At 38.2% G+C, this 71501-nt stretch overlaps 4 protein-coding genes and 2 long non-coding RNA genes across 13 annotated transcripts; 3 read left to right on the plus strand and 3 right to left on the minus strand.

Annotated features, from left to right (window-relative positions):
- The first annotated feature begins 24546 nt into the window (after positions 1-24546).
- On the plus strand, positions 24547-29522 carry LOC122041774 (guanosine deaminase-like). Of its 2 annotated transcripts, none has more exons than XM_042601566.1 (5): positions 24547-24797; positions 25651-25710; positions 27303-27493; positions 28988-29095; positions 29197-29522. In XM_042601566.1, exons 1-5 carry the CDS (start codon positions 24782-24784, stop codon positions 29383-29385), a joined length of 564 nt encoding a protein of 187 aa, XP_042457500.1. In that variant the 5' UTR covers positions 24547-24781; the 3' UTR covers positions 29386-29522. The 2 variants fall into 2 exon arrangements, with proteins under 2 accessions (XP_042457500.1, XP_042457501.1); XM_042601567.1 differs by having other exon boundaries at positions 28988-29092.
- A 229-nt stretch (positions 29523-29751) lies between these two features.
- LOC122041773 (probable polygalacturonase) lies at positions 29752-32749 on the minus strand. The gene is made up of 7 exons (XM_042601565.1): positions 32429-32749; positions 32244-32353; positions 31442-31768; positions 31224-31344; positions 30927-31101; positions 30744-30814; positions 29752-30665 (listed from the first exon to the last, which is right to left on the minus strand). The coding sequence occupies exons 2-7, from the start codon at positions 32259-32261 to the stop codon at positions 29998-30000; spliced, it is 1380 nt and encodes a 459-aa protein (XP_042457499.1). The 5' UTR covers positions 32262-32353; positions 32429-32749; the 3' UTR covers positions 29752-29997.
- A 2954-nt stretch (positions 32750-35703) lies between these two features.
- Positions 35704-41414, minus strand: LOC122043857 (protein FAR1-RELATED SEQUENCE 6-like). Its single transcript, XM_042604426.1, has 8 exons — positions 41370-41414; positions 41099-41215; positions 40890-40999; positions 40759-40817; positions 36064-38204; positions 35918-35981; positions 35783-35841; positions 35704-35721 (listed from the first exon to the last, which is right to left on the minus strand). Exons 1-8 carry the CDS (start codon positions 41412-41414, stop codon positions 35704-35706), a joined length of 2613 nt encoding a protein of 870 aa, XP_042460360.1.
- Positions 41220-44509, minus strand: LOC122041775 (protein CHUP1, chloroplastic-like). Of its 7 annotated transcripts, none has more exons than XR_006129075.1 (7): positions 43348-43992; positions 42852-43214; positions 42629-42760; positions 42315-42496; positions 42111-42238; positions 41593-41736; positions 41220-41525 (listed from the first exon to the last, which is right to left on the minus strand). XR_006129075.1 is itself a non-coding variant. In XM_042601569.1 (7 exons), the coding sequence occupies exons 2-7, from the start codon at positions 43840-43842 to the stop codon at positions 41503-41505; spliced, it is 1548 nt and encodes a 515-aa protein (XP_042457503.1). In that variant the 5' UTR covers positions 43843-43881; positions 44306-44509; the 3' UTR covers positions 41220-41502. The 7 variants fall into 7 exon arrangements, 5 of the variants coding, with proteins under 5 accessions (XP_042457503.1, XP_042457504.1, XP_042457502.1 ...); XR_006129076.1 differs by having other exon boundaries at positions 42111-42208; positions 43348-43989; XM_042601569.1 differs by adding an exon at positions 44306-44509 and having other exon boundaries at positions 41220-41736; positions 42097-42238; positions 43348-43881.
- A 2313-nt stretch (positions 44510-46822) lies between these two features.
- Positions 46823-49479, plus strand: LOC122041776. Its single transcript, XR_006129077.1, has 4 exons — positions 46823-47369; positions 47485-47554; positions 48053-48116; positions 49242-49479. It is a non-coding gene; the product is annotated as an uncharacterized LOC122041776 (long non-coding RNA).
- Positions 49480-53814: 4335 nt separating this feature from the next.
- LOC122039841 lies at positions 53815-56459 on the plus strand. The gene is made up of 2 exons (XR_006128403.1): positions 53815-55129; positions 56262-56459. It is a non-coding gene; the product is annotated as an uncharacterized LOC122039841 (long non-coding RNA).
- The last annotated feature ends 15042 nt before the right edge of the window (positions 56460-71501 follow it).

Below are 71501 nucleotides of genomic sequence, written 5' to 3' on the forward strand. Positions count from 1 at the left end.
GAAGGGTGAGGTTGAGAAACTCAAGAAAATGCTTGAGAAATTCTCAACTAGCTCTAAGACCCTAGACATGATTCTAAATGCCCAAAGGGCGGTCTACAACAAGGCTGGATTAAGATACCAACCTAAGGAGTCTAGCTTTATTTCTTTAGTGTCAAGAACCCAATTTCATAGATCGCATGTTTCTAGGGTTCATGAGACTAGGAAGAAGGTAACAAAGGCATGGGTGCCTAAGTCCTTCATTGTAGATGCATTAGGTCCCAAGATTTGGGTACCTAAAACATCTATCTTTCGTGTCTTGTAGGCATTGGTAAAGGGGGAGCGTCTATCAACTTGGTTTGTTGATAGTGGATGCTCCAAGCACATGACCGGGGACAAGTCACTATTTTCTATCATTCAAAAAAAAAATAGAGGTAATGTGTCTTTTGGTAACAATGGTAGTCTTAAGGTTATAGGAGTTGGAGACATTCATATATCCGAATATCTCCAAATCAAGAATGTCCTTCTAGTCAAGGGGATGACTTTTAATCTCCTAAGTGTCATTCAATTGTGTGATACGGGTTACACAATTGAGTTTCATTCGAGTCAATGTCTAGTTAAAAACATTGACACACTTGACACGGTACTAGTAGGCACAAGGGTAGATAACATTTATCAAGTTTCTTTTAAAAGTGCTACTAATGCTCTTGCTAAGTGTTTCATGTCAAAAGAAGAAGAATCGTGGTATTGGCATAGGAGGTTGGCTCATGTAAACATGAAGAATATCCGGAAGCTGGTCAACAAAGGGTTAGTGCGAGGCTTACCAAGCATCAAGTACCAAAAGACCAAATTGTGTGATGCATGTCAGAAGGGTAAGCAAACTAAAGCGCCTTATAAAAGTAAAAGCGATGTAAGTACAACCACTATCTTAGACCTATTACATATGGATTTGTTTGATTGCAGTAGTGTTATTTCATTAAATGGAAGTAGATACTGTTTTGTGATTATTGATGACTTTACTAGGTATACATGGACCTTCTTTTTGAAAACTAAGGATCAAACCATAGATATTTTTATTTTCTTTTGTAGAAGAACTGAAAATGAAAAATCAACAACAATTAAAACCATTAGAAGTGATCATGGTGGGGAATTTCAAAATCATAGGTTTTTAGAATTCTGTCAAGAAAAGGGATATATGCATGAGTTCTCTACTCCAAGGACTCTATAGCAAAATGGGGTTGTGGAGAGAAAGAACCGAGTCTTACAAGAGGCTGCACGAAGTATGCTCAATGAGTACTCACTACCGAGTTACTTATGGGTTGAAGCTGTAAATACAGCTTGCTATGTGCAAAACCGAATCCTGATACATAGGTTTTTAGGAAAGACTCCCCATGAACTTTGGTTTGGAAAACCCCCTACAATTAAACATCTTAGGGTGTTTGGTTGTAAGGTGTTTATTTTGAACACCAAGGACCATCTTGGAAAATTTTCGGCCAAAGCTGATGAAGGGATACTGGTCGGGTACTCGCTCACCAGCAAAGCCTATCGAGTCTACAATAATAGGACTAAATTGATTGAAGAGTCCTCTGATGTAGCTTTTGAAGAAATCCCTAACTTAAATGATCAATCAAGGGATGTAGGAGAAATTCAACTTGAACTTAGAAGGCTAAGTTTGAATGATCGAAACATAGAAAGAGTCGAAGTTGACTCTGATGATGATGAACAAAGGCAACAAAGAACTCAATCTGATCCTTTGCCTGATATTGAGTCCTTGCCTGTGCCTAGTGAGACTATTCATGAGGCACCACCAACACTAAGACAATCTAGGATAGCCACTAGTCATCCCCAAGACCAAATTGTGGGAGACATCCAACAAGGGGTTAGGACTAGGTCATACTTTAGAAATGAGTCTAATGAAGTCGCATTGATCTCAGAGATTGAACCAAAATTAGTTGATGAGGCATTGCGCGATCCTGATTGGATCATAGCTATGCAAGATGAGTTAGGTCAATTTGAAAGGAGCCAAGTGTGGGACTTAGTTCCTAGACCTAAGAAGACCACCATTATTGGAACTAAATGGGTCTTCAAAAATAAGTTAAATCAAAAGGGAGAAGTTGTGAGAAACAAGGCAAGACTTGTAGCCAAGGGCTATAGTCAAGTCGAAGGTCTCGATTATGATGAGACTTATGCTCCCGTGGCCCGATTAGAGTCCATTCGTTTGATGCTAGCTTTTGCTGCACATAGAGGTTTCAAGCTCTATCAAATGGATGTTAAATCTGCTTTCTTAAATGGCTTTATTAAAGAAGAAGTCTATGTTGAACAACCACCGGGGTTTGTGAATACCGAAGCTCCAAACCACGTGTACAAGCTCAAGAAAGCACTTTATGGGCTTAAACAAGCACCACGAGCTTGGTACGAAAGGTTGTCAACATATTTACTAGAAAAGGGCTTTGTAAGAGGCCAAATAGACCCAACACTATTTCTGCGTAGAGATGGTGAAAATATTTTTGTAGCCCAAGTGTATGTCGATGACATAATTTGTGGCTCAAATAACAAGGGCTATTTGAATGAATTTATTTCTCACATGGAAAGTGAGTTTGAGATGAGTCTAGTAGGAGAATTGACATTCTTCCTTGGACTTGAAATCAAACAAACTCGAGATGGAATTTATGTCCATCAGACGAAATACACTCAAGAGATGCTCAAAAAATTAAAAATGAGTGACTCTAAGGAAGTATCCACTCCAATGGCGACAAACACTCGTCTTGACAATGATGAGAGTGGGAAACCAGTTGATCTAACGCAATATAGAAGCATGATCGGTAGTCTTCTATATCTCACAGCTAGTCGACCGGACATACTTTTTGCTGTGGGCATGTGCGCTAGATATCAAGTTTGTGCCAAGGAATCTCATTTAACTGCAGTTAAGAGAATTCTAAGATATCTCAAGGGCACGATTAGAGTAGGACTGTGGTACCCTCGTACGGAGTCTTTTGATTTGATAGGCTATATCGATTCCGATTATGCTGGATGCAAATTGGATCGGAAAAGCACTAGTGGGGGTTGCCAATTTTTAGGATCATCATTGGTTAGTTGGTCAAGTCGGAAGCAACATTGTGTTGCTATCTCCACGACCGAGGCTGAATACATTGCCATGGGAGAGAGTGTATCACAATTGTTATAGATGATTCACACTCTAGAAGATTATGGACTCGTATAAGGGAGTGCAAGTGTGATAACATTAGCACAATAAACCTAACGAAAAATCCAGTCCATCATTCAAGGACCAAACACATTGAAGTGCGTCATCACTTCATTAGAGATCACGTAGCTAGGGGAGACATTGCACTCACATATGTTGAGTCAAAGTCAAACCTAGCCGATATTTTCACCAAACCCCTTCCGGAAAATGAATTTAGTCATTTAAGGAGGGAATTGGGAATGTGTTTGGCTCAATAAGTCATTTTGACCACATCATGATCAATAAGGACCATTAAAAAGACAAGAGAAATTGGGAAATTAATTTGGGCAACTTGGGAACATCTCACACAAACTATAAGGTTTAACAAAATATTTTTGTTTGCTAGAAATGGGGTGAGATGCTAGGATCAACCAAATTATTCAAAATGTATCATGCATCCCTTGAATAATTAGGTTGAAGAGACATAAATTGAGTATGGGGAAGGTCATTACATAATTCATGTGTATTTGGCTCCTAGATCTTACTCATATATTCCAACCAAGGAATCTTGGTTGGACCTGTGTCTAGAAATCATCTAATTTTGTTGATGTGTTGATTGATACCCTTGATTGATATTTTCCTGATGTTGACTGAAAATAGGACAAGTTGGTGAAGAAACCTTGACATATTTTGACAAACTTGTAACTACTCATAGCAAGGATGTATTTTGAACCGATAGCCTGAGTCAGATTTATTACCCTGGTTCACTATAGATCATAGTTCTCTGGTTTTGAAACCTTGAGATTCAACACATTTGTTATGAAGTGTCTGAAACTTTCGAGCCCTAAATAATTCCAAATCATTAGAGCTCATCATTAGGAAATATTCATTGGTATCCCTGAATATAATCTGTGGGGTCTTCAGATCCTAGGTTCTGAACTTGGAAGTTGTTGAACTAAGTTTCATAGCTTTCGATACGAATTTCAGAGATTGAAATCATGATTATCAGACACTGATCGGTTCAGGGACCGATCAGGATGATATCTGATCGGTCTCTGCGACTGATCAGGAGAGTTCCATTCGATATCTGATCGGTGTGACGACCGATCAGGGTTCTGGCACATATACTACTGATCAACCCCTGATCGGTCCCCACGACCGATCAGGAGGTTTTGGTACGTAATCCACCTCTGATCGGTCCAGGGTCCGATCAGAGGCTTCCTGATCGGTCTCCACGACCGATCAGGACACTTCCTGACCGATCAGGACGCTCCCTGATCGGTCAGGACGCTCCCTGATCGGTCAGGACGCTCCCTGATCGGTCAGGATTTCTCCTGATCGGACAGCCGTCCGATCTTATGATCGATCACCCCCCCCCTTTTTTTTTTAACTTCCCCCAATCTTTTTTCCTCTCATTTCACGCCGAAACCCTAGCCGAACCACTCCTCAGTCCCGACTCTTCTCTTCATCTTCTCCGAAAGCTTCAAATGGCGCCTAGGTAACTTCCTTTCTCCCTGACATCGGTTCATTTTTGGCATTTTAGCTTATTTTCACATTGTATCTCTGTGTGTTGTGTGTGTTGTCTCGGTTCTCGACTCTGTGGCTCCCGTGGACTCCCATTTGCCCCGACCATGTCCCATTTTGACTTATTTAGGAAGAAATCAGCCAGTGAGGGTACGTCTAAGTCCTCTGCTGAGAAATCCAAGTCCCAGGCACCCTCCCGACCTCAACCTTTCTCTTCTTCAAGATTCCCGAACCGCCAGTTTGAACAAGCATTTCAAAATAGGACATTCAAGCTACTCCCATGTCGATCTGTGGATCGAAAGTACATGGATGAGTTTTGTCCTTCTGTATCCGAAACACTAGCATATTACAATCTTGACTCGTTAGTCTACTTAGAGAGGGACATCAACTATGACCTAGTATCTGAATTCTACAACAATCTTCATCAAACCAACGATGGTATTTATAGAACCAGAGTCGCTAAGAAAACTGTTGATTTCTCTGTAGTAGAATTCTTTAGGTATCTAGGTTGCCGAGTTTGTTCAGGAGATCCTTTTCCCATTTTTCCTGATTTACAAGAATCATTACCTCCTCCACTTGATGTATCACCTGATTCCATCTATGAGTACTTCTTCGGTCATCCTAAACCAGGTGGACTGGATGAGTTGGATGTTGATTTTCCCACCTTTACCGCCCTACGACTATCTGCCCCTGACTATATTCTTTTTAAGATAGTCACAAACTGTCTCCTTCCAATCACGTCCAAACCTCTAGCAGAGATCCGACCATACCACTGCCTGATGCTTTATGGTTTGCGTCGGTGTCTCGACTTTGACATTATGTCCAGCATCTATTCTTCGATCATCTCCTATTCTCAGCCTAGCAGCTCCACCATTTATATGCCTTATGGGCATATAATTACAGATTGGCTCGAGACCCTTCAGATAGATGTGTCTAAGGGTAGAATAGTGAAGATGGTCAGACAGGATTGCCGACTTGGGAAACGGGCATTTTCCAAGTCCGGTATCTTGGGACAGAATGGGGCTGTTCGGTGGAAGGATGGGAGAGGTCTGGGAGAGTTACCACGGGCACTTCCTCGACAGGTTGCTGCTCCTCCTCCTGCTGCTGATGAGGCCGATCCTGATCTGCGCTGGCAGATCGCTGAGCTAGAGAGCCGCTTCGATCAGCACGATGAGCTACTGGCTGCTGATGATCTATGTAGTCAGCAGTTGGTGACGCAGCAGCTGCTTCTGGGCTGGATGGCCAACTACCCACCTCCGCAGCATTTCTCGGGTCATCCACCTTCGAGCTCCAGCATGCCGCCTCAGGGTTACGTGCCTCCCGCAGATGATGATGAGTTTCCTCATGTTGAGGATATTGATTGATACATTCTGTGTGTCACTTTGCCTGTCTGTATTTTGGATGCTATTTGTTGGATATCTTTGTCTGACCTGGATACTTATGCTACTCGTATATTTTTGCTATTCATTTGTCTATTTCTTGCTTTTCCTTATGCTTCAGTTCATATTCATATGCTGTTCCTATGCCATGACTTGATTGTATTTTATCTCTTACTGTCATATAATACACTTAGAGGGAACTCTAGGTGCATTAAGAAAAAGACAGTATGGGTTAAGGGGGAGCCTTTTGAGTTTTGTCATCTCATTTGCACCTTTTCGGTGTTTGACAAAGGGGGAGAGAACACCTAAGTTTAGAGATGAATGAAGGCTTGATTTTTAAGGGAAAAGATAACGGGAAGGATCTTGATTCCCGTTATTGACTTAGTGGTGTATTCATCTTAGGGGGAGGATCTTGATTCCCTTAGTGGTGTATTCATCTTAGGGGGAGGATCTTGATTCCCTTAAAATTATGAAAATAAGAATACCTCTGATCTAAACTTAAATCGTGTTGTCAAACAACAAAAAGGGGGAGATTGTTGATACAGTCTGGCCTGGCTGTTGTTTTGATGTTGACACAGATTTAAGTTTGTATCAGATGTTAATTAAACTTGGTTTGATTAATGATCAAGGTTGATCAAGTGGAAGGGAAAAGTCCAAGTTGGAAACTTGGCAAGCGAAGTCGGAGAGGGCTCGGTAGCTCGTTCTCCTGACTAGGTCAGAGAGGGCTAGGTAGCTCGTTCTCTGGACCTGACGAAGTCGGAGAGGGCTCGGTAGCTCGTTCTCCGGACTAGGTCAGAGAGGGCTAGGTAGCTCGTTCTCTGGACCTGACGAAGTCGGAGAGGGCTCGGTAGCTCGTTCTCCGGACTAGGTCAGAGAGGGCTAGGTAGCTCGTTCTCTGGACCTGACGAAGTCGGAGAGGGCTCGGTAGCTCGTTCTCCAGATTAGGTCAGAGAGGGACCTAAGTGGACATTCCATGGTACATTGGATCGGTCGGCAGACCGATCCAGTGATACATAAGATAGTGGATCGGTCGGCAGACCGATCCAGTGAAACTAACTTTCTGTGCTGCACTGAGTGTAATCTGATCGGTCTGGTGACCGATCAGGAAACACTCGAGCACAGTGTAATCTGATCGGTCCAGACCGATCAGGAAACACTCGGTGCCTCTGAGTGTAATCTGATCGGTGCAGACCGATCAGAAACACTCAGTAGCACACTGTATCTGATCGGTCTTGAGACCGATCAGGTGACGAAGAAAGCAGGTGGATCGGTCGTGGAGACCGATCCAGCCTGATCGGTCTCCACGATCGATCGATCAAGAGACGAGACCGAGATATGACTGATCGGTCCATGGATCGGTCTCGTGACCGATCCACACACGATCCATATTGTTGTTTCTGCGATTCCTCCACTGCATTTGATCTGCCTGATTCATGTGATATAACATCTGTGCTATTAGCTTTTGAGTTTGCAGGATCACAGGTATCATTCCAAGCTTAATTTCAAATCAAGTCCATAAGAGGAATACGACAAATGGCCTTTCTGCTGTGATTCGCGGCGCATGATGCATTTGAAGCATCAACGGCTACTGGTGTGATCTGGCTGTGATCTGCTTGACTCCTGGTGATTGGTTCGAGCTCAGAAGACACCAGTGAAGACTGTGATTTCATTGGTGTGAGTTCAGGGAACCAGGTAAGGAGGAAGAGGGATTGGCTGGAGCGATGATTCGGAGCAGCTTGACCACGATCCGTGACAGCGGAGAACAGGGGCTTAAGAAGCAGTAAAAAGCGAGAGGAAAGAACAAGAAAGATAGCAAGAAAGTTCTGTTGATCGTTGAGGTGTGCTAAGTTCTTGAGCTCTCGGGTGTGATACTGCGATCGGGGAGTTCCCTGTTTTCACTAATTCTCGCGTGGTTGTAAGCTTTAGTTCATTCTTCTTTGCCACCGAGCTCTGTAAGTCTTGTGCTTTAACATATATATTTCTTGAGACTTTGTGGAGAGGTTACTCCACCGAGAAGGAGGATCTTGAGCCGGAATTTTTCCGGGGTGCGATCTACCGAAGATCGAGGGGTCGTCCACCTTACGGACACGCCGAGGACTAGGGGCAAGTTATCCCCGAACCTCGTAAATCCTTGTGTTAGTATGCTTGTTTCCTCCTTGTTTTAGTTTCCTAATTCCGCTATGCTAACAAGTTTCTTTGTAGAAATCTTTGTTTAAGTTTTTAAGAGGCTATTCACCCCCCCCCTCTAGCCATCTAAGATCCTAACAGATGAGTCAAGTTGGTGGTCGGCCAAAGCTTGGGTCCTTAGCTTAGGTGGTCGGCCACTAGAATATTAAAAAAGGATTTTTGTTAAAATTATTTCTTATGTGGACATCATGGTTTTAAAAGAGAGTTTAAAATTTAAATCTTTCCTTTTATAGTTTTCTACAAAAGATTAAGAAAAGATTTGAAATCTTTCCTTATTTGTAGATTGAAAGGTAGATTTTAATTTTGAGAAAACTTTCTTTTTTAATCATGTTCATGATTTAAAAGAGAGTTTAAAAATTAAATATTCTCTTTTATAAGTTTCTACAAAAGATTAAGAAAAAATTTGATATCTTTCCTTATTTGTAGATTAAAAAAAATTTTAATTTTTTAGAGATAACTTTCTTTTTATCCACATGTTTAAAAGAAAGATTTTAATTTATAAAATTTCCTTTTTACTAACCAATCATGAAGGGATTAAAATTATTGGAGAAATTTTTATAAATTTCTGGAGACAAATTAGGAAGTTTTAATTAATTAAAACTCTCCTTGTTTATAGCTTGTGGTGGCTGGCCATTATTATTAAAAGAAGAAAATTGTTTTTAATTAAAATAATTTTTCCTTTTTCATGGCAAAAGAATTAAGGAAGTTTTTATTAAAATTTCCTTATTTGCCAAGACCAAGGATTATAAAAGAGGGGGTAGAGGTGTCTTCATGGGAGAACGACTCTATTATTCTTCTCCTCTCTTTTCCTCCTTGGTGGCCGGCCCTAGCTTCTCCCTCTTCTCTTCTTCTTGTGGCCGGCGGCAACCCCTCTTGGAGCTCTTGATGATGGCCGGCTCTAGCTAGGAAAAGAAGGAGAGAAAGGAGGTTTTGTTTCTTGCATCCCTTGAAGCTTGGTGGTGGTGGCCGAACCTCTACTTCTCTTGGAGAATTGTGGTGGCCGAAACCTAGAAGGAAGAAGAAGGTGCTTGGTGGTTCTCGTCTCGGAAGATCATTGCCCACACAACGTCCGAGGTTAGAAGAGGAATACGGTAGAAGATCAAGAGGTTATTTTGCTTACAAAGAAAGGTATAACTAGTAATTGTTGTCCGCATCATACTAGTTTTCTTTGTATAGTTATTTATGGAAATACCAAACACAAGAGGCATATGATTCTAGAGTTTTCAAAATAGTTTTTTTTTAGTTTGTGTTTTCTTCTTTTTCGAATTTGTGATTCGATTGTTCTTTTTGGTTAACCTAGAGTTATTTAAGGAAATAAATATTAGCTTTCCTTAAAAGGCTTTGCCTAGGCGGTGGTGGTTGCTCCCATATCCAAGAAGGCCATGTGCCTCGCCATGCAGTCCTGGAAGCCAATTTTGGAAATTAATATTTATGGAATTAATAACTCAGGTAGATTTGAATCAATAGTGTTAAGTTCCACTTGCGATACAAATCTAAACCATTAAGAACAGATAAGTTAAATTTGGAATCAATGATGTTAAGCTCCGTCTGCGATTCATAATTTAACTTCTAAAGAACACAATAGGTTATTTAAGGAAAGGTTCGACACTTGTACAAAAATTTTTGTACAGTGGAATTGGTACAATTTTCTTAGGACTAACCAACAATTGGTATCAGAGCTAGGGTTTGCCTCTGTGTGTTTGGTTTTCAAATTAGGTTATGCACATGTCATACATAATTTAGGCAGGATAATAGTAGGATGTGCTAACTTTGTGGTTGCAGACTTCAACTATTATGACATATTTTTATTATGTGTGATTGAACCCTTAGACATGTCAAGGGCATTTAATTGTGTGTGCATGATTGTAAAATTAAATACAGCAGGAGTTGTATTAGTTATTAGGATTTTACATTTTTTGTTCGATCTAGAATATATGTACATTCCTTTATGGAATATAGGATCGATGTATGTAAAATTCTATATTTGTCGCGGATCGTATCCTTGCGAGGCGTGGTGCTATCGGAGGACCAGAGGCGCAGCGGAATAAGAAGCAAGATAGATGCGACAACTCGACCCGATAGCGGTGGCTAAAGATGGCAGCAGCTAGGGTTGGAGCACACGGAGGACAGTGCTGAAAATGCCATAATAGTTGAAAATTTAATTTTCATGTTTATTGCTTTTATTTACTGTGATGTGTGTGTATGCATGTGTTATATGCTAGCATAACTTAAAATTCCTCACTTTAAATAACTAAGTGGGAGAGGGATTTATTTTAATAAATTCCACGGTCTCCATTACTGGTTTGTAAGTGATGCAAACAAACTTGCGCGTTGGCTCTGAGTGCCTTCCTCCATATCGGATGAGCTTATTTGCGGATCACTAGATCAAACTTCCATTTAAGATGACTATAGGAAATTAATTAAGAGCGTGTGATCTTCCTCATCGGAAGGGACATAATCTTATTAATAGACTTAGTGTCAAGTAATGGTATACACTTATGCACGTCTAATAGTATCCTCCCCATCGGAGTCACTGCTACTATTTGTGTAACCGAAGAAAACCAACTATTAATTTGTCATAAAGATAGGTTGACAAGATAATAAAATTAAAACCCCCTCTTACAAATGTTGAGATTTTGTATACGTTCACACTATCGTGGCATACAAAATTCACGGTGTATGAGGTAATTTTATTTGTCAGGATGACAAGAAAATAAAATTAATGGGAAAAACTCCTCTTACAAATGTTTGATTTTGTATACGTCCACACTATCGTGGCATACAAAATTTACGGTGTTTCAGGTAATTTTATTTGTCATAAAGACTTATTGACAAGATAATTAATGGGTAAAACCCTCCTCTTATAAATGTTTGAATTTGTATACGTTCACACTATCGTGGCATGCAAAATTCACGGTGTTAGAGGTGTTGGTGAATTTAAATGATATTGTTTTGAGGAATCAATATTATTTCAAATTCAAAGTCATTGACCAAAATATTTGATAGACAAACTATTAATTTTATTGGTCACAAAGTTAGGATGACGAGATAATAAAATTAATGAATAAAATCTCCTCTTTGTTTTTGTATACGTCCACACTATCGTGGCATACAAAATTCATGGGGATTTTAAGGTGTTGGTCTTGACCAAATATTTTTGTGATTCTTAGGATTTAAAATGTTTGTCAATCTCCTAGTTGTTATACTATAGAATAGACTTAGTAGTCCCAATTGTAATTATTGGAAATAAGACTTGGATATTTAAGGTAGACTGTCCTCTTAGAGCTAAGAACAAAATAGGTGTATTTCATTCATTAGTTAATACATGATTAGTGATGTTATCTACCGGTACCTGGTGTATAGATATTGGAGCCACTAATCATGTCTGCAATTCATTGCAGAGGTTCCAGGAAACCCGATAACTATATGAAGGGGAAGTCACCGTCTACATGGGCACTACTGCAAAAGTGGTAGCTGTTGTAGTGGGAGATGCTTATCCTCTGAAAGGGATAGAATATGGATTTTAAGAAATTATCTTTACGTACCAAGTTTAGAAAGAATTTGATTTCGGTTTCTAAACTATAGAAGAATAGATATTCTATCTATTTTGATAACAAACTTGTTATCAAAAAAATAGGAAAGATATATGTTCTGGTACGTTGGTTAACAATTTATAAATCCAATAACTCCCATGATGTAATAAATGGAAATTAATAACACATATTCTAACTATTAAGAGAAAGTAACCTTCAGAAAAGAACCAATTATATCTTTGGCATCAAAGGCTAGGTTATTTTAACTTAAGTATGATTCATTGGTAGCTGATGAACTTTTGGGTTCATTGGTAGTGGAAATCTTTCCAACCTGAGAGTCTTACTTGGAAGGAAAAATAACCGAGAAGCTTTTAAGTCTAAGGGATATGGAACCAAAGATATAATGGAATTGGTTCATTCTGATTTGTGTGGTCCTATGACTATCTAGACAAGAGGTATTTCGAATATTTCGACAACTATTCGAGACACAGATAGATTTACTTGATACACCGCAAGTCTAAGTGCTTTGATTAGTTCAAAGAGTACGAGACTGATGCAGAGAAATGTCAAAGTAAAAATATCGAGACACTATGGTGAGATCGTAGTAGCAAATACCTCTTGGGAGAATTTAGGAGTCACTTATCAGAAGTAGGGATTCAATCCAAACTTACTACACTTGGTACATCCCAACAGAATGGTATAGTAGAAAGAAGGTATAAGGCTCTTATGGAATAATTAGATCGATGATGAGTTATTTAGAAAATTACCAAATTCGTTTTAAGGATATACACTGGAAACGGAAGTAAACCTTCTAAGTCAAAACTCTCTACTCCCATAGAATTGCAGAATGGGCTTAAGCCTAGTTTGAGGCATATTCAGATTTGGGTGGTCTAGCACATGAGAGACACTGATAAGATTGGACATGAGTTCACTTGTTTGTGAGTTATCCTAGAAAAACGAAAAGAGATTTGTAGTCCTTAAAATCGAAAGGTCATTGTTGGCACCAATACTCGATTTGAGAAAATGACTATACTATAAACCACAAGCCCATGAGTAAAAATTGTTCTTAAGGAAATTAGACGACACGTCTAACCTAGTACCAACTGTACAAGATGAAATATCACAAGAAACTACAACACGTATCACAAATGATACACAATTGCAGAAAGTGCCTCATCGTAGTGGGAGGGTTGTTAGGCAACCTAAAATATTCATGTTTTGGGAGAGTCTTTAGACTCGATCCCTGGTGGACATGAACCTGATCCACAGACATATGATGAAGTACTCCAAGATAAAGATGCAACATCTTTGCAAAGAATAAAGAATTAGAATATATGTATTCTAATAGAGTCTGGGAGCTTATAAAATCATCAAATGGTGTAAAAGCCATTGGGTGAAAAATAAATCTACAATATGAAAAGAGGGATAGACAGGAAGGTAGAAACTTTCAAAGCAAGACTTGTTGAAAAAGGAAACTTTTCACCGATAGCCATGTTTAAGTCTATCCGGATTCTTTTAGCTATAAGATTTAGCAAGTGGATGTCAAGACAGCTTTCCTTAATGGAAGTCTTGAAGAAAACATCCATATATAAAGCAACCAGAAGGGTTCATTGCAAAGAGCAAAGAGCATCTTGTGTGTAAGCTCAAACAGTCTATGGACTAAAGTAAATCTTCAAGGTCTTGGTACATTCGGTTTAATAAAATAATCCAGACCTATGGATTTATTTAATAACTGAATGAGTCTTGTGTATACAAAGAGTGTGATGGAAACGTGGTGGTATTTCTTATACTATACGTAGATAACATTTTTGATAGTTGGAAACAATATCAAAGTGTTGTCAGAAGTAAGGGTATGTTTGTCCAAACAATTTGATATGAAGGACTTGGGAGAATGCATATATTCTTGGAATCAAAGGGATCGTAAGAAAAGAATATATTTTACTTATCCCAAGCTTCATATATCGAAACAATCTTAGCTCGTTTTAGCATGCAGAACTCCAAGAAAGGTTTCTTACCTTTTAGGCATGAAGTAGCTTTATCTAAAGAGATGTCTCAGAAGACATCAAAGGAAATAAAAGACATGAAGGCAGTTCCTTATGTTTCGGCTGTAGGAAGTCTAATGTATGAAATGCTGTGTACGAGACTGGATATCTGTTTTGCTGTGGGCATGGTTAGTAGATATTAAAGTAACTCTAGACAAGGGCATTTGTCTGTGGTAAAGCATATATTAAAGTACCTTAGAGGCACTAGAGATTATATGCTAGCTTACAAGGCAGATAATTTGGTTCCTATAGGTTGCACGGATTTTGACTTCCAATCGGATAGGGACAATAGTAAGTCAACCTCAGGGTTTTGTGTTTACTTTAGGAGGTAAAGTCATAACTATGGAAGGGTGATAAGCATAAGTGATTTTTCGGACTCCGCCATAGAAGCTGAGTATATGGCAGCCTCTGAGGTAGCCATAAAAGTTGTATGGCTCAGATACTTCAAGATAGACTTAAATATGATTTCTGGTTTGCCCAAAATAATTTGGTGCAGTAGCAAACTCGAAGAAACCATAAGTTCATAAGGCAAGTAAACATAATAGAGCGCAAGTACTACCCAATACGAGAAATTGTATAACGAGGAGAAGTTGTTGCCGCTTAGATTGCATCAGGTGATGACCTATAGATCCTTTCACTAAGGTCCTTAAGGCAAGAGCTTTTGATGGGCATGTTGAAGGGTTGGGAATCAGATGTATGGCAGCAGAAATGGCAGCTTAGTCTTTTAGTATAAGTGGGAGATTGTTAGGATGTATACTAAAAGCCTAGCTTTTGGTATAAACATTTATCTAGAAATAAGAATCACATTGGTCAAATGTCTACATTTATGATAAATGTAGTTGTTCAATTAATTTATATTGTAGATAATATGGTGTGTGGTGTCACACACAGAGGATCATGTTATCAGCACCTTATAAATTATAAACAGTAGCTCACGACCAAGATGGAAAGGAACAAACCATTGGAAGGTCGTAGTGTAATTAGGTATTAGTTTATCTTAACTATATAATTACACTAGTACACTTAGAGTATATTGAATAGGACCATTAGAGGTCGTTTCTTTTATACTGACTTTATAAAGAAACAAAGACCTCAGTTATTATGGAAGTGTGTGCTCTTAATCCTAATATAATAACAAACACATATATTTGATATTTATTTCTTTAATTTATCAATGGGTGAGATTTAGTTCGATAAATCAATAAGTCCGATAAGTTGGGAAATGATATCACTTATAGTGTGTGTTGTTGATTATAGAAGGAAACTGTGTCCTAGTGATCTAGGTTAATAATGTCCCCAAGAGGAGCTCATAAGGATTGTCATGTTAAACCCTGCAGGTGGATTTAGTCCGACATGACGATAAGGTTGAGTGGTACTACTCTTAGACTAAGATATTAATTAAGTGAGTTGTCAGTAACTCATTTAATTAGTGGACATTCGACATCTTAAACACAGGGAGACTAACCACTCATAATAAGAAGGACCCCAAAAATGTAATTTGGGATTAGTGCGGTAATTCAATAATAGTTTTTTAGTGGAATGAATTATTATTGATGGAATTAAGTTGTGTGTTCGGGGCGAACACAGGAAGCTTAATTTCATCGGGAGACCAAAATCAATTCCTCCTCTTGGTCACTATCGTAGTCTCTTGTATATAGAGATTTATACCCACCACATACCCACATTCTTACCCATCCTAATGGGGTCGGCCAAGTTAGCTTGGAACCCAAGCTAGGGTCGGCCAAGACCAAGTGGATGAGTCAAGTTGGTGGCCGGCCAAAGCTTGGGTCCCAAGCTTAGGTGGTCGGCCACTAGAATATTAAAAAAGGATTTTTGTTAAAATTATTTCTTATGTGGATATCATGGTTTTAAAAGAGAGTTTAAAATTTAAATCTTTCCTTTTATAGCTTTCTACAAAAGATTAAGAAAAGATTTGAAATCTTTCCTTATTTGTAGATTGAAAGGTAGATTTTAATTTTGAGAAAACTTTCCTTTTTAATCATGTTCATGATTTAAAAGAGAGTTTAAAAATTAAATATTCTCTTTTATAAGTTTCTACAAAAGATTAAGAAAAGATTTGATATCTTTCCTTATTTGTAGATTAAAAAAGATTTTAATTTTTTTAGAGATAACTTTCTTTTTATCCACATGTTTAAAAGAAAGATTTTAATTTATAAAATTTCCTTTTTACTAACCAATCATGAAGGGATTAAAATTATTGGAGAAATTTTTATAAATTTCTGGAGACAAATTAGGAAGTTTTAATTAATTAAAACTCTCCTTGTTTATAGCTTGTGGTGGCTGGCCATTATTATTAAAAGAAGAAAATTGTTTTTAATTAAAATAATTTTTTCTTTTTCATGGCAAAAGAATTAAGGAAGTTTTTATTAAAATTTCCTTATTTGCCAAGACCAAGGATTATAAAAGAGGGGGTAGAGGTGTCTTCATGGGAGAACAACTCTATTATTCTTCTCCTCTCTTTTCCTCCTTGGTGGCCGGCCCTAGCTTCTCCCTCTTCTCTTCTTCTTGTGGCCGGCGGCAACCCCTCTTGGAGCTCTTGATGGTGGCCGGCTCTAGCTAGGAAAAGAAGGAGAGAAAGGAGGTTTTGTTTCTTGCATCCCTTGGAGCTTGGTGGTGGTGGCCGGACCTCTACTTCTCTTGGAGAATTGTGGTGGTCAAAACCTAGAAGGAAGAAGAAGGTGCTTGGTGGTTCTTTCTCAGAAGATCATTGCCCACACAACGTCCGAGGTTAGAAGAGGAATAAGGTAGAAGATCAAGAGGTTATTTTGCTTACAAAGAAAGGTATAACTAGTAATTGTTTTCCGCATCATACTAGTTTTTCTTTGTATAGTTATTTATGGAAATACCAAACACAAGAGGCATATGATTCTAGAGTTTTCAAAATAGTTTTTTTTTTAGTTTATGTTTTCTTCTTTTTCGAATTTGTGATTCGATTGTTCTTTTTGGTTAACCTAGAGTTATTTAAGGAAATAAATATTAGCTTTCCTTAAAAGGCTTTGCCTAGGCGGTGGTGGTTGCTCCCATATCCAAGAAGGTCATGTGCCTCGTCATGCAGTCCTGGAAGCCAATTTTGGAAATTAATATTTATGGAATTAATAACTCAGGTAGATTTGAATCAATAGTGTTAAGTTCTGCTTGTGATTCAAATTTAAACCATTAAGAACAGATAAGTTAAATTTGGAATCGATGATGTTAAGCTCCGTCTGCGATTCCTAATTTAACTTCTAAAGAACACAATAGGTTATTTAAGGAAAGGTTCGACACTTGTATAAAAATTTTTGTACAGTGAAACCGGTACAATTTTCTTAGGACTAACCAACATTTTCATCCTTGTGGATTTTGAACTCTAGTGTCTCTCGTTCATCTATATCTATTATGACTGTTGATGGTACTCTTATGCCACTAGTAGGTGTCGATTTAATTGTTATATCTTGTCTATTATCTCTTACTAATGTTATATTATATTCCAAGTCTTACTTTAAATCTTGTTTCTATTAGTCAATTATATGAGTTTGGATACCTAGTCTATTTTTTCATCCAATTGTTATGTTCAGGATCTGCAATCTTATAGGCTAATTAGGACAGACCGTAGGCAAGGAGGACTTTATGTTTTAAATCAACTCAAAGTGTCATAAGTTGTAGCTTCGAGTGTAGATTTATCATCTTTTCATCTGAGTCATTCATCTTCTGATTTTTTATTTGTGGCACTCTCGTTTAGGTCATATTTCAGATTCTCATTTATGGCTTGTAGCTTCTACAGGAGTATTAGAACCTTTAAAAAGTTCTGATATTTTTTATTGTAGTGGTACAAACTAGCTAAATTTTCTATCTCACTATTTTCTAAAAGTCTTTCTTTTTTCTTCTGCTCTATTTGATCTTATCCATTCTAATATGTAGGGGTCAAGGTATTATGTTTTGTTTATTGATGATTGCACTCATTACTCTTAGATATATCTTATGAAACACAAATTTAATTATCTTACCATTTTCAACAACTTTATAGCTCTTGTAAAAACTAAACATTCTAATGTCATAAAGTGTTTTCGTTGTGCTTTGGAGGTGAATACACTTCGAATCATTTTTCACATTTACTTGCTTCTGATGGTACTATTCATCAAACTTCTTGTACATATACTCCTGAACAAAATGATGTGGCTGAATAAAAACATAAGCATCTTGTTGAAACATCCTGTTTATTTTTATTGTCTGTCAGTGTTTCTAGTACCTTTTGGGGAAAGCAATCCTTACTGCTACTCATGTGATTAATAGAATTCTAACCTCATACAATTTAGACTAGTCACCTTTTGAAAAATTGCATGGGCATGCTCCTCTCTATTCCTCTTTGTATGTTTTTAGTTGTACTTGCTTTGCCCTTTGTCCACATGTCAAGCGTAATAAATTAGCTTCTTGGTTTGCTTTTTGTATCTTTTTAGGTTATCGTGTTAGTCAAAAAAGATATCGTTACTTTGATCCCGTTAGTCAAAAATTATATGTCTCTCATTATGTTGTGTTCCTTGAGCATATTTTATTTTTTTTCTATTCCAACTAGTTCGCATAATATAACAAACTCAGATATGCTTTGCATTGATCCTTTCAATATCGACACTAAGGAAGCTTCACCCACAGCTCCTACTAGTAACTTAACTGAATCTGGTACTTTGATTTTCGAGATATCTGCTCCACATACTCCTTCTACTACTACCCAATCATCTCCTGAGATTGCAGATGATCCTTCTTACCACCGTCATCAATCCACTCATGTTCGTAAGTCTACTAAACTACTAGATTTTGCTTACTCTTGTTATTCTTGTTCTTTTGCTTCATTTGTTGCATCTATTCATTATCTTTCTAAATCAGTATCTTATAGAAAAATTGTTTCTAACCCACTTTAGCATAGTGTTATGGCTAAGGAACTAACTGTTTTGCACTAAACTCATATATGGGATTTAGTTTCATTGTCACCAGGAAAATACACTATTAGTTCTCGTTAGGTATATAAGATCAATACTAAATTTGATGGATCTATCGAACGATACAAAGCTCTTCTTGTTGGTAAAGGTTATTCTCAAGAGTATGATATGGATTATAAAGAAACATTTGCTCCTGTTACAAAAATGATGACTGTTCGTACTCTGATTACTGTTGCTTCTATTTGTTAATACAAAATATCTCAGATGAATGTCAAGAATGTATTTCTAAATAGTGATCTTCATAAATAAGTTTATATGACACCTCCTCCTGATATTTCACACCAACCTGGTGATGTTTGTAGGCTTTGTAAAGTGCTTGATAGTCTCAAATAAGCACCTCATGCTTTGTTTGAGAAATTCTCTACAGTAATTACTTTGCTTGGTTTTTATCCTAGTAATCATGATTCAACATTTTTTTTGTCAGATGTACGAGTGCAGGTCGTATTCTTTTATCATTATATGTTAATGACATGATTATTACTTGTGATGATTCTGATAGAATTACTTCCTTGAAGTTTGAGTTGGCTCGTTATTTTGCTATAAAAGATTTGGGTATACTACGCTACTTTCTAGGCATTTAGGTTGCTTATTCTTCGAAATGTTATCTTTTATCCCAATCAAAATATATACCTGATCTGTTTGAGCGTGCTCATCATACTGATAATAGAGTCGTTGATACTCCTATTGAGACTAATGTTTGATATTCTTTATATAATGACTTACCTTTATCATATCCTAGTTTGTACAAAACTATTATTGGAAGCTTGGTTTATTTGTCGCTACACCAATTACAGTTTATTGGTTTGCTGTTCTTTGTGTTCTTAAGTATCTTCGGGGCACTCAATTTCAAAGCATTTTATTTCCTTCTACTTCATTTCTTGAGCTGTGTGCATACTCTGATGTGGATTGGGCTGATGATCCTACGGATCGTAAATCTACCACTGACTTCTACATTTTTCTTAGTGATTCCCTCATTTCTTGGAAGAGTAAGAAGCAAGATGTTATTTCTATATCTTCCACTGAAACTGAGTATTGTGTCATGACCTCAACTACTTGTGAGATAGTTTGATTGCGTTGGTTGCTTGCGGATATGGGTATATCTCTTCATCAACCTACTCTGTTATATTGTGATAATGTCAAATTACACGCAATTCAGTTTTTTATGAGCGGATGAAACATATTAAAATCGATTGTCACATTATTCGTCACTATCTTCAGATTGACACCATCACATTATCTTTTGTTCCTTCAAAGCTATAGAATGCTGATATGTTTACCAAATCACATTCCGCTTCACGCTTTCATTTCTTATCTGACAAACTCTCAATGCTTCTAGATGTAGCATCGTGAGTTTAAGGGGGATGTTAAATTATATATATTTATTTGTTTATAGTTTTTAGGATAATTTGATCTTTTTTCCTTTTATATTTAAAGTTTAGAATTTCTAACTATAAAAAATTTTATACTCTATATTTCTGAGTATCAATTTTAAATTTAATAATATGATTAATTTTTTTTCTTAATTTCTACCATGAGCGCTAGCATTTAGCGGTGGAAATGAGGGGACGTTTGGTTCTTTCCTAGGAATAGGAATCGGAATGGGAATCATTGTATTGTGGAATGGGAATGGGTATGAGCATGGATATCACTCTTAAAAGCAATATTTGGTTAGTTGTATATCTTCTATCGGAATAAATCAAAGTTTTCTTTTTTACCCTTAAAGGAAAATAAGAGAAAAAATTAGATGTGAGAGAAAGATGAATGTGAGAGAAAAATATGATGAAAGAGAATAATGAGATAGAAAGTATTATGAGAGAGAAAGTGTGATAAGAAAGAATGAAGAGAGAGAAAGTGTGATGAGAGAAAATGAAAAAAGAGAGTGTGATTGGAGAGAGCATGATGAGAGAAAATATGATGTGAGAGAAAGTATGATAGGAGAGGATGAAGAGAGAGAAAATATAGTGAGAAAAAATGAGGAGAGAGAGTGTCATGAGAGAGATTGAGGAGAGAGAAAGTATGGTGAGAGAAAAAGAGAACAGTGAATATGATGAGAGAGAAAATATGACGAGAGAGAAAGTGTGTTGAGGAAAAAGGAGTAAGTATGATAAGAGAGATTAAGGAGAGAGAAAGTATGATGAGAGAGAAAGTATGATGAGGAAAAAAAGAAAAAGTGTGATAAGAGAGATTGAGGAGAGAGAAAGTGTGATGAGAAAAAAGAGAGTGTGATGGGAGAGATTGAGGAGAGAGAAAGTGTGATGAGAGAGAAAGTGTGATGAGGAAAAAAAAGAAGGAAGAGAGTGCGATGGAAGAGATTGAGGAGAGAGAAAGTGTGATGAGAGAGAAAGTGTGATAAAATGATGAGACAGAAACTATGATGAGAGAGAAAATATAATGAGAGAGAATAAGGAGAGATAAATGATATGAAAGAAAAAATAAATAAATATATTTTGATATTTGATATTAATGGAGAAAATTTTAGTTTTAAGTCAAGGGTATTTTTGGAATAAGGAAATATTTTGATTGATGAAAATAGGGTAATGGCTCATTTAAGGGGAAGTACATGGGAATGAGATATTACCCAATTTCAAGGATTCATTTCCTTATTTGTATTCCTATTCCTATAATTCAAACATTAACAATGGGAATCAATGATTCTTATTCTCATTCCTCACTCCTATTACCCTAAACCAAACGCCCCCTGAGTAGTGCTTAAGTTAAACATAATATGGGCTTTATCAGCCCATTTAAGTGCTTTGTAGGTCTAGGTCCAATCATGATATGCTTTATCGTAGCTTGTGACGTTAACATTGCTTGCAGTTGATAAAATACTTATAGAAATAGCAACCAAAAGATTCACCTTCTCCTAATTTTTAGTTTCCTAAGATAAAAAAAAATATTACGATATTTAAACTCAAAATATGTTAATAAATCAAAATAAAATATAAACTACGATTATATTTTAACTCAAGATAAAAAAATGTAAAATTTTCATATATGCTTCATAAACCATGAGTTAAGGCTATTAGAACATAAGGCAAATAAGTCAAATGAGATGACTTTCAAGGTGTCTAGGTAAAAAGAAATAAATAAATAATATTTTTAAAAGTAGTTTTAAAAAAAAAAATCACCCTTTTTTAGACTTAGCAGGCGGATTTTAAAATTTGTTGAAGAAAAATTAAAATATTAATTTATAAAAAAGATTTTTATATAAAATTTAATTTTATGGCTATACAAAATTATTAGTTAATTTTTTATATTCATGTTTTGATAATTTTTTTTAATTATTAAATTATTTAATCTTTATTAAGATATTATTTAAGATTTTATTAATTTTAATTTTAAAAAAAATTCTCGAAGTTATACTAACAAATATGATTTATTAATATTTTATAAGTTATCGATGAATTAGAAAAAGAATTTAAATTTTTAAATTTAAATTTATTATTTTTTAAAACTTTTAGTTTAGAAATAAATTTAAACAACAATAATATTAGATTATATGTTATGTGTTATAAAGTTTATAAGATTTATATATTTTATTTTAAAAAATCATCAAGTAATTTTAATTTTTCTACCTCATATATAAAATTAAAATTATCTTTGTATATTTAAAATCGTTCAAATTTACTTTCAAGTAAAGAAATAACATAATTAATTAATAATATAATTAAAGTAATTATTTTTAAAAAAATTATTTAGATGAAAATTTTACCATATTAATTTTAGTCTTATTAAATCATTTAATGTTTAAAAGAACTTGCATTCTACTTTGCTTTGTTTGGATTAAAAAAATCTCTAATTTATATTTCATCAAAGTAGAAGAAGAAAGAAATATTATCAATTAGAGAGGAGAATGACGTCCTCTAAAAGTACCATGACAAGGGGGAGTGAAAAAGATACGAAATCACTGATAAGGAAAGAAAGGGCACAGAACCCTAACGAAAGAAAGAAGAAAAAGTTACGAGATCACTGACAACTAGAATTTGCTAGGGATATTAAAAAGTAAAAAATAGTTAATTAGGTTCTCTACAATAAGACATATAATTAAATCATCTAGTAGTGTTTTCTGATTGCAAAATGCGGTGGAAAAAATAAAATAATAATAATACTAAATAAATAAATTCATCAATTAAAAATGAATTTTAATATAATATAATTTCATATAAAATTGGAAAATGCAATTAATGAGAAAATAAGAGATAAGTGTTTGGACACATGAATTAATTGAGAATTTGACAGTGGATCACCGGACAAAATATCAAGTAGAGTAGGCATGAATTCATTAATTTGTATTCGGTGGCAACGTTAAAATGCGTAGCACAAGCACAGCAAATCTTGTGTGTGAATTGATGACTCAAGTGTTAAGAATAATAGGCTCAATTTTATTGAGAACTTAGGCATAGGTCCTGATAACTTATACCATATTTACTTTGAGACGTGGATAAAAGAAAGGATAAATTGCATAGAAATCAAGATATTTTTCTCTGTATATTCATTATAAAATAATTGAGGAACAAATTAAAAAATCTATTCGCAAATTATTATTATTTATATATTTTTAGTACACTCAAAAACAAATAGAGCTAACTTTCCTTTTAAAATGATTTTTTTTTTCTTTAATTAGGTGAAAAGGTGAAATTTACAGCCGCGGCAGTTATCTCAGAAAGATTAAATTAGAAAATTAAAATTAGCAAGTATTTTTTTTTTTTTAAGATCTGAGGTTCAAATGTTTTTTGTGATTTATTTATATGTATTTTATCGTGAAATTGATGATATTGCTTTTTCAATCTCACTAAAGCCTACAAAGTTCCACGGCAACTACAAAGTTGCTCGCTCTAAGTCTACTATGAAATATGAATTCGTCGGAGTCTATCCTGTTTCTTCCTTCAATTATTTTTGGATTCCTTTCTTTTTCCAGAGAATCCCTGAATTTATTACTCTCCTCCTTCACTCTACTCCTAAATTTATTACTCTTCTTTAATCTACACCATCAAGTAATATAATTTTGATACTTTATATAATTATTATTATATTTTAAATTTTATATCAAAATTATTTTTGTTATAACATAGGATGGCAATTATTTAAAAGAATAAATTTCATAAGTACATCAATATCAACGAAGTTAAAATAAAAATTAATATTTACAAATACTCAAAAAAAATATTTTTATATAGCAAAAATCTAAGAAACACATAGTAGAAACACATAGTAAAAGCTCTAACAAACAATCTCTAATCCCCAAGACGTGGCACAGCCGGGAGCACATGATTTCATGGTCGAAAGGTCCAGGATTCGATCATTGGAGTATCATTGTCTGGAATTAACATTTCGATCATGCATTTTCAGTTGTGTGCTTATATTTACCTCCTTCTATATCTATGGGACCGATTTTAGGAGAGCCACTACATTTCTAGCAAGCAATCTCTAAATCTACTGTGAATTCATCGAAGTCTACCCGGTTTCTTCTTTTAGTTTTTTTTTTCCGTGGATTCCTTTCCTTTTCGGGAGAAGAATCTACCCCTAAATTTATCATTCTCCTTCTTCAATCTACACCCTCAAGTAATTTTATTTGCTTGAGCACGGGCAGACCTCTAATATACGAGTGACTTGGATCTCTGCTGTCCCATCTCTATCCAAAACATAAATAATAAATAATAAATAATAAATAATAAATAATAAACAATAAATAATAAATAATAAATAATAAAAAGGGTAGCGTTACTACTTGGCTCTCCCTTGCACACCTCTTCCACTGAGCTCTCCTCCCCCCGTTTCTTCTTGCCTTTTCTGCCTTCCTTTCTGGCTATCGCTGTCCTTTGATTTTTGCTAATTGAGTTAAATTCCTACCATTTGCCCGTCTGTGTTCGACCTATCAGGCTCTCTCTATATATACAAATGCAACGCGCTCTCTGTTAGCCCTGTGTCTAAAGATTTGAAGAGAGGCTCGGTTTCCCATTCTAGCTTCATGGAAGAAGCGCAAGGTACGGCTGAATCATGCTCTCTTTCTTCCGACTACCTTAGCCCCATGCGCAGGTGTTGGATTCGTCTGAAATTTCAATCTTTTATCTTTCTTCGTCTTTCTCGTTTTGTCGCAAATTGCAAGTTGCCTCATTGGACATCCCGCCGCGGGATTTTCCCCGTAAAGTCGCCGCCTTTACGTGAGAGAGTTCGATCTTGACGCTTTGCTATTGTCCGCTTGCATCTTCTGTCGAATTCGTCGGTTTTTGTTGAATTTCACAATCCGTCCGTTTTACCGCTCCAAGGATTTGGGAATAGTCTTACAAATTACAATCGATCTTCGTTGTACAAAAGTATCCTTTTCCTCCGGTTTCCTCTTCTCCTTGAAAATTAACCTGGTAATTGGTATTCCTGTTTTTTTTTCCCCTGTTATCTATGGAGCAATTTAGGTTGTTCTTTGCTGTAATGTTAGTTCTAACTTGGTGTTTAATTTTTATTTCGCTTTCTGAGATTTGAGCTTTTGGTAGCATAACATATTCAGTGATTTATTCCCCATGGCATGTTTCAGGTCACCAAGCTTTCCACTTCTCTTGTTTTCATGTCCAGTATAATCTACAATATAGTAGCTTTCAATGACCAAGTTTTTTACCATGTACCATTTGTTGGTTGTTGATTGAATATCTTCGTATAAGTTTGGTACAATTACTTAATTCATTAGGTGTGAAATTGATTGATCCTTATCTGTGGTGTATGGTGACTTTCAGGGGACTGCATTTTTCTGCCTACCATTTCCACCATAGATCTTTTGTATAATTACTTTTCATAATGGCACGGGTTTCTCGTTGCTTACTTTCTTCATTTGCTTTGTGCTTGCAGTGGTGGAGTCAAAGAATGGGACCATCTCTGTGGCTTCTGCATTTTCAGGTCATCATGAAGGTAATTGAGCAGCATCTTCCCCTTTCTGTAGTAAAACGGAGGACAATGGAAATGGAGTGCTCTCCTGTTTTCCTTGATTTTTCTGGTTTCTTTTGACAAAATACATTTTATAATTTTAACCGGAAAAGAGCAACCATAGAGAAGCTGAAGAGATGCCTTTAAACTGGATTATAAGAGAAATGAAGAGCTACGATAAAGGAAGAATCAATAGGAGTTGACAGAGAATCAATCTCTACAGGCGAAGACTCTGATGTTAATTAATGAAAAGATAGTGGATCAAATGAAAATGAAATTAGAGGGTAAAATAATTGACCAACGAATTTAGGAATAAATATATTAATGTTTTTTTTTACTTAGTTTTTTCCTTTTTTTTTTTTTGCAAGATGCAATTTTTAAAGAGGAATTATGGAGAATTGACAGATTCATTAGATTGGATTAAATAGAGATTACTGAGAGGTATTATAAGGAGGAATCAACTCTGAGTTTAGAGAGAATTGATCTCTACAAGAGGAGAATCTAATGCTAATTAATGACACGAAGGTGAGGGAAAGAATAAAAAAAATAGAAATAAAACTAGAGAATAAACTAGGAAACTAAAGAATTTAGGATTAAATCATTGCAGAAAGTGCCTACGGCAACACAAGCTTTGTGGAGGATGCAATGAAGGGAGGTACAGGAGAGAGAGGTAGTTGTAAGGAGATCCTCGAGGTCCATGAGGGTGGTGTAGGAGAAGGTGCAAATGTTGGTGATCATAGGAGTTGAGATTGGTGTATTTGACTATCTCTGCCATATCATGAGGAAGAGGAAGATGCAACAAGGGGCTGCCATATCATGAGGAAGAGGAAGATGCAACAAGGGGAGGCGGACGGGGGAGGATGGGAGTCATTGTAGAGGAGGGCCTTGAGGTCCATTATGGTGGGGTTGGAGAAGATGCAGTTGTCAGCACTGGTAGGAGTTGAGAGACTGAGTGGTATTCAGTTTCTACCGCCACATGGCAAGGAAGAAGTATTAGGTTTGATATTTCCTTTTGATGCCTTTCTGTACCAGCAACAAAAATTGAAGATGAGAAATGGAGGTGATGAGAATTAATAGATAGGAACTTAAGAGAGTTTGTTAAAAAAGACAATGGAAAAAGGCTAAAATATTTCCTAATTAAAAACTTTGTAGTTCAATTTTTGTATCTAGAGTTGGTGAAATATAATTGCAGTTGTTTCTTTATGTTACCGTGTTCTTATAAAATTTGTGTGTAAGAATTGACAATAATCATATATAAAGGTTTACAATGATCATAAACTTCTAGATAAATTTAGTAGATTTAATTGATCATATTATTTGATCTAACATTTTTTAAGATTTTATATAGTATATTAGTTTAGCAGTTTATGATTTTGTGTGCATCATATATGTGTTTATCTAGTTCCATTTATGCATGTTGATCATTTCTTCTTTTGGTTATACGATATGTAACATGCATGGAAAGATCTTAGTTAGCTGCATTTTCTTGTCAATTTCTTTTCATTGCCTTTCTTTTTTCTGAATCCTTTTTTCTTACTCCATTCTTTTTGGTGTATTATTTATATTATTGCAAGCAGTTGTTAAAGATAGAGATCACAAATTTTTATCAAAAGCTGTTGAAGAGGCATATCATGGAATTGAATGTGGTGATGGAGGCCCTTTTGGTGCAGTTGTTGTTTGTAACGATGAGGTAGTGGTAAGTTGCCATAACATGGTGCTCAAGCACTCCGATCCTACTGCTCATGCTGAGGTCACTGCAATAAGGGAGGTAAGGATGTTAGATAGTTAAAACTGTACTAATCTTTCAAACTACCTCTGCATCCTTGGCAAAGTTTGAGTCACATATTCAGGTGCATCTTGTCCAATTCTGTATTTTCCTTATATTTCGTGTAAGAAGCTAAATAGCTCATTGAGATACCTAAATGGTATGACAGAAGTGTCAACAGTAGTGAATATCTGAAAACAGTGAGCAATTTCTAGTACTTGATAGTGTTCAATTTGGTTATGTTGACATGCTACTATGTATGATTTGCTCAGTTTGTAGGTTATACTTTGGTTTGTTATGTTTACTTTAATTTGTCACTTCTTTTTAATCGATATACAAGCAAGTTTTTCTTAAGTTTATATACATGGATTGAAACTTGATTTTTGATTAAGGACTAATGGGTCTTGATACATGGAGCTTTTAGAAGTTCTTGATCATCAGCTGATCAACCTTTTTCCTTGAATGACATTCTTGAGCAAAAGAAATATCTAACTAATCATACGAGGCATACTTAGAGTCTCTTCTATGTGACTACTGAGGCATGTTTTGCGGCAATCTCAAAGCATCGGAGTAGCTTGAATGGTATACATAATGAACAAAAATAACAATAAAAAAATAAAGCACCATTTAATTTCTTTATTTTTATTTGAAATAACCTCCCTGTAGCATTATTCATATGGTCACTGTCCTAGCATTCTATTTTGTCAGATTAGCTAGTGCATTATTCATAACTTCTCTGTAGCTTGAATGATACACTATAGAAAGAATTTGGCGAATACATTGTCTAAATGGTATGGACATATACATAAATTTGATAAATGACCTTGTGAAGTAGCATTTGGATTACGACCAAACAATGGTATCTTTTGGGCTATGATCATAGTAAAATCATTTGTTATAGCATAAATGGGTGAGCATCTATTAGCTTGTGTTTAATGGTTGGTTTTCTCGTTTATGTGGGTTATGACAATTGGTATCAAACCAGAGTTAATCTTGGGCATAATAAGGTGTTGGAAAAGGCTGCTTAAGTAATGGAAGCTGTGACACTCAGCCTCTGCAAGTTGCCAATTAAGATAATTGTGGGCTATGAGTTGGACTTCAACCTTGACGGGATGTCAAATCTCGAGCGGGGAAGATTTTAATGTATTAGTTTAGTCCTTTGGGCTAATCAATTAGGTTTATAAACATGAATGAGTGTACTACTTTAAGATTGAGCTCAAACATTCTATTTCGGTCAAATTAATTGATTAGTTTCTCATCTATGTGGGTTGTGGATTACGGGTTGTGATGAGACCATCATCCTTAAGTGCTTGCTCAGCACACCTTTCTGGTATTTTACTTGGATGACAATTCTAAGTAATTTGAAATAGCCAAGTCGCGATGATTGTCTCTGTATCGTTGGATATAAGAACTCTTGTCTGGTAATTTAACAACAAGCATAAGTGAATCCCAAATGACTCTTAAAGTTGTTTTGCACACCTTCTATCATTATTTCAGGCCTGCAAAAAGCTTGGGAAGATAGAACTTTCAGATTGTGAGATTTACGCTTCCTGTGAGCCTTGTCCGATGTGCTTTGGAGCAATTCATCTTTCACGACTTAGGGTGGTCATTGGTCTTCCGATTCCTTTCGACTTTTGTATCTTGTAATTTTTTTGCCCACTTTTTATTTTTTTACTCAGCTGGTTTTGGTTGAACTCCAAATGCAGAGGCTGGTCTATGGAGCAAAAGCAGAAGCTGCAATAGCAATTGGATTTGATGATTTCATTGCTGATGCTCTGAGAGGCACTGGATTCTACCAGAAGGCTCATCTTGAGATCAAGCGAGCTGATGGCAATGGAGCCATAATTGCTGAACAAGTATTCGAGAAAACCAAGGAAAAATTTCAGATGTATTGAATCTGTCTGCTCCATTGTTGCCTGAATGATCTTCTATATGCAAAATAATCAACAAACTTGGTGAGCACTGATTGTCTTCACCTATTAATCAACTGATATTCACATCAATGAATTTCCATTTGCTTTTTGTTTGTTTATTTGTTTTAGTGATGTTGCTCTCTTGCATGCCTCTAGTGAAAGTTCCATAGTTGTTGGTCAAGTTATTTGTTCACTATATTTATCTGTTTCAATTTAGTTGAATGAATACTTTTCTGGTCGAGTAAAAGCTTGTATCAAACTTTATCCAGTAGAATCTCGATCATTCTGTCAGAGTAACAAAGTCAATTAGGATGTTTTGTTATTAGAATCATCCAACAAAACCAGCCATAATGAACAAACAAAGGCAAGAAACATGCGAAAAAATTGCCATGTTTACATCACTCATTCGCGTATATAATCATACAATTGAAACAAGCAGCGGCTTCCTCTCCGGCAAGGTCTTCACATGCTCTTTCAACTATTTCGATCGAAACAACATCACCAAGCTCCGCGGGAAGCTAAACACAAACATGTTGGTACATAAAACAAAAACAATCCCTTGTATCAGACACTGTAAACGATTGCTTACTGAACTCAAAGAATTTGCACCAGATTCTTATGATCTAAATGCTCTGATGTGTAACAAAGTGATGCTTGATAGGGTTTGTCGAGTGCTTCGCATGGTTCTGGAGAAACTGAGTTAGAAAAGCCTTCGATATAAGAACAGTTCCATGGAGACTTTGAACTCACATAGAGGTGCACTTTCGATAAGCAAATGTTGCTAAAGTTAGCCCCTTGAATACCCTGTAAGAGGCCAGCATACTTAATATCTGTTCCTTCAATGTCTTCTATGGTGATCATGTCAATAGTCGGAAGAGCATTTGGATCATATTCGTCGTCCGGGTGGTCACCGTGTTGTCCGGTTATACCGATGGCTGTCTCGACATTGTTCATGACAATGTTGGTAATGTGAATGTACTTGACATATCCTCCGCGCCCAGGTGATGTTTTTATTCTGATTCCATACAAGGAGTTGAACAAAGAGATGTCGTCTGCCTGCACATTTGAAATGCCGCCCGACATCTCACTGCCAATGGCAATGCCTGCGCCAGAGTGAGCTGCTCCAACGATATGTCGAATGCTGATGTTGGCACTTGGATGAGCAAAGGCAATGCCATACTCATCCCATCCACTTTTGATGACGATGAGATCAGTGCCGGTGTCGATGTAACAGTCCTCAATGCAGACATTATTGCAAGAATCTGGAATTGTTAAACATAATGACACAAATAGGCGAAAATGATTATCATCAATATCAGTTCATAGGCTGTTCAATTTACCTGGATCGATCCCATCTGTGTTCGGCGAATCTGATGGTGCAAGGATTGTGATATTCTGGATGAGAACTTGGCTGTTAATCCAGTAAAAATAGTCTCAAGCCTCCCCTACAATGGTAAACCTCCATTCGCGGCACATCTAAAGAGCTAACAAGAGGAACAATTCAAATTCTAGGAGTGACAAACCTGCAATATACAGGGTGGATGGCCCAAAATGGTGAACCAATGAAGGTGAGATTTGAGATGATCACTCCGGTCGAATACATCAGTTCTACGAGATGCGGTCGCGTGTAATCGAGAGTGTGGTTCCTGAACCAGTCCCACCAAACACTGCCTTGACCATTAACAGTCCCATTGCCACCTGCAAGCCAATTCATACTCGAATCAGCTTAACAATTTGAATGAATTTGTTGTGAAATATCCAAATCACAACTTCACTAAGAAGATCTCATAGGACAAACTTCATTCATAGTATATGCTCACCTGTAATGATCACATCAGTCAAGTTAGATCCATGAATGAGGCTCTGATGCCTTGCACCGCGAAACTCCCTACCGCGGCCGTAGGAAGGCAATGGATCGATGATCGGCCAATCAACAGGGTCCTGTTCAAAGGCAATGTGAGTAAATCTAATCCCAAAAACATCATGCACAATGTTACATATAGGCATAAGCAAATTTGCATCACAAGATTAAGCTCACCGTGGACCCGATTATTACTGCATCCTCGTGCAGCGAGAGAGTCAGATGGCTGATGAGACTAAAACTCCCCGTCAGCCACTTTCCGGCAGGCACAAATAGTTGTGCGCCGCCCTTATCTGCAAATGAATGAAGGTAGAAGATAGCATTCTGAAATGCTTTGGTGTTCAGTGTGACACCATCCCCCACGGCACCAAACTCCGTCACGGTGACACTGTGAGGTCGATCCGCGGTGCTCGTTGCCATCTCCTTGCAGTATGAGCTGGCCATTGCAACAGTTGGCCATGAGGACTGGCCAAGTGTTGCAAGAACCACAAGAATTCTTAACACCTGAATGAGAATTTTACTAGTCAAACAAAACATCTCAAAATCTACTTGGATTTTCCATTCCTGAGTTCCAAGAACATAGAAATTAACCAAAGAATGTCAATGCACCATAGGAGTAGATAGATTGAAAGGCTATAAACAAAGAAGATAAATTCCCATGGAGATTAAATAACCAGAGAATGCCAATCCATAGCACACACTAACTGGCCACAAACTTATCTGATAACTTGGATTTTTACTGGCAAGGACTGTAAGCTTCAGTTGGCATTTTGTATCAAGAAACCGAGGTAAGGGATAGATCCGATCTACTGAATTGAAAATTATTTTGATCCAATCCTCTGCCCATTAAATCAAAGCAAAAGAAGATTTTTTTTTTTCTTTTTTTGACAAAACTAACCACAATGTAGCACTCAACAATCAACCTAGAGACATGAAGAGCAGAAGAGTTCCAAGAACAAAGCAAGGGCAAGAGAACTACCACAGCACTGCTCTTCATAAGGCCAAGCTCTGATCTCCACGAACACCAAGAGAAGATCAAATAGAAGAAGCTTTAACACGATCTAAACGACGTGGAAGATGAACACCAACCTAAAGGCACAGAAATTGGGAGCGAGCAAGAAAGAAGGAACGACGGAAAAAAAAATAATGACACTGCGTCCTTGCCCACTATCTTTTGTCTTCTTCAGATCGAATGGTGCAGACCAGGTTGGTAGTAGAGTCATGGAGGGCAGAAAGCACCATGGAATGAAATCAATCAATCCATCCCTTCAATGAGTGCTGGGAAGCTGATTGGGCATTCTCAGAGCGTTCAGCCTCCTCAACTCAGGCAGGAATTGGTGTGGAAGCGGAAACGGCAAAAACTGAGGGAAAGGAAAGCGTGCAGGCAACAGAGCAGTGGAGAGAGAAGGGAAGTGAAGTGAAGTGAAGTGAAGTGACGTGAAGAGTCAGCAGTTGCACATGGTTGGTCTTCTTCGTTTGGCTCTTGGGATTCCATTTCGACGAAGGAATACCCGTGAAGAACGGGATTGAAAAGACGTCATGAAGGGCATCTTTTGTCATCTTGTCTAGCAGACTAGCCGTCAGTGTTAGCTTGCAAACACTGGATTTTGGACCTTTGGCTGCCTCAAGCTTTTTGATTCCCTTTTCTGTTTGTAATTATTATTATCTATTTATTTATTTTTGCAGCAAAGAGTGAGTTTGAATCTTTATGAAAACTCTGACTTCAATTGATTGAATCAGATCAATCCAAGAAAATATAAGAAGAAGAAAGTTGACATTTCACAGATTACTCTCGTACACTTCTCTCACTGAGATCATTAATATTTAATCGAAAATCAAATTAATTAATATTTAATCAATTCATTTATTCGATTTTCATAAGAAATTGAATCCGTTTGATTGATTTAAATTTTAATTGAATGCTCAGTCACCTGACCATTGCCTTTTACATTGCAGTAAGAATTATAAATTAATGCATAAATATATCTTATCGAGAACATTAATCACATAAACGAATTCTTCAACTTCTAATTCTATTGGTTAAATTCCCTGCGTGAGTTCGCATCAATGAAGAGTCCCAAGCGTAAAGAAAGCGTGGGCATTGGAAAAAGTGAAATATTGTGTGTTGGAAAAGAACGGAAGGTCCACAAAGGAGACAGGAGAAGAAGAAAAAAGTACAGAAAAAAATAAAGGGAGCGTTTCTCTGCTCTATTGAACAGCACAGTCCCTCAAGCTTAGGATCCAATGTCTAATTAAGAAATGCTATTTCAACTCTTTTTTTATTCTTCCTTTGTTTTTTTGCAATTTAAGTGATCAATATTAGCTCCAAAATATTTTATTGCATTATAATTCAAAACCTTACGAGTGAGTCCATTTACATTACAAATGCATTTGTTTATTTAAGAGACAATGGGTTAATATTTTTAGGACAGTCGGATGAGTATTCCATTCAAATTGAACCAAACTAATTAAATATTTTTTTAATAAATTGAATCGGTCTAAATTTATTATTACAATTAAATTAATCGAATAGATATAAAAATGATTAATTTAATCGGTTACTGAGATATTGTATGATATATTGTATGATACGTAGACAATCGACTATGTCATTCAATTATATATTTTTTGAGAAATGATATGCTCAGCGAATGCAAAGCACGAAACGCTCAGCGAATGAGTCAGCACTGCTTACGTGGAGAAAAAAAAACAATAAACAAGAAACGGAGTCAAACAGCCAGCACCAAATCGCACGGACTCAAACAGCAAGCCCTAAATCTAATCGCTGCCTCCCTCCTCCTCCACTGTCGCCGCTCCCATCGCTGCCTCCCTCCTCCTCCACTGTCGCCGCTCCCGTGTCTTCTCCTTTCTCCTCCACCTGCAACGCGACGCGGCTCGGCTTCGCCCCACGGCCGCGGGAATCGCTGCCTCTCCCTTCTCCTCCACTGTCGCTTCTCCTTTCTCCTCCACCTGCGACGCGACACGGCTCGGCTTCGCCCCACGCCCGCAGGAATCGCTGCCTCTCCCTTCTCCTCCACTGTCGCTTCTCCTTTCTCCTCCACCTGCGACGCGACGCGGCTCAGCTTCGCCCCACGCCCGCGGGAATCGCTGCCTCTCCCTTCTCCTCCACTACAGCTCCTCCACGCCCTAACGCCACACTAACTTGGTCGATGTGGAGAGGATCTCGTTCGGAGGGAAGGTAAGGGTTATTTTCTTCCTTATAGTTCCTTCGGAGGGAAGCTAAGGTACGCTGCGTTATTCATTTGCTATATTGCTGTCGGAGTTACTAATTTTTCGCAGTTCTTTTAAGGCTACTATAGTTCTTCCCTGACCTTTAACAATGTTGCTCGACAATTTATCCAATGAATTGAGTTTGCCTTTGTCTTGCTGGAAGACTATCTCGGTCATTTGCATGAGTCAATTCAAGTTTTTGTGATGATGATATTCCTAGAAAAATTGAGAGATATCCAATGTTTGTATTTCGGATATCCAATGTCTGTATTTCGATCATTGTCTTAGTTCAAATTATAGACTTTTTCATTCAGAATGTTGGAGTAAGCCTATCTTACCTGAATATTGTCGAGCATGGACTGACCAAGATTTCGCAAACTGTCTATTATTTTTTTATCTCTGGCTTCGGGTCTCTTAGTTGCCCCACATTATGTACTAGTTTCATCACAAGTCAACATGTCAAAGCTATCCTTTTCGATATGCTTAGGATTGGAAGAGTGCTGGCATTTCTTCTTATATTGTTGTAATTTTTTCCTATTACATGTTTTGGTCATGATTGATGAGTTGTTCTTCTATAGGATTATTTCTTTCTTTTATACTAGGCACTTGTATCAAAGGAAACTGTGGTCCTATTTCTTTGCATGTGAACACAACACTGGAGTTTGGTTTAGAAACTCAGAGATGCATGTGAATTATTTGTGAGAAATGATTAGAGTATGTATCTTGTTAACTAAGGATAACTATTGATATGAAAAAAATTGTAGGACAAAGGAACAAATATCCATGGAAGCCAGCTCTTCATCAGCAACATCTTTGACTCGAAGATGCATGAATGATGAACAAGGTGAAACTCCCAATATATCATGTTATTGTGGGTTAAGAGCTACCCTCTGGACGTCATGGAAGGAAACTAATCCAGGAAGGCGCTTTTTTTCATGTCCAAGATTTAGAGTAAGTTTTATTTATATATAATTGTTTCAAAATCAAATTTATTTATATATTGATGAGCATGAGCATCCAGATTATAGATAAGAGAAGATACCTTCAACAAATCAGCATGCATTTGTAACAAATCAATAGGCTTCTCAAAAGACCTTGTTCTCTCCATTGTCTGCACATATATCCACACACTTGAATATTTTCTTTCCAAACCAAATGTTACATAGAAAACACAGAATTTTGATACAAAGAATGAGGCTACATGATAGTTACCGATAATAGAAGGGCTACATGATGGTAATATGTCAAACATTAGAAAGTTTACAATGAAAGAAGCAATAATGATACCTGAACAACATCATTAGGAACCAACAGTTCTTTATCCAATCTAAACAATCTCTGACTCTCTATAAGAATAGAATCGTCACTTAGATTTAACAAAAAAAACTGGAAATACAATAAATGAAGAATCTACAATCAAACCTGCAGATTTATCAATTTCTTCAATGTTTGATAAGTCATCTTGCTTTCTATCAATTATAGAACCCTGTAGACAAATGTACTTATACAAATTATCAATATAACATAACATCAAAGTAACAAATTACACCCAAATATACAAACCAAACCTTTTTTCGAGACTTTGCCTTTGCCCTTTTCTCAATTTGTTCAATTTTGGATTGTTTTTTTTTCGTGGGTGGACGTTCACGAGACCTTACTTTCAGTGGGCTGTGAAACTTTTTGCTCTCATTTCTTGATTCCTCATGTATTATGTTGCTATCCTGAACACCATCCAATGAATCACCAATATTGGTATCCATAAACTTTTTTTTTGCTTCTTTTAATATCCCTATTAAAACAAAACATCTCTCATCATTTTTTGACCCAAGTTGTCCCACTTCCTGTAACAATGGTTGAAGATTATTATATCTTCGTCTTTCCTCTGCATGCTGAGAAGAATCATCATAAATATTAGTGATTCCTTGATATCCACGTTTAATGTCTTTGCGCCATCGTTCCAAAATATAATTTTCTGGAACTGTAGTGACTTTTCTTTTTACCAAAACAGAAAGCAAATGTCTACACACAATTCCACGAAACTCAAAGAGACGACACAAACACTTCATCTCACATTGTAACTCACTATATTGTACCCAAAAGGAAATCTCTTTTGGAGTTGTTCCATCTTTTCCATATACAGTTTCCATCACCTCAAAAAACAATGTTGATCCTTCTTCCTTCATAAATGAAGTATTACAAAACATCAAACCTCGTAGTTCATTTTGAAACAACTTAAATATCTTGTTAGTGTAAACACTTTGAAACTGCTTTTCAATTGGATTGCCACTGATAACTGGAATTATTGAATTAAAAGATGTAAAATCAGAATTATCTTCCTTTTCAATCTTGCTTTTCAAAGCATTGTCATATTGTTCAACAAACTGCTTCAAAGTTGTTTTTGAATGAACATAATCATCAAAAAAAGCATTCATACTTTCACTTCTTTGACTTGTCGACATCCCTGCCCAAAATTTATCTTTCACATACACAGGCATCCACTTATGACGAATTTCATATAAAGAATTCAACCAATCATTTTTCTCCAAGTTAAATTCTTTGATAAATTTTTTCCAGTTGCTATCACATTCTGTAGATGTCAAAGAATTATAAACAATATTCTTCAAGTTTCTCTTTATCAACTTATAATCGGCATGACTACTAAACTTAGCTGGAAGTTTTTTCATAATATGCCAAAGACATAACCGATGATGAGAGTCCGGAAATACCTCAAGAATTGCAATTTCCATGGCTTTGCATTGATCCGTAATAATAGCTCGTGGAGCTCTTCCTCTCATGCATGCCAACCATGATTTAAATAACCAAATGAAAGTTTCTGAATCTTCTTTAGATATCAAACCACAACCAAGTAATATAGATTCACCATGATGATTTACTCCAACAAACGGAGCAAATGGCATATCATAACTATTAGTAAGATATGTGGTATCAAATGTAACGACATCAGAAAAAGAATCACATGCAGCCCTACATCTTGCATCAGCCCAAAATATATTTCTTATGCGAGAATCTTCATCTACATCAATTACATAAAAGAAATTTGAATTTCTACATTGCATACGACAAAAGTAATTATTCAAGGCTTCTGCATCACCATTCCCAAGCCTTAATCTCCGAGCTTCAGCCACATAATTTCTACACTTTCTCTCATCAAACGATAAATTTTCATAACCACCAGCTTCAACAACAAATGATTGAAAACTTTTACTCAAAGTTATTCCCGCTTGATCATTCAACTCTAATTTCCTCTTAGTTTGGGAATCTAACACTTTATTGCATCTAAAATGTCTTGACTTCCTTGGACTTAATGCATGATTATGTTCTAGTTGAATACTAGTAATGACACATAATTCATCATTCTGAACTGTAATATTAATCTTTGCTTTGCAATCTGTTTTGCTACAAGCTCTAGGATAAAAGGAATTTTTCACTCTAGGAACGGTCTTACCATTTTTAGAGCATCCGAATGAAAAATACTTTATCTGACCATCATCTCCTTTTTTGGAACCCAACTTTGAAATACCAAAACCAAGACCTTGGGCATATGATTTGTAAAAAGCACGGACTTCTTCTTCAGATGAAAAATACATCCCAACTTGTGGAGCATCAACTGTATTTGAGCTTGACGAATCACCCAACACTTGCACATCACCCTCAATTAATAGTTCTTGCTCCATAACAATTTTATAACCTAAATTCAAACAAAATAGTTATTAGCAAACATAAATAAATAATAGCACAAAGAAATGTTTAAGAACACCATTAAGAAAACTGAAATGAGAACTATGAGTCGGAATTGTGAAGAAACAACAAAGTATCAATCAAGGTTCCGCTTTAAGCAGGATAATAAATCATGAAATTTAACTAAAATACAGGAGAAGATACAATGAATGAATCCACTTCCAATAAATTGAAAACTCTTTGCATAGAAAGAAATCTTAAAGGTAATAGATTCTGCTATGTCTATTCATCCATGTTGGTTCATCAAAAATAGACAAGAAAGTTCATGAATTGTTCAATCATCACCATTGTCGAGCAACATTATTAAAGGTCAGGAAGAGCTATAGTAGCTTTAAAAGAACTACGGAAAATTAGTAACTTCGACAGTGACAGCAATATAAGGGAAGCATATTTGCTTACACAACCTACCTTACGCAGCCGAGCCGCGTCGCGTCGCAGGTGGAGGAGAAAGGAGAAGCGACAGTGGAGGAGAAGGGAGAGGCAGCGATTCCTGCGGGCGTGGGGCGAAGCCGAGCCGCGTCGCGTCGCAGGTGGAGGAGAAAGGAGAAGCGACAGTGGAGGAGAAGGGAGAGGCAGCGATTCCCGCGGCCGTGGGGCGAAGCCGAGCCGCGTCGCGTTGCAGGTGGAGGAGAAAGGAGAAGACACGGGAGCGGCGACAGTGGAGGAGGAGGGAGGCAGCGATTAGATTTAGGGCTTGCTGTTTGAGTCCGTGCGATTTAGTGCTGGCTGTTTGACTCCGTTTCTTGTTTATTGTTTTTTTTTTCTCCACGTAAGCAGTGCTGACTCATTCGCTGAGCGTTTCGTGCTTTGCATTCGCTGAGCATATCATTTCTCATATTTTTTTTAACTGTCATGACTCACGAATCTAAATCAATAGTAGCTCATCAATAGATCGTTGACAATTTAATTTAATCAGTTTAATCAAATTTTAAATTTTATAATCGAGACCGAAATAATTAGATTTTTTATAAAAAATCCAAATTCAATTTATTCAATCAAATTTTTTATTTAATTGAGATCTTACTTGACCGGTTTGGCCCCACAAAAATTTTTCACCGACTACTAGAGTAAATGTGAAATCACTCGCAGTGGGTGATTCATCAACCCAACGCTCGTAGATCACCTTACGCTGATTAATCTTGAGGGTGATCTCGTTCAGTCCCATGAAAATTTTCCACTAGCCACTAAACTAAATTGGAAAATATTCACAATGGACGATCATCAATCCAACATTCTTAGGCTAATCATCCATTAAAAAAATTATCTATTAATTTATCAAAAATTGTGATTTAATTGTTATATATTTTTAAAAAATTAAGGTGGCGTTTGGTTATCTCTTAAAAATCAGAATAGAAATGAGTATCATAGTATTATGGAATGAGAATAAGTATGCGTTTAGATATCATTTTTAAAAATAATGTTTGGTTAGTTGAATATTTTTAATCGGAATGAACCTAATTTTTTTTTTTTACCCTTAGAATAAAATAAGAGAAAAAATTAGATGCGAGAGAAAGTTGAATGAGAGAGAAAAATATGATGAGAGAGAAATCACGATGGAAAAATGAAAAGAGAGAAAGTGTGATGAGAGAAAATGAGGAAAGAGAGTGCGTTGGAAGAGAATAAAGGGAGGGAAAGTGTGATGAGATAAAATGAGGAGAGAAAGTATGATAGGAGAGATTGAGGAGAGAGAAAGTATGATGACAAAATGAGGAGAGAGTGTGTAACGGAAGAGAAAGTATGATAAAAAAATGAAAAGGGAGAAAATGAGAAGAGGGTGTGTGATGAGAGAATACAAGGAGAAAATGGTAGATAATATGTGATGAGAGAAAATGAAAAGAGAGAAAGTATGAGGAGAAAGAACAAAGAGAGGGAAAATGAAATGAAAGAAAAATTGAATAAATATATTAAGAGTATTTTTATCTAAAACTTAATTTTCATTTTCATTCTCATCAAATGTAGATCCGCTACATTAACGACCACCCTAGTGTTGGCCCCACAGATATGGAGAAGAGGTACATACAGGTATACAGATGTCAGACGCATGGTGGGGTAAACCTCAGGTCGTTAGTTCTTGAGAATCGACCCCTGACTATTACGCTAGAGATATCATGCGCCCACCGTCTATGCTACACCCTGAAAACATTCTCATTCCAATCAAAATCCAAAGGAAGAGTGAATTTTATCGATACCTAAGTTTTTAGATTTCATATCAAAATCTTGATTCCATTCCCATCAACCAAATACAAAATTTAAGAATAAATTCATTTCCACATTTTTAAACCCTTAAATTAAATGCCACTTACAAAATTTAAGAATAAATTCATTTCCTTATTTCTAACCCCTTAAATTAAACGCCTCCTAACAAAGAGCTGTGTGCTATACCAGGGGCAACCCTAAAATGTTTTTGAAAATGTTTTTGAGCCGCATGAATGAGGCTTTCGAGGACTGTTCAACCTGCAACAAATAGCTGTTGCGCTCATGAAAAAGTAGCTGGTTTCCCTTACAGGAATCACGCTGGCTCTCCTCCCTCACGCCCATGCTGACATTTGCCACAGTCACATGGCTGCCAGTTTGTTTTTAAGATCAGAGTTGCAGCCGCATGACTCCAATCGTAAGTAGGTTCAGTTAGAGGAACACTGAAAAAGCGAGCAGTGCGATCAGTGATTTGGCTTCATTGTGGAGACGAAAGCTCTCGAGCATGCCACCACCAGATTTCTGAGCTTCTCGGTGTGGCCTCATAAATGGCTGCCACCGTAAAGCTAGAAATCAGAGAGCTTTAAATGAGAAAGTTTAAGTGGCAGCAAACAAGATCTAGGAAAAGGACGATGGCATTCTGCAGATTACAAACTGGGGTAGGGAGTGATTCCATTGAGGAGGCTTCTTGGTCAATGCTCCTGTCGCCACTGATGTGCCATGAACAGCAGCATCATGGAACTGAACTCTACTATGAAAAAACAATGCCTACTGCAAATTTGAATTTTATTCAATATTGGTTTACAAATACATTCTATAGTAAGAAAAGCCTCGAGAAATTCTCAAGTCATCTTTTCAAAATTCCTCTTTCCTTTTATTCAATTCCGAGCTTATTTACGGCTCTCTATGTCCACAGAAAAACCATGTTATCAACTTTCATGGGTCTCCTCACAGAATCAGCTTCCATTGACTGTCATAGCATGGATGTGATCTATTGTGATCTTCTACTCTGTGATTCAACCCTTTTCTTCAAGTCCTCAATGGTGATCATCAGCTCAGAGTCGAGCACTCCGGCAAACTGCGGTGAAATCAGGCACTACATTACTAAGATTTGAGAGTAGAAGTTTAGATTTTATTTTACTTGCCTGGCGTGTTCTATAAGCAAATTTCACCCCTTGAAGAAGAAGTGCCTCTTGTGCAGATTGCCGCTCGGAGTGCTGAAATACTTTGAGCTCCATTGTCGCTCTACTCAAATAGAGTCTCGCAAGCTTCACAGAGCTCTGCTTCATCTGTAATTGTTGTCAATGAATTCATTCTCAAGAAAATGGCAGCTACATGATTTGCATTCAGTTAAGTCCTTAGTTCCTAATTGATATTGAGTTAATAAAGACAACATGGTGGCAAAAGATGAATACGCTCGCCCCCAGCGCCCCCACCAACCTGTCTCAGAGTCAACACGGATGAGGTAAATCACGGGCAACTACTAGCCTTTGGAATAGTAACTAGCACATAAGGAAAACATTTACCTTGACTTTACTAATAGATCATTAGTGTACAACTAAAAGATTGTGTTCAAATACCATGTTAAATTTGGTTATCTGTGAGCAATTTTCTATCCTTTCTTTGAAAGAAAAACATCATGTCTGTACCTGGTTAACCATACCAGAATCTAGCATCCAATCAGTTGGAATTTTGCACTCCTTGTACAGCATCATATTTGCATTCCTCAACTTGATCAATCTATCAACGCCTTGCTCGAACCTTGCACCATCATGGGCATCAGCATGGATACTATTTCTTATGAAATATAGTTGTCGAAACCGAAACCCAAACCGGAATGAGAAATTGATCATGAGACACAACTCACTTATCTAGTAAGTTTGATATCTTCTTTAGTGTCACCTCACATGATAAGGAAGAATCATCCTTTAAAGAATGAACATGGGCTTCAAGTTGTTTGAGACCACGGAATTCAACAGCAGCTTCACGCAATGCATCAGCTCTCTTCTCAGGCCAATCGAAATGCTTCAGCACAGCTCTCTCATCAGCCTGCTTGGAAGATCATGGAGAAGGCATTTGATAAGAAACATGTTCATCCGTGATCCAAAACTTTCTGGTTCACCAGGAAGAATCTAACTGAAAGATGGACTTAACAATGATCACATTCATCACAGGCCTTACCAGGGTGGAGAGTTCTCCATCAAGCCAATCAACAAAAGCTAGGACATCTTCCATACTGGTGAAAGATGACCAGAGCACCTTCTGTATAAGATGTTTGATGAGCGGCCCTTTTGTTTCCACATCTGCTTTGATCTGTGCAAGAAGATACAAGAGCATGAACATTATTTAATTAATGAAGAATCAAAAGTTGGTGACTCTAATAAAAATAAAATCTAGGATCTACCGCTAATAGATGAGCTGATCGATGTTGAAGTTCTCCAACAATGCCTCTATGTGCAAAACCAGAGAAAGGACTGGCAGAACCCCCATTGCTTGCGGAACCTTGCTTTGTCAGTGAATGGTATAGTTGGACTAGAGCAGAAGCCTTGCCCACTGTGGCTCTTCCTGAAGCACTGTGAGGAAGAGGCGGCGGCGGCGGCGGCAGTGGAGGTGGCCCATGGGAAGCACCTTTGGAAGGTGACAAAGTTGGAATAGGCATCTTAATCACTACATTTTGTTGAACTTCCTCCATTTCTGCAGAATTCTTTGAGTTTTTCTGAACAAGCTCTAATAGATCTCTGAACTTAGATTTGCCATCCAATTCCACCTAAAATCAAGTCGTTTGGTTTACTAATTAAATAAAAACATTCTTGCTATTGAAAAAAGTTGGTTTGCTCCCACAAAAAGAAGACAAACTAGTTCTCCGTGATTTGACATGCAAAAGGAGCAAAGTTGAATACCTGATCATTCTTCTCCATCATCTTGATATTTTCTTCAGCTGCAGTAAGATCTTGCTCCAGCTTCTTGTTCTGTGACTCCAACTCAACATTCTTCTCCTGCAACTTCTCTATCTCAGTCTTCAATTCGGTCACTTCCTGCTGTAACTCCCTCACCAATTTCTCACTCTCACCAAGTCTACTCTCCAATTCCTTGATCTTTCCATTGACTCCATCCGCAGACCCCTTGCAACTGGCGTCTTCCCTCCTCCCCAAGCGAGCAAACTGCTCCACCACTTTTGGGGCACCTAAACCATTAGTGGCTGGCCTGAGATTGTTGTTGAACTGAGGAGATCTTCTTCTAGCCAAGTTTGCGGTGCTCGCATCCAAGGCACTAGATTTTGGCCTCGCCTTCAACCCTGGAGAGGTCCCATGATCTGTATCTGTTCTTGGAGGATCCTTCACTCTTGAGACAACTCTGGTTCTGGCTGCATGTGGAACTCGGAGCTCTTGCTTCATAGCTTTGCTTGATCAAGGACTGTCGCCTCAAAATTGTAGCTGTGAAAAACACTTTTTCCAGATTACATCTTTATTATCACCGTGCTAGATAAGGAAGGAGGAAGAAAGGTTTCATGAGCAAATCAAGGCTGTAGCCCGCCAGTTGACTCAATAATGTAGTCAACGCGTTAGGTTCTACGCCCATTTTCTTCAGCGACATATACCAAAATTTATTTGGCATGCAATAATGTTCATCCACATGCATACTTGCTCTTCACCCACTCACAAGATAAAGAATGAATGCATGTAACCTAACCCAACAAATTCCATGCTCAGGTGTATTAAAGAGAAAAAGGAACTGGAATTAATGCATGCAATCAAATTCCTATGCCATGTTCCAGTAATCAAGCCGTAGAATCTGCATAACTGCAAAGTTTTATGGGATCTATCTGTTTCTCAAGTATTTGACATTTGAAGAACATACCTGCATACAAGAAGAACAGCAAAAACTTGCCCTGCTGATCTCTGCTGCACAGCACAATGCATCAAGAGACGAATTATAGAAATGAGAGGCATTGCTGAGGCTTTTGGTTTGGAAGATGTCTCTTTCGACGATTGCAACTTGCAAACCTCCTCGTCCTTCTCCCTCTCTTCATCACCCAACCACCCCACCCAAACCTGCATCCTCGGATTGGATTCCATGGCTGCACCTTCAAACTTTGGAGTTATTTGGACTAGAATTTGGATTGTCGATACTTAAAATAAAGAACATCTTAAAAGAAATGGTGGGTCACTAAATAATTTAAAGTTGGCATCAACTGGTCTATGGGTTCCAGTTAATGCCATAGACCCCTTAGATTTTGTTGGCTTGAATTGGAAGATGAACCAAGAAGTAGCTTCTACTCTTAGCATTGGTTTATTTTGTGCTTGAACCAGGTGCAGTGGGTATCCAGATGCCATAAACAATTTTGTACAATTGTGTATTTATAATTCACATCCTTAAAAATTAAGAATTTGAACCAAAAATGTCTTTCAATACTAATTTGTACTTCCAATTGCTGTACCAGAGGCTACCAAATCAGCAAGACAATGCAGTACCACAAGTCATCATAAATATATCTGAATCCTAAACACTTTAATTATAGTCCATGATATGACGTGTTGTTGTGGCCTAGGGACGGGTTGGTGGGGGCGCTGGGGGCGAGCGAATCGCCTTTTGCCACATGATATGACGTGTTGTGAATGATGTCACGGGTAATAGGGTCGATAATCAAGATAATATGACAGTCAAAGTCAAAATAAGATGATACTCAAAGTTAAGGTGGGGTGGCAGTCAGTACGTACATGTTGGTGCAATCAGTATTAATCATCAAACTCAGGTGTTTTGATGTATGACAAGTGGTTAAAGTTAGTTGTTGTGTTCTAAGTTATTTACCAAGTGTGTAAGACAAAAAGACTTGATGGGACTTGACACCAGGCTGAAATCCAGTTAGGTCTAGAAAACCTGATAACTGATAGGAAGTCTAGATAAGTTGATATCTGACACGAAGTTCAGTTGGATTTGTAGGACCTGACAATCGCTGAAGTCCAGATTGTACATATGGAAGGAAGACCTGGTGAGTCAAGAGATCAGAGTCAAGTAAGTCTGCAAATAGTAAGTAGAGGTAAGCACTGGAGGAGAGAGATTCAGTGAGGATGAGTCCCGGTGGGACAATAGGCATTGGTTCAACTTAAATTCATTATAGAAATCTATGTTGAGATCAAGATTAGATCCTAGTCTTGGTAAGATGAGATCTAACTTATAAATATATAAACTATTTGTACATATATTTTTCTAACTCTGTGTTGTAGATACATACGCAGATCTTCAAATCCCACATACATGGCCACTGACAAAACTTGATTCCGAGTCCGGGGTCAAAAGATATGGTCTCCAGAAGATTATTATGTTGAATAGTGAGGCGCCTCAAGTGGATGGAGTGAATCAAATCGGATTGGATCGAACCAAACTGGACCGAACTAAATCAAACCAAACCGAAGCAAATGGATAAGATCTGAATTATTTAATTAGTTTTCTCTACAAAATTATCTGTAAGATCCGCAGTTGGAAAGTTTATTCCAAATTCAATGGATCTGATAAGAACAAGATTATCTATAAAATGAGACTAGATGTCCTATAAATATAATAACATTTCTACATGATTCGTCAACCGTTCGGCTGCTTCGACTTCGTACTACTATTGTGCCGCGACGCTGCTACACCCGACTACTATAGATTGACCAACACCAACACACGAGCACATTCAGGTCTCTATCTAAGTATTGGGTAACAATTTTGGTTTATAGTTAATTATTGCTTAAAGAAAGTGTAGATGCATGTTGTTACACTTTCTTCTTTGTTTGTGTATTCAATTACGATTGATTAGTGGATTACTCGTCGGAAAGGTCTAAAGGATCTGGGTCTTGGAGTAGGGTCGTCGAAGACTCCGAACCAAGTAAAAATAATCGTATTATATTTCTTTCTATTTTCTTAATTTATTTTTACGTTGTGTACTCGTTTTAAAAAACTGAAAAGAAAGTTTTAAAATATATGTAATTCACCCAACTCTCACGTGCAATCAATCCTACATTACGTAACCAGATAAACCACTCACCTTTGGGCTTATCTCCCCACTCATCAAGGGCAAAGCACCCAACATACATCCGGTCGGCCCCAAATCCAGTTAAACCTTTGAGACTTAACTCCACACTTTTCAAGGGCAAGACACCCAACATGTAAAATATGATAACAAAATAATAATTAAATAATCTTATTAAATTTTTTAAGGATTTTTAGAAATTTTCTAGGAATTAATCGGAGTACGTATGACGTATTTTGAGGAGATGCATTTATAGGAATAAGAAAAGACTGTTTAGAACACCCGGAAGTGGGAGTTGATTGAGAAATTGATCTAGGGTTTAATTGAAAAATCCCTAAATTATAAAAATACATCCCGTGCCCTAGCTCCCAAAGCCTCCACCGACCTCTTCCTTCCCCGATCCCGAACCTCTCCTCACGTCGTTCTCTTCCTTTCTCTCCCTCACGCACTGCCCTCTCCCGATTCCTTGTCACTGTGGACCACCGAACTCTGAGGCCGATGAGTTCTGATCGTTGATCGCCCAACATCGTTCGACATCGTCCGGTCTCTCGGCCTATCGCGGTGATAGCTTCCAGCCCTCTCCGATCTGCTGCTCTCCCTCGAGCGCCGCTGCCTTTGTCGACGTCGTCGACTTGGTGAGTCATTGGCCTTCCCCCAACCATGAGCAAGAGCTCCGACGTCCGTTCATTTGAGCATGGGTAGTCGTCGTTGTTCGACGACATCACCACTCTAATCCAGAGCGGTGACCTAGCTTGGATCCATCACCCCTCTCCCGATCGCAACACCCTTTTATGAAATTATCGTGCTATCCTCGTCGTACCATCTACTGTCGGTTCTTCCTTCACCCATCTCATCAGCCGCCTTCTATTGGGTCTCTTGCAGAAAGGAAGCTGCCGGCACATAATTAGGGTAAGGCATGCTTGGAGTTTGAATGGTAGAGACCTAGTTTCCATTTTTGGAATTGGGAGATTGTGATTTGTAGTTTGGTCGACCACTGTAACTCCAACTGTTATTTTTCCAGCAGTAGCATTCGGCCACTATTTTCAACAGCAAGCCTCTCTGGCTATGAGTCAACAATGATGCATTTGGATTAGGTATGATTAGTTCGCTTATTTTTTCTATCACGTTGGTAGATGATATAATGGATTGAATAATGGGTAATTGATAGATTTCTTTGATTTGGTTGTTAGGTTATGTCTTTATTGGATTAGTGTGTTGGTTAGTGAGTTTTGGATTGATTATTCTTGTAGTAAATCCTAATTGAAAGGGGAAATGATTGGGGATACTTAATCTATTTGGTTATGAATTAGAGATTCATTTATGAGTTGATTTCTCTAGTTAGGATAATTTAGATAATAGCATGATTATTATCAGGATTTTAGAAGGATTAAACCTAATCTAGTGAAGGTTATGTATTGAGTTAAATCTAACAGTGTTAATGGTTAAACTACCAGATTAGGGGTTAATAGTTGAAATGAAATTAATGTATAGATTCCTAATCAGATTAGGGTTCAGTTAGCTATTTGGTTCATGATGGATTTAGCTAACTAGTTCATACTTGATTAGTTATATCATACACTATGTGATCGCAGGATTTGTGTTCGGGACGAGCGTCTCGACGTATGACTACTTGACACGATCTACGTATAAAGACGGGTACTTCTTACGTTGACTCTCTTTAGTTCTTTGGAACTTGGTGCATGAGCTTTTTTTTTTTTGATAAGGGCTGCTTTACCTTGACTCTACTCATATTTTTCTTGTGCTTGATACTTCCATTCAAACATTTGAGTTATTCATTTCTATATCCATACAGTCTCTTGTTGTCATCTATGATATTTAGCAGATATTAGATACCAACCTTGTATGCTTTGATTGTTGTTTATTTATATATTGTATTGAGCATGTTGGCTTCATGTAGCATACCTGATTCCTGTTTATATGTATATGATGACTGTTGTATTTTGCGCATCATATCATTACATGCATATCAATGATGAATTCTCCCTTGCGGTCGAGAGAGTCGTTGACCAGGGTTGCACGCTCAAACACTTGAGAGAGTGGTAGTTGGAGCAGATGTCACTTGTCCTGTCGTGCCCCCACTCGCTTACTCATGAGTAGAGGAAGCTGAAGTTGCGAGCAGCAGGGACCTCCGTCGCAGATGTAGCTAGTTAGCTACTATGCAACTGTCCACTCGGCCACTCAAGAGAGTGGTAGCTGGAGTGTTGTACAGTTTATCACTGACCCGACCTCTCGACCATACACGGGTTATGGTGCAGAGGGGTGGGCGGGAGTGACCATCAGTGCATACACTGCTATTACTATACCTACTGATACTGTTGCTAGTTTATGTTACTGTTACTTACTTATACTGCTGTTGCTAGTTTATACTACTGTTGCTTACTTATGCTGTTGTTGCTAGTTTATGCTGCTGTTGCTTACTTATGCCGATATGTTTACATAGGTTGAGATTAATACCTGTGATATGTGTTTAGACCCTAGCTTACTTATTAATAATATGTCTTTACCTCACATGATACCTTCGTAGTGATGAACAGTTCAGTAGTCAATCGGTATTACTCCTGATCTTCTATTACCTAGCTTAGGATATGGTTCCAAGTATGAGCATATATTACGATATTATTTTAGTATTTGCTATTCCTCTTATGAGACTGTATACTGTTGGCTCACTCTCTATTTGTATATTATATTTATGCACTATCTATCCTTTACTCGCTAAGTCCCAGCACTCCTCACCCCATAAAATGATTTTTCTTTCACCAGGTGGCAGGTAGATGAATCAAGGATGCTTGGGAGAGTCCTGCCTGCCGGTCCTATGTCACATCCGAAGACTGCATCGGGTTTCATTTATTCTTTACTCGTATTTTGTATTTGGTGTTATATTAATTCGATTATTTTTTGGAGTTTATTATGTGGAGTTGAATTTTGTGTTGTTGTAATTGTTGTATAAAGCCAAGTCAACTAACATTATGTTGTTTTAGTTCGTATGTGCTTTCTTTTATTGTTTTTCCACTGTATTGGTTTATAGTACAACCGAGTGGGTATATATATATATATATATATATATATATATATATATATATATATATAACTGCGTGGTTGTATTTATTTTGTTTCAGCAAAGTGGACTGAGTATATAACTGCGTGGTTGTGTATATATTCCAGTCGTGTGGGCTAATGGTTATATTGTGTGAATATTCTTGTATATATGCTTCATATTGTCACCATTATAGGAGAGATGTTGTCGAAATTTTATCGGTAGGGACTTCTATGAGGCGTGACAATCTTTTGGTATCAGAGTATGGTTCGAGTCAAATATTGAGTTTTGTGTTTTGGGGATTTCGATCTTATTTTTATTTATGATTTTTTGAATTAATCTAATACCAATTTATTGGTATTAGAGCAGGTTTACGATGCCTATTTTTCGTGTTCTGGATTTTGTGATTTGCTTTCTCGATGTGACTTTTTGAGTTTTGGGATCAGACAGCGGCAGAAATCTCCAAGCTATAGGAGGTATGTTGTATATGGTTATCATACACTTCTGTTGTTACTTGACTAGTTGTTTATACCATGTATGACTTGTGTTATGTTAGTCATTAGTTAGATCCATCAAACACTGCTAGAGATTAGGGATTACAGTCTCATGGGATTTCTCTTACCATACCACCAATATTATTAGTTTTTTATATCACTAGTTGGTAGTGGATAGTATCTGTTAAATATCATGTTGCTTTAATTAGTAGAGAACCAATTTATATTTATTGACTTGGGCAGTAGAGGATCAATTTTACCTTTGTTGATTCGGCCAGTGGAAAACTGATCCATTCTTGTTGGTGTAGTTAGTAGAGTACCGAGTTGCTTTTATTAGTTCAGTTAGTAGGAGGTCGACTTACTCTATTTCATAAAGATTGTGACCCTTTGGACTTTGGATTATAATTCTTGTATTGTGGAAACTTGAGTATTTGGAAGGATGAGAATATGATTGATTTGTCTCACTAGAGATTTATGATAATAAACTTCCCCACTAGATATTATCTTTGTAGTGGTACGACATGGGCGTGCAATGTTGAACCATGATGGATATATCTAAGTTTATTGACAGTGGGTGTTGAAGGTTGGATACTTTCTTTTTACTCTATCATTGTTCAGGAGACTATTAGATTTGATTGATGTTGAGAATGATTTTTGATTGATGGACATTGAGAGATTAAGTGTAGTAATTTGTAGTCTTTTGATGATCTATTAGTGAATTTTACCCACAGTTGGTTAGACAGCGGTGTGAAAGTAGCGGAAGCAGGATGAGCTCATAACCCACAGAGTCATCTCTTACGGTTGGAGATTTGCCATGATACTGAGATAGGAGTATGTTGCTTGTTACTCTTCGTTGAGGATCCCTAAGTTGACCAGTAAATTTGGGGATTAAATTTTTATTATTGGGGGGAGAATGTAAAATACGGCAACAAAATAATAATTAAATAATCTTATTGGAATTTTTAAGGATTTTTAAAAATTTTCTGGAAATTAATCGGAGCTCGTATGACGTATTTTGAGGGGATGCATTTATAGACATAAGAAAAGCCTGTTTGGAACACCCGGAGGTGGGAGTTGATTGAGAAATTGATCTAGGGTTTAATCAAAAAATCCCTAAGTTATAAAAACACATCCCGTGCCCTAGCTCCCAAAGCCTCCACCAACCTCTTCCTTCCCTGATCTCAAACCTCTCCTTGTTGGTTGGTCCTAGGAGGATCGTACCGGTTCCACTGTACAAAAATTGTATACAAGTGCTGAACCTTTTTCTAAACAATCTATTGTGTTCTTTAGAAGTTAAATTAGGAATTGCAAACGGAACTTAACATTATTAATTTCAAATTTAACTTATCTGTTCTTAATGGTTTAGACTTTGTTCGCAAGCGGAACTTAACACTATTGATCCAAATCAACCTATGTTATAAATTCAATTAAATATTAATTTCCAAAATTGACTTTCAGGACTGCATGGCGAGGCATATGACCTTCTTGGGTATGGGAGCATCCACCTCCGCCTATACAAAGCCTTTTAAGAAAAACTAATATTTAATTTCTTTATATAACTCTAGGTTTAACCAAAAAGAACAATCGAATCACAAATTCGAAAAACAAAGAAAAACACAAACTCGAATTACAATTTGAAAAACTAGAATCTAATGTCTCTTGTGTTTGAAATTCATACAAAAGAAAAACTAGTATGATGCGGAAAATAATTACTAGTTATACTTTCCTTTGTATGCAACGTCCTCTTGATCTTCTACATCTACCAAGATGAGAACCATCCAAAGCCTTCTTCTCCTTGCAAGGTTCGGCCACCACAAGTACTCCAAGAATAAATGAGGTTCGGCCACCACCACCAAGCTCCAAAGGGATGCTTCCTTTCTCTCCTTCTTCTCCAAGCTAGAACCCGGCCACCTTCAAGCTCCAAGAGATGATGAGGTTCGGCCAATGAAGAAAAAAGAAAAAGAAGAGGGAAAAGCAGTAGGGTCGGCCACCACCAAGGAGGAAAAGAGAGAAAGAAATAGAATAGAGTCGTCTTCTTTGAAAGCACCTCTACCCCCTCTTTTATAATCATTGGTCTTGGCAAATAAGGAAATTTAAATAAAAAACTTCCTTAATTTCTTTGCCATGAAAAGGAACATTTATTTAATTAAAAAATAATTTCCTTTTCATTATTAACATGGTCAGCCACCTATAAGCTCCAAACAAGGAAAGTTTAATTCACATAAGAATTAAAACTTCCTAATTTGTTTTCGGAAATTTATAAAAAAAATTCTCTAATAATTTTTCCCTTCATGGTGGGTTATAAAAGGAAATTTTATAAATTAAAATCTTTCTTTTAAATATGTGGATGATTTCCAAAAAGGAAAGTTTTCTCTAAAATTAAAATCTCCTTTCAATCTACAAATAAGGAAAGATATCAAATCTTTTTTAATCTTTTGTAAAACTTATAAAAGGAAATATTTAATTTTAGAACTCTCTTTTAAAATCATGAACATGGTTACAAAAAAGGAAAGTTTTATCAAAATTAAAATCTTTCTATCAATCTACAAATAAGGAAAGATATCAAATCTTTTCTTAATTATTTGTAGAAAGCTATAAAAGGAAATATTTAAATTTTAAACTCTCTTTTAAAAACATGAACATAGTTACAAAAAGGAAAGTTTTATCAAAATTAAAATATTTCTATCAATCTACAAATAAGGAAAGATATCAAATCTTTTCTTAATCCTTTGTAGAAAGCTATAAAAGGAAAGATTTAAATTTTAAACTCTCTTTTAAAATCATGGAATCCACATAAGAAAAAATTTTAAAAAATAAAATCCTTTTAATTAATTATGGACGACCACACTAAGCTTGGACTCAAGCTAGGGCCAGCCACCTCACACCTTGGTTTGGCCGACCCTAGCTTGGGCTCCAAGGTAGGCTTGGTCGGCCACTTTAAGGTGGGTAAGAAGGTGGGTATGAGTGTGTATAAATCTCTATATACAAGAGGCTACGATAGGAACCGATAGGAAGAATTGGTTTTGGTCTCTCGATGAAATTAAGCTTCCTGTGTTCACCCCGAACACTCAACTTAATTTCATCGATAATAATTCATACCACTAAAGAATTATTATTGAACTACCGCACCAATCTCAAATTACGTTTTGAGCTCCTTCTTATTATGAGTATGTTAGTCTCCCTGTGTTTAAGATGTCGAATGTCTACTAATTAAATGAGTTACTGACAACTCACTTAATTAATATCTTAGTCCAAGAGTAGTACCACTCAACCTCTTCATCATGTTGGACTAAGTCCACTTGCAGGGTTTAACATGACAATCCTTATGAGCTCCTCTTGGGGACATTCTCAACCTAGATTACTAAGACACAGTTTCCTTCTATAATCAACAACATACACTATAAGTAATATCATTTCTCAACTTATCGGGCTTATTGATTTATCGAGCTAAATCTCACCCATTGATAAGTCAAAGAAATAAATACTAAATATATGTGCTTGTTATTATATTAGGATTAAGAGCACACACTTCCATAATAACTAAGGTTTTGTTCTTTTATTAAATCAGTATAAAAAGAACTTACCTTAAATGATCCTACTCAATACACTTGGAGTGTACTTAGTGTAATTTATTAGTCAAGATAAACTAATACCTAATTACACTACGACTATTCTAATGGTTTGTTCCTTTCCATCTTAGTCGTGAGCTACTATTTATAATTTACAAAGAACCGATAACTTGCTCTTCTGTGTGTGACACCACATACCATGTTATCTACAATATAAATTAATTGAACAACTACACTTAGAAGTAAATGTAGATAATTTTTTAAATGTTTATACAAAAAGCTAGACTTTTAGTATACATTCTAACACTCCTCACGTCGTTCTCTTCCTTCCTCTCCCTCACGCACTGCCCTCTCCCGATTCCTCGTCGCTGTGGACCACCGAACTCCGACGCCGATGAGCTCTAATCGTCGATCACCCAACACCGTTCGATGTCGTCCAATCTCTCGGCCTGTCGCGATGATAGCTTCCAACCCTCTCTAATCTGTCGCTCGCCCTCGAGCGTCGCTGCCTTTGCCGACGTCGTCGGCTTGGTGAGTCATTGGCCTTTCCTCGATCATGAGCAAGATCTCCGACGTCCGTTCATTTGAGTGTGGGTAGTTGTTGTCGTTTGACAGCATCACCACTCCAATCCAGAGCGGTGCCCTAGCTTGGATCCATCGCCCCTCTCCCAATCACATCGCCCTTTTATGAAATTGTCGTGCTATCCTCGTCGTGCCATCTACTGCCGGTTCTTTCTTCACCCATCTCATCAGCCGCATCTGTTGGGTCTCTTGCAGAAAGGAAGCTGCCGACACAGAATTAGGGTAAGGCATGCTTGGAGTTTGAATGGTAGAGACCTAGTTTCCATTTTTAGAATTGGGAGATTGTGATTTGTAGTTTTGCCAACCACTGTAACTCCAACTGCTATTTTTCCAGCAGTAGCTTTCAGCCACTATTTTCGACAGCAAGCTTCTCTGGCTATGAGTCAATAGCGATGCATTTGGATTAGGTATGATTAGTTCGCTTATTTTTCCTATCATGTTGGTAGATGATACAATGGATTGAATAATGGGTAATTGATAGGTTTCTTTGATTTAGTTGTTAGGTTATGTTTTTATTGGATTAGTGTGTTGGTTAGTGAGTTTTGGATTGATTATGCTTGTAGTAAATCCTAATTGGAAGGGGAAATGATTGGGGATACTTAATCTATTTGGTTATGGATTAGAGATTCATTTATGAGTTGATTTCTCTAGTTAGAATAATTTGGATGATAACATGATCATTATCAGGATTTTAGAAGGATTAAACCTAATCTAGTGAAAGTTATGTATTGAGTTAAATCTAACAGGGTTAATGGTTAAACTACCAGATTTGGGGTTAATAGTTGAAATAGAATTAATATATAGATTCCTAATCATATTAGGGTTCAGTTAGCTATTTGGTTTATGATGGATTTAGCTAACTAGTTCATACTTGATTAGTTATATCATACACTATGTGATCGCAGGATTTGTGTTCGGGACGAGCGTCTCGACGTATGACTACTTGACACGATCTACGTATAAAGACGGGTACTTCTTATGTTGACTTTCTTTAGTTCTTTGGAACTTGGTGCATGAGCTTTTTTTTTTTTTTTTTGATAAGGGCTGCTTTACCTTGACTCCACTCGTATTTTTCTTGTGCTTGATATTTCTATTCAAACATTTGAGTTATTCGTTTCTATATCCATACAGTCTCTTGTTGCCATCTATGATATTTAGCAGCTATTAGATACCAACCTTGTATGCTTTGATTGTTGTTTATTTATATATTGTATTGAGCATGTTGGCTTCATGTAGCATACATGATTCCTGTTTATATGTATATGATGACTATTGTATTTTGCGCATCATATCATTACATGCATGTCAATGACGAATTCTCCCTTGTGGTCGAGAGAGTTGTTGACCAGGGCTGCACTCTCGACCACTTGAGAGAGTGGTAGTTGGAGCAGATGTCACTTGTCCTGTCGTGCCCCCACTCGCTTACTCATGAGTGGAGGAAGCTGAAGTTGCGAGCAGCAGGGACCTCTGTCGCAGATGTAGCTAGTTAGCTACTATGCAACTGTCCACTCGACCACTCGAGAGAGTGGTAGCTGGAATGTTGTACAGTTTATCACTGACCCGACCTCTCAACCATACAGGGGTTATGGTGCAGAGGAGTGAGCGGGAGTGACCATCAGTGCATACACTGTTATTACTATACCTGCTGATACTGTTGCTAGTTTATGTTACTGTTACTTACTTATAGTATTGTTGTTGCTAGTTTATACTGTTGTTGCTTACTTATGCTGTTGTTGCTAGTTTATGCTACTGTTGCTTACTTATGCTGATATGTTTACATAGGTTGAGATTAATACCTGTGATATGTGTTTAGACCCTAGCTTACTTATTAATAATATGTCTTTACCTCACATGATACCTTCGTAGTGATGAACAATTCAGTAGTCAATCGATATTACTGCTGATCTTCTATTACCTAGCTTAGGATATGGTTCAAAGTATGAGCATATATTACGGTTTTATTTTAGTATTTGCTATTCCTCTTATGAGACTGTATACTGTTGGCTCACTCTCTATTTGTATATTATGTTTATGCACTATCTATCCTTTACTCGCTAAGTCCCAGCACTCCCTACCCCAAAAATGGTTTTTCTTTCGCCAGGTGGCAGGTAGATGAATCAAGGATGCTTGGGAGAGTCCTGCCTGCCGGTCCTACGTCACATCCGAAGACTGCATCGGGTTTCATTTATTCTTTACTCGTATTTTGTATTTGGTGTTATATTAATTCGATTATTTTTTGGAGTTTATTATGTGGAGTTGAATTTTGTGTTGTTGTAATTGTTGTATAAAGCCAAGTCAACTAACAGTATGTTGTTTTAGTTCGTATGTGCTTTCTTTTATTGTTTTTCCACTGTATTGATTTAAATGAGATAATATTATATATCTATATATATATATATATATATATATATATATATATATATATATATATATATATATATATATATATATATATATATATATATAGCGTTTGTTTTAATGGTTACGAATATTCTTGTATATATGCTTCATATTGTCACCGTTACAAGGGAGATGCTGTCGAAATTTTATCGGTTAGATTTCACTGATGTTGTTCCAACCGAGGAACTTGTCCCAACCGAAGATGAGTGGTTAGATTTCACTGATGTTGAGATGTTCGGGGTTCCTTTCGATCCATCACAGCCCTCAACTTCATCTCATCCCTCAACGTCAGCCTAACCTTCCACTTCCATATTTATCGAGGATAGACTCGCTCGACTCGAGGAGTCTTCCGCTCAGACGCGACAGCTCGTCTTGGATGGTTTTCGTACACTACAGGCTGAGATGACCTTCAGATTCACTACTCTCCGAGAGGAGATTCTTCGAGCACTACATGCACCCGAGCGACCTCTATCACCTCCTCCACCTGACGATCCTCCTAGTTGATCATATTTTGGACATGCATTATATCTATTGGACTTACACTTACTCCTTGTGTAGATAACTCTCTTTTGGTTTGTTTGGTCTTGTGCTTAGTAGAATAGAATTTACTTTTATTATTCTATTTTTTAATACTATATTTTTAACTCAGTTTGTTTTTTTTTTAAATATTTTTAAAATTCCAATTTTTTTTTTCAAAATTTTAATTTTTGTTAGTTTTCAAAAAAATTTGGACTTAGCCTAGAAATTTACCCCCCCAGAAATCATGTGCCCATAGTTTCAGCCAAAATATCTCACAAGCACCCTAGGTTTAACTTGCTTGTGTATGAAAACACTTAGAATGGTGTGAGATGCATAGGGTACTTCCTGGACTTAAGAATGCTTAAGTCTGTGCATCGACATAAGTCTGGGCAATAAATACCAATTTACATAAATCAAGTTAAGTTATTCTGTCTTAGTCAAATCTAACTGGATCATTGACTTAACTTGACTCACCAAGTGAAAGCTGTTGCCCTCTAGGTAAACAGCTAGTAGCTAATGGTTAGACATTTGGCTAAGGAAATTAAGTATTTAGTTTAATTTTTTAATTACATATGCTTGGACTTTAGGAGTTTTTGGAAAAGAGAACTAACTTTTTCTTTAAAATTGACTTACTCTTTATGGTTCTAAGTGAAAGTGACCTTAGCTAAAGTTTTACAAGTTGATACTATTTAAGCTAAGTATTTTTTGAATCTCTAAAATTTTTTTCTCAAATATTTTTGTCCGCACTTTTTACACTAAATATTTTTTTGCTAAGTTACTTTTCAAAGTCAACAAACTTTTCCTTAGCTAAAAACTTCTTTCCAAACTTAGTTTATGAATTTTTGTAAAGGAAAAGTTTTTTTTTAAATATAAGTACTTTCTCAAAAAATCAGATTATTTTTAAAGAACTAAGCTCCCTATTTAACTTTTGATAAAGGTTTTTTCTATTCATTCAAAATAAAAAGGAGCTTTAATTAAGGTGGAGTTTTTCACTTAAGTTTTTATTAAGGGGGAGCTTTGCATTTAAATTTTTGCTTGTGCTGTCATTTAGTTATGCTTGCATTGTTCTTAAATTCTTTATAGCATTATAACTTCAATCTTTATGTTTTTTACTTAACTTTAAATTTTTGTTGTTATAATAAAAAATGGGGAGATTGTTGGTGCGGGAAGCATTCGACGATCGAACTTGAATTTTGATAATGACAAAGCATTCAAAGTTAAGGTTATTTGTGATCTAATGTGTTGAATGAGTTTGCAGGAAAAGTCCTAAGGTATCTTAGGCAAAAGTCCTAACTACGATTAGGTAGACAAGAAAACCCTAGGGGGTGGTAACCCTAGGCGGAAAGCCTTGGCGGGTCGAGGTGTTCGAGCAAAAGTCCTAGAGTCGGATACTCTTGGTGAAAATCCCGATGTCGCAGATTAGGTGGAAAGTCTGGGCGGGTCGTGGAGCAAACGTCCAGCAGAAAGACCTGAAGACTCGGGCGCTGGGCAAAAGCCCAGTCGATCTGGAGGATCGAACTGGCAACAGGTATACTCTCCTGAGTGGAGTAGGTGAGGACACATAAGCTTTTATTAAGGGGAGCTTTGTATTTAAATTTTTGCTTGTGTTGTCATTCAGTTATGCTTGCGTTGTTCTTAAATTCTTTATAGCATTATAACTTCAATCTTAATGTTTTTTTACTTAACTTTGAATTTTTGTTGCCATAATCAAAAAGGGGGAGATTGTTGGTGCGGGAAGCATTCGACGATCGAACCTGAATTTTAATAATGGCAAAAGATTCAAAGTTAAGGTTATTTTGTGATCTAATGTGTTGAATGAGTTTGCAGGAAAAGTCCTAAGGTATCTTAGGCAAAAGTCCTAGCTGCGGTTAGGCAGACTGAAAAACCCTAGGGGTGGTAACCCTAGATGGAAAGCCTTGGCGGGTCGAGGTGTTCGAGCAAAAGTCCTAGAGTCGGATACTCTAGGTGAAAATCCCGGTGTCGCAGATCGAGTGGAAAGTCTGGGCGGGTCGTGGAGCGAACGTCCAGCAGAAAGACTTGAAGACTCGGGCGCTGGGCAAAAGCCCAGTTGATCTGGAGGATCGAATTGGCAACAGGTATACTCTCCTGAGTGGAGTAGGTGAGGACACATTCCCCACTAAGGGAACAATAGGCGTCGATTTGACCTAGGGTTTCCGATCGGAAATCCGAAGTCAGAATCAGATAGTCTAGTGCCTGTCGGGCATTTATTTTTATTATTATGTGCTGATTTTGTTTTGCAGGATATGTTGTTTTGTGGACTAACGTATCTTGCAGGATGTAAAAAGAACTCAACTTTCTAGATGAACAGTGTCCGGGGCGCCTCCATGGAGCTTGGAGGCGCCTCGGGTGCTTTGGCAGAAGGAGCGCGCAAAGTCAAGTTAAAGGCGCCCTCAAGGAGTATGGAGGCGCCTCGGACAGCCTTGAAGGCGCCCTCCATGACATTGGAGGCGCCTTCAAGAGGATAAGCAGCGACTTGTTCAAAGTCCATCTACGCTGCGGATTTGGCGCAGATGAGGGCACCCTTAATGGGCTTTATAAGGAGGTCTCGAGCAGCAACATACTTAATCACTTTTTCTGAGCATCTTTCAACTGTTTGCTGCTAACGAGATGATCCGACTGAGCCATAACAAGATCCCAACGACCCGAAGCTGTGAATTTCAAATTTCTGTTGTTGGTATAATTTTAGTTCAGTTAAATTGTAATATTCTTCTTGTAATATTTGCGCGATTATAGTTGTTGCCCAAAGTAAACGCTCAACGAGCATGAACCTTGGAGTAGGAGTCACCACAGGCTCCAAACCAAGTAAATCGTTGGTGTTTGTGATTGCTCTTGTTTACTTTATTTCTGCTGCGTTACTCGTTGATTTTTTGAAATGAAAAGTGAAAGCCACAAGCGCTATTCACCCTCCCCCCTAGCACATCTCGATCCAACACTGTCAATAACTAATGCAAGGAAATGAGAAGAAGGAGCAGAAGGAGTCTAGTTCAAAGGGAAGTGTTGTTGTTGTCCAAGACAAATCAGACGATGATGAAGGTAGTGATGTTCTGATTGTTAGCATGGACCAAGCAGCAAATACTTGGGTTCTTCATATTAGGGCTTCCTATCACAAGGCTTTCTCTCAAGAGATGTTCACTTCCTTCAATGAAGGGAATGGGAAAGTAAGACTAGGAGATTGATGAGAAGTGTCAAGGGGACTGGTGTTATTCAACTCAGAATGTTTGATGAATTAATAAGAATGTTGGATGCATGGTTTGTTTCGAGGCTTCACGAGAATTTAATCTCTTTGGGTACATTGGACAAGCAAGGCTTTAGTTTCCCTAGTTGTGATGGACAACTGAAGGTTTCCAAAGGTGCTCTTGTGGTGATGAGGGAAAAACTGCAACATGGAATCTATTTGTTGGAAGGTTCTCCTGTACTTGGAACGATGGTTATTTCTTGTTCATTGGATCAACATGAGGCAGAAAAAAAGTTATGGCATTGGAGGTTTGGACACATGAGTGAGAAGGGGCTAAGTGTAATGACCCGCCTTCTACTAACTGAGCTGTAAGGTCGATCGCTACAGTTATGCTGTGCTAAACTATTCCCTGACCATTACTAAAGACATATGCGGAAGCTGGACTAATTAAAATTTTACTAAACTACTGACATTTCTTGGTTCTATACATGCTAAGGGAGGTAAACTAACTACTCATAACATGTTTTACCTTCCCATGGCCAAGGAACCGAACTTAGACACTCCCCCACCATCCCAATCGATCCATGGATCGATTGGAATAGTCGGATCGATCCGATGATCGATCCCAGAGCTCGTATGCGGGCATAGGTTGGATCGATCCGGTGATCGATCCAGCCATCGTTGGGGAGGATTCGGATCGATCGGTCGATCGATCCAATTGGCCAATCGATCCGATGATCGATTCGGAGCTCGCATAGAAGTGCTGGATCGATCGGCGATCGATCCAGAGGCCTCTTTGCTCGCTGGATCGATCAACTGATCGATTGGAAACCCTCGAATCGATCAGCTGATCGATTCGAGTTTCTGATTTCGACCAATTGTCTGATTTCAGCACTTGCTCGTGCCAAACTACTTATAACATTTCTAAACTAAATACCAAACATCCTAACATCACAAAAATAGTATTCTAAACATGATAGGATGCTTGATTAACTAGTTCATAACATTTATCATGCTAAGGTGCAAAATAACAAAATGCTAAAAGGTTCTAGTGCTTAAACAAGCTTGCTGAAATTCCCTAAGATCTCTATTCCAAGTTCCATCCACACACATCTTCATCGCATTGTCCTCCAGCCTCCGCTAGTCCATCTTTCCTTTACCTTTATCTGCAGTATAAGGAAAAAGTATCTGTAAGCTTTCGCTTAGTAAGAAATCATCTACCTCACAAAAACATGCATACGATGCAGATATGATTTTCAAAGCATGCTATTTGAAATATATTGACTAGGCTAAACATGGCATGACATGTGATCATACAAGCATAGCAATCAAGAACTGAACATAAGCTATCATACTTGCGAAAATAGAGCTGAGCATGAAAACTGAAACTGAACACAAATCATGGAACTGAACTAAACTGATCATGATCTGTACTAAACTAACTGAGCTGGTACTGAAACTAAGCTGAACTCACATAACTGATTGTGAATTTGAAAAGCTATACATATAATAAGTGAAAATACTAAACATATTGCTGATGGGCCCTGGCAACTGTACTTACTATGCGCGCATCCCTATCCAAACCCGGGATTGCAAGTTCCGAATCTAGTAGGGTTTACTAGGTTAGCTAAACCTAGGGACGACTATGGGAGTCCAGCCCAGTGGATATCTAATCCGATGCAGGTGCCAACCCGAAAGTAAAATCTGAATGCTATATACTTATTTTGTGAATCTATGTTATCTCGAACCTAGAACTAGGTTGTTCGAACCTAGAGGCGATGGGGAGCCCACCCATTGGACTGTAGTCCTACATAAGTTGAAATAAACTAATTTGCTGTTTTAAATGCTTCTAGTGCATTTAATAAGTTATTTAAACTGTCTATTACTGAGCTAGACATTTAATCGAGCCCCTAGGATGCTCTAACTCTTCTCCCCCATTAGGGAGACCACCTCTAGGCACCCGACAACATCTAACCTCCTATCTGAAGAGGGAAGACGTGCCTGGCCCATCTAGAGGTGCTCAACTAAATCCCTAATCTGCGAAGAGAGTTAAATACACCCTAGATATCGATAAAAATCCGCATACATCCTAACTAAAGCATAAAAACTCAAACGGAAGCTATTATACTGCAGGTGAGGGGTTTCTTACCTTGTGTGCTAGATTTCTTACAAATCTAATCGCTAGAAATTCCGGTGGAGACGACTTCTCGACGATTCGCTCGTGTCCACGTGCTCTACTCGCGGAGGGGAACGTCCTTGTGCTGAAATCGTCGCCGGAAAGTGACCTTGGGACCCTAGGGAGAGAACCCTAGGTCTCCTTATGGTTGGCGCCGAGAGAGGGAGGAGAAGAGGGGATTGGCGTGAGTTAGGGTGAGGAGAAGAAAGTTGCCGAACCAACCTCTAAAATAAACCAAACCAACTTATGTTTTCCTATTTATATTAAGTGGGTATTTTGGCCCAACTCAATTATAAATATATTTGATTCTCCTTTCTCTCAGCACGGCCCTGCTGGGTTCACCGGTTACTAAGCCTAACTAAAGGTTTAACGGACCCGAGAGGTCCCCGGTTCGATTCCCGCTAAAGCCTTTTTATTCTTCTAATTAGTTTTGCTACTTCCGCTACTCGAAAAATTCCGGAAAAATATCTAAAAATTCCAGAAAAATCATAGAATATTCCTAAAATAGTTTTGAGAATTTTCGGGCGTTACAATCCCCCATACCTTATAAAAAGTTCGTCCTCGAACTTAGAACAATTCTGGGTACTTCTGTCTCATGCTGGCTTCTGTCTCCCAAGTTGTCTCTGCTGCTGTGTGACTTTGCCAAATGACTTTTTTTAACGGTACTTCCTTGTTCCGCAATGTCTTAACTGCTCGGTCTATTATCTGAATAGGCCGACTGTCATAGCTGAGATCTTCGCGGACTTGTACCGACTGGGGCTCAATCACCTGGGTGGCATCTGGGGTATGCTTCTTCAGCATAGAGACGTGAAATACATTGTGGACAGCTGACATTTCCTGAGGTAGCTCTAGCTCATATGCTACCTTGCCCACTCTTCTAGTGATAAGGTATGGTCCCACGTATCTGGGACTTAGCTTGTCCTTCTTCCCAAAACGCATTACTCCTTCATGGGACTCTGAGGAACACTGAATCCCCAATCGAAAACTCTAAGGGTTCTGCATGCTGTATCCAGATAGCTCTTCCGGCGGCTCTGAGTCGTCTCTATCATCTGCGGATCCGTCTGTATAGCTGTGGTATCTGCTACTAGATCTGCTCAAGCTCTAGTTCTTCTTCACCACTCATACCAACAGATTGGAGATCTACACCTCCGCCCATAGAGAGCCTCATAAGGTGCCATGCAGATAGTGGCACGATAGCTGTTGTATGCAAATTCTGCTAAGCTCGGATATTTGCACCAACTTCCTTGAAGTCTAGGGCACACGCTTGAGCATATCTTTGAGTACTTGATTTACTCGCTCCGACCATCCATCTGCGGATGGAATGTTGTGCTGAACTTTAACTTCGTGCCCATGCTGACTGTACTTCCCGAAGTGTGATGTAAATCTGCGTCTCTGCTGAAATAATGGTACGTGGGACTCCATGAAGTTCGACGATCTCATGGAGATACAACTGAGCTAGCATCTCCATGGAGTAGGATATCTTGATAGCTAAAAGTGAGCTGATTTAGTCAACCTGTCGACTATTACCCGGATGGCATCCAAACCATTCGTGGTTCGGGTAGTCCCACTATGAAGTCCATAGAGATATCCTCCCACTTCCATTCCGGAATCTGATAGGCTGCAGAACTCCTCCTGGTGTCTGATGTTCTGACCTCCGACAGGTGAGGCAGATGCTAACATATCCGGCGATGTCTCGCTCATCCGGGCCACCAAAAAGCGTTTCTTCAGGTCTTGATACATTTTGGTGGAACTGGATGCATAGGAAGTCTTGTGAGCCTCATCTAAAATGCCTCGTAGCTCCTCCCGATCCGAACACGTAGTCTCACCAAAATCTGACCCCGCCATCGGACACTCAATTCTCTACTCGAATCGCTAGCCCTTGCTTGATTTTTCTGAATTTCAGGTTCCTCCTGAGCCGACTGAACATCACCAAGCAAGGTAGACTCTAAGGTCGTAGTAGAGAGCTGTCCAACGATGAGTTCAAGACCAAAATCTACGATCTCCTTTCGTAGAGGCGGTGACATGGCAGTAAGAGATAATAAGGTAGCACTGGATTTTGCGGCGGCTACCTTATTGGCTTTCCCGGATGGTAGAGGATGTCTATATCGTAGTCTTTGACTAGCTCAAGTCATCTGTTGTCTCATGTTCGATCCTTCGAGTGAAGAAGTACTTCGACTCGATGATCCGTATACACTCATCGAGCTCCATATAAGTAATGTCTCCAAATTTTGAGAGCGAACACTACTGCTGCGAGCTCAAGGTCATGAGTAGGGTAATTCTTCTCATAATCCTTGAGTTGTCTGGAGGCATAGGCGATCACCTTGCCGTTTTGCATCAGCACTGCTCCTAGTCCCAGCTTAGAGGCATCACTATAGATGTCAAAGCTGCTGGTGTTGTCTGGTAGAGCCAAAATGGGAGCACTGGTCAATCTCCTTTTCAGCTCGCTGAAACTGTTCTCACAGTCCTCTATCCACTGATACTTTCTGTTCTTTCTGGTAAGAGCTGTCAGTGGGGAGGCTATCCTGGAGAAGTCCTCTACAAACTTTCTGTAATATCCTGCTAATCCCAGAAAGCTCCTGATTTCGCTGGCGTTCTTAGGTCTCTTCCAGTTACTCACTGCTTCTATCTTGCTGGGATCTACCATGATACCATCCTTTGAGATGATGTGACCCAGGAAGGACACCTGATCTAACCAAAATTCACATTTCGTGAACTTGGCGTATAGCTGGTGCTGCTGAAGGGTCTGCAATACTAGTTTCAGGTGCTCTGAATGTTCTTCCTGAGTTCCTGAATAGATAAGAATGTCATCGATAAACACAATAACAAACTTATCTAAATACTCCCTGAATACTGCTCATGAGATCCATGAATGTAGCTGGAGCATTCGTCACGCCAAAGGGCATGACTACGAACTCGTAGTGTCCGTATCAGTTCTGAATGCTGTCTTGGGTATATCCCTTCTTTAACCTTCACCGATGATAACCTGATCCGAGATCTATCTTAGAGAACACCGCTCCCTTCACCGGTCTAACAAGTCATCGATTAGGAAGGGATACTTGTTCTTGATCGTGACTTGGTTCGTGATCGTAGTCTATGACAATGATGCTTCCATCCTTCTTCTTCACGAACAATACAGCTCCCCATGGCGAGTGACTCGGGCGATGAAACCCTTGTCGAGCGGCTCTTGTAATTGCTCCCAAGTTCCTTCGATTCTCACTGAGCCATGCGATAAGGCGCTTTGGGATTCGTACCGGGAATGAGCTCTATCTCAAAGTCAATCTCCCTGTCTGGTGCTAAGCCTGGTAACTCTTCAGGGAAGACTGCTGGGTAGTCACATACGACTCGAACCTCTGCTAGCTGTTGGTTCTTGTCCTGGCTGGCGTTGACTACATGTGCTAGGAATCCTGTACATCATGAATCCAGTAGCTTCTGTGCTTTCATAGCTGAGAAAAACTTCTTGGCCTTTCTCTTCGGTTCTCCGCTGTATTCAAACTACACTGCCGCTTCAGGTTGGAAGATGACTTTCTGTTTACGGCACTCTATGATAGCACCGTATCTGATCAGAAAGTCCATTCCAAAGATCACGTCATAGTCGGTCATCTCTAGCACCATCAGATCATAAAAGAGCTCTCTGTCTGCTATAATGACCGGCACTGCTCTGAGCCAGTGCGTGGATGCCATGATCTCTCCTGAAGGTAATGCCGTAAAAAACTGACCATTGAGTACTTCTGAGGGTATTTCTAATTTTTCGGAGAACATCCTGGCTATATGGGTCGCCCCAGTATCAAATAGAACAGTAGCACTATACTGAAAAATGCTAATCTGACATGTGACAACTGTCGAGGCATTGGCTACGTCCTCTCTGGTGAGTGAGTAGATCCTCGCATTCGCCATCGCTGGAGGGGCTTCTAATCTACCCTGGCAGATAAGTGGACCTTCTAGAGCGGTCTGCATCTGATATAACTGAGCTGGCTGGCCTGCATACTGAATCTGCTGTGGCTGAGGAAGACCGGTCTTGTTTGGGCACTGCTTGGCCATGTGCCCTTCTTGTCCACATTCAAAGTATCCTCGTGTGCCCTTGCGACAAACCCCTGGGTGGAATTTCCCACAAGTAGCACACTTTGGATAGCTGGGTCGCTTGCTAGATGGTCCTCCTTTTGGGTCACTCCCTGATTTGCGTTTGCTGTTGGAGTTCCTCGTTAGAGCTGTGGCCTTGCTGTTTTTGAGTGTGAGAGTTTCCTTGGCCTTTGGACTCGAGGAGACTTGCCACGCTTATGCTGTTACGTAATGCTTTGTGGTCAAGGCACCGCTCACTAACTCCTCCGTGGTTTGTGGCTATGTATGCCACCAGCCACGTTCACTATCTGGCCTCGGCATCTTGAGCATCAACCGGATTCGTTCCTTCTCTGTGCTGACTAGCTCCGCATAGACGAGCCAACTGTTGAATTTCTTCACGGCTTCCTCAGCTGAAAGGTTGCCCTGAAGTGAACTCGTCGTAGTGACGGTTGGTAACCCGTATGTGAAAGAACTCCTCGAAGAATTCCCTCTCGAAGTCACCCATAACATCCGGTTCACTGGGCGCTTGCTCGATTCTTTCCCACCACATGCGGGCGTCTCCTGTCAGGCGAAGGAGGCACACTTCACCTTCTCGAAGCTCCATCGTGCTCTCCAGTGTTTTGAACCGGGCTTGTGCATCCCATGGTTCACTAGTGCCCGAGAAGTTCTCGGCTTGACTCACTGCCACTGGATCCGATAGGCTTCCTTTCTTGGCTCACCTGCTGGGGTGTAGGCTGAGGTGGTGGAACCTCTAAGACTACCGGAGTCGTCAAATTCGGTTCAGTGGGGGTATTCTGCCGATTAGCCTTTAAGGTGACTATTTCCTATTGCTGTTCAACTAGCTGCTACTGTAACTGAGCCACTGCCTCTGCTGGGGCTCGGTAGCTAGTGCCCTTCTAGTCTCGTGCCATTTCTAAAGACATAGAGAACATAACATAACTAATGTAATCACAGTTATATACTACTGATATCATGTTTAAAAACTATCACATACTAACAAGCAGTAGGCATATAAACATGAACTGTAACTAGAAAGCACGAACAAGAGAGTAGAGGAATTCTTACTTGGAAGCTGCAGGTACAATGCTGATGTGTGTGTAGGAAGTATGGAACACTGCTCTGATACCACTCTCTAACGACCCGCCTTCTACTAACTGAGCTGTAAGGCCGATCGCTACAGTTATGCTGTGCTAAACTATTCCCTGACCATTACTAAAGACATATGCGGAAGCTGGACTAATTAAAATTTTACTAAACTACTGACATTTCTTGGTTCTATACATGTTAAGGGAGGTAAACTAACTACTCATAACATGTTTTACCTTCCCATGGCCAAGGAACTGAACTTAGACACTCCCCCACTGACACCAGACCTCCCAATCGATCCATGGATCGATTGGAATAGTCGGATCGATCCAGTGATCGATCCAGCCGGCTACTGTATGCGGGACATAGGTTGGATCGATCCAGCGATCGATCGCAGATCTGGATCGATCGCCGATCGATCCAATTGGCCAATCGATCAGATTGATCCCAATCGATTGGGCAGGCTTTGGATCGATCGGTGATCGATCCAGAGCACCGGGACTCACCCGATCGATCAACCGATCGATTGAAACTCGATCGATCGCGTTCTGATTTCGACCAATTGTCTGATTTCAGCACTTGCTCGTGCCAAACTACTTATAACATTTCTAAACTAAATGCCAAACATCCTAACATCACAAAAATAGTATTCTAAACATGATAGGATGCTTGATTAACTAGTTCATAACATTTATCATGCTAAGGTGCAAAATAACAAAATGCTAAAAGGTTCTAGTGCTTAAACAAGCTTGCTGAAATTCCCTAAGATCTCTATTCCAAGTTCCATCCACACACATCTTCATCGCATTGTTCTCCAGCCTCCGCTAGTCCATCTTTCCTTTAGCTTTATCTACAGTATAAGGAAAAAGTATCTGTAAGATTTCGCTTAGTAAGAAACCATCTACCTCACAAAAACATGCATACGATGCAGATATGATTTTCAAAGCATGCTATTTGAAATATACTGACTAGGCTAAACATGGCATGACATGTGATCATACAAGCATAGCAATCAAGAACTGAACATAAGCTATCATACTTGCGAAAATAGAGCTGAGCATGAAAACTGAAACTGAACACAAATCATGGAACTGAACTAAACTGATCATGATCTGTACTAAACTAACTGAGCTGGTACTGAAACTAAGCTGAACTCACATAACTGATTGTGAATTTGAAAAGCTATACATATAATAAGTGAAAATACTAAACATGCTGCTGATGAGCCCTGGCAACTGTACTTACTATGCGCGCATCCCTATCCAAACCCGGGATTGCAAGTTCCAATTAGGGACGACTATGGGAGTCCAGCCCAGTGGATATCTAATCCAGTACAGTGCCACTGCTGAAAGTAAAATACTGAATGCTATATACTTATTTTGCTGAATCTAGGTTATCTGAACCTAGAACTAGGTTGTCTGAACCTAGAACTAGGTTGTCTGAACCTAGAGGCGACTATGGGAGCCCACCCATTGGACTGTAGTCCTACATAAGTTGAAATAAACTAATTTGCTGTTTTAAATGCTTCTAGTGCATTTAATAAGTTATTTAAACTGTCTATTACTGAGCTAGACATTTAATCGAGCCCCTAGGATGCTCTAACTCTTCTCCCCCATTAGGGAGACCACCTCTAGGCACCCGACAACATCTAACCTCCTATATGAAGAGGGAAGACGTGCCTGGCCCATCTAGAGGTGCTCAACTAAATCCCTAATCTGCGAAGAGAGTTAAATACACCCTAGATATCGATAAAAATCCGCATACATCCTAACTAAAGCATAAAAACTCAAACGGAAGCTATTATACTGCAGGTGAGGGGTTTCTTACCTTGTGCGCTAGATTTCTTACAAATCTAATCGCTAGAAATTCCGGTGGAGACGACTTCTCGACGATTCGCTCGTGTCCACGTGCTCTACTCGCGGAGGGGAACGTCCTTGTGCTGAAATCATCGCCGGAAAGTGACCTTGGGACCCTAGGAAGAGAACCCTAGGTCTCCTTGTGGTTGGCGCCGAGCGAGGGAGGAGAAGAGGGGATTGGCGTGAGTTAGGGTGAGGAGAAGAAAGTTGCCGAACCAACCTCTAAAATAAACCAAACCAACTTATGTTTTCCTATTTATATTAAGTGGGTATTTTGGCCCAACTCAATTATAAATATATTTGATTCTCCTTTCTCTCAGCACGACCCTGCTGGGTTCACCGGTTACTAAGTTTAAGTTCTATGAGACTTGCATGATTGGCAAGCAACGGAGGGTAAAGTTCAACCCCGGCAAGCACACTTCCACTAAATTTCTTGAGTATGTACACTCAGACGTGTGGGGGCCCTCGCCAGTTGAGTCTCATACTGGATGCAAGTACTCTGTAACATTTATAAATGATTACTCAAGAAGAGTATAGGTGTATTTTCTAAAGATTAAAGACGAAGTGTTTGAACGATTCAAAGAGTAGAAAATCATGATGGAAAAAAGATCTAGGAAGAAGGTCAAGACACTTAGAACATATAATGGATTGGAATTCTGCAACACCTTGTTTAATGATTACTGCAAGAAAGGGATAGCGAGACATCACACTATGAGACACACTCCTCAGCAAAATGGGATGGCAGAGCAGATGAATCAAACACTTCTACAATGAGCGCGATGCATGCGCTTGAGTGCTGATCTTCCAAAACATTTCTAGGCTGAGGCAGTGAACATTGTCTGTTACTTGGTGAATAGATCTCCATCAATAGCAATAGACTTCAAATCTCCACAGGAGATGTGGTATGGGACACCTCCAAACTACTCTGGTCTGTGTGTTTTTGGCTGTCCTGCATATGCTCACATCAATGAAGGAAAATTGAAGCTAAAAGCATTGAAATGTAAGTTCCTTGGATACGCCAAAGGTGTTAAAGGTTACAGACTATGGTGCTCTGAAGGAAATAAAGCAAAGAAGTTGATAATAAGTAGGGATGCAATTTTTGATGAATCAATCATGCTTGAGCAAAAGGTGGAGTGTGAAGATCTAGTGTCTGATGGAGATGTTGGTGCTACTGTAGAAATTAAAGTTGAATCTTCAATGGAGAAGCCAAGAGGGGAAGAACCTATAGCAGCAAGAAGGGCAAGAAGGGAGATCAGGACACCACCAAGATATGCAAACTGTGTTGATGTTCCAGACACAAATCTAATGACATATGCTTTGGCGGTTGGTGATACTATTGATTATGATGAACCAAGAACCTACAAGGAAGCAATTAAGAGTGAAGATGTAGCACAACAGTTGGATGCAATACAAGAGGAGATGAAATCACTTGACAAGAACAAGACTTTAAAGTTGGTGTCATTGCCGAAGGGGTGAAGCCAGTAGGTTGCAAATGGGTGTTCAAGAAGAAATTTCTAGTATTGAACCTCCAAGCTTCAGAGCAAGGTTGTGGCTAAAGGCTTCTCACAAAAGGAAGGGGTTGATTATCATGAGATATTTTCACTAGTGGTGAATCATAAGGCAAATAGAGTTCTTCTAGCCATGGTTAGTGCATATGATATAGAATTGGAACAACTAGATGAAAGGACCACATTTATCCATGGAAATTTGGAAGAGGAGGTCTACATGTCATAACCTGAGGGGTTTGAAGATCCCAAGAAGAAGGACTATGTATGCTCGTTGAGAAAATCCTTGTATGGCTTGAAGTAATCACCAAGACAATGGTACAGAAGCTTTGACACTTTCATGACTTCTCATGACTTTGCTCGCAATCTGTTTGATAGTTGTGTTTACTCTAAGAAACTGTTGGATAGTTCTTTTGTGTATCTATTATTATATGTGGATGATATGTTAATTGCTACAAGCAGCAAGTAAGAAGTTAACAACCTGAAGAAATTATTGAATAGTGAGTTTTAGATGAAAGATCTGGCGGCAACCGAGAAGATCCTTGGA

Source organism: Zingiber officinale, chromosome 2A (genome assembly GCF_018446385.1).
Source record: "Zingiber officinale cultivar Zhangliang chromosome 2A, Zo_v1.1, whole genome shotgun sequence".
In the NCBI taxonomy this organism is placed as follows: Eukaryota; Viridiplantae; Streptophyta; class Magnoliopsida; order Zingiberales; family Zingiberaceae; genus Zingiber; species Zingiber officinale.

Coding starts and splice junctions, on each gene's coding strand:
- LOC122041774 (XM_042601566.1), top strand. Junction 25,711..27,302: donor ATTTTCAGGTCATCATGAAG/GTAATTGAGCAG, acceptor TATTGCAAGCAG/TTGTTAAAGATAGAGATCAC. Junction 27,494..28,987: donor AGGTCACTGCAATAAGGGAG/GTAAGGATGTTA, acceptor TCATTATTTCAG/GCCTGCAAAAAGCTTGGGAA.
- LOC122041773 (XM_042601565.1), bottom strand. Junction 31,345..31,441: donor CAGTAATAATCGGGTCCACG/GTGAGCTTAATC, acceptor GCCTTTGAACAG/GACCCTGTTGATTGGCCGAT. Junction 31,102..31,223: donor GACTGATGTGATCATTACAG/GTGAGCATATAC, acceptor ATTGGCTTGCAG/GTGGCAATGGGACTGTTAAT.
- LOC122043857 (XM_042604426.1), bottom strand. CDS start 41,414: ATGGAAGCTGATTCTGTGAGGAGACCCATGAAAGTTGATAACATG. Junction 41,216..41,369: donor CCATGAAAGTTGATAACATG/GTTTTTCTGTGG, acceptor AATTTGCAGTAG/GCATTGTTTTTTCATAGTAG. Junction 41,000..41,098: donor ATCACTCCCTACCCCAGTTT/GTAATCTGCAGA, acceptor TTACGGTGGCAG/CCATTTATGAGGCCACACCG.
- LOC122041775 (XM_042601569.1), bottom strand. CDS start 43,842: ATGAAGCAAGAGCTCCGAGTTCCACATGCAGCCAGAACCAGAGTTGTC. Junction 42,497..42,628: donor ATGGAGAACTCTCCACCCTG/GTAAGGCCTGTG, acceptor TCTTCCAAGCAG/GCTGATGAGAGAGCTGTGCT. Junction 42,239..42,314: donor ATATCAAACTTACTAGATAA/GTGAGTTGTGTC, acceptor CATAAGAAATAG/TATCCATGCTGATGCCCATG.